The sequence below is a fragment of the Bos mutus genome, chromosome 8, assembly GCF_027580195.1.
Source record: "Bos mutus isolate GX-2022 chromosome 8, NWIPB_WYAK_1.1, whole genome shotgun sequence".
NCBI classification, from domain to species: domain Eukaryota; kingdom Metazoa; phylum Chordata; class Mammalia; order Artiodactyla; family Bovidae; genus Bos; species Bos mutus.
Genome location: NC_091624.1, coordinates 89069340 through 89141088, shown reverse-complemented (window position 1 = coordinate 89141088; position 71749 = coordinate 89069340). Strand labels below are relative to the sequence as shown.

General features: G+C 41.8%; 7 protein-coding genes across 7 annotated transcripts in view; all 7 read left to right on the top strand.

Annotated features, from left to right (window-relative positions):
* The window catches only part of LOC102270408 (interferon omega-1), a 716-nt gene extending 329 nt beyond the window's left edge, over positions 1-387 (top strand). The window contains exon 1 of the mRNA XM_014479985.2: positions 1-387. This exon is cut by the window's left edge and continues 329 nt beyond it. Coding sequence (XP_014335471.2) covers positions 1-387 — 387 coding nt within the window.
* Positions 388-17223: 16836 nt separating this feature from the next.
* LOC102282896 (interferon omega-1) lies at positions 17224-17810 on the top strand. The gene is given in 2 exon segments (XM_070376135.1): positions 17224-17503; positions 17506-17810. Coding segments are annotated over 2 exon segments (585 nt in total).
* Positions 17811-30039: 12229 nt separating this feature from the next.
* On the top strand, positions 30040-30642 carry LOC102285146 (interferon omega-1-like). Its single transcript, XM_070374944.1, has one exon. The coding sequence runs from the start codon at positions 30040-30042 to the stop codon at positions 30640-30642; it is 603 nt and encodes a 200-aa protein (XP_070231045.1).
* An 11669-nt stretch (positions 30643-42311) lies between these two features.
* LOC138988992 (interferon omega-1-like) lies at positions 42312-43557 on the top strand. Its single transcript, XM_070376134.1, has one exon. The coding sequence runs from the start codon at positions 42895-42897 to the stop codon at positions 43555-43557; it is 663 nt and encodes a 220-aa protein (XP_070232235.1). The 5' UTR covers positions 42312-42894.
* Positions 43558-56911: 13354 nt separating this feature from the next.
* On the top strand, positions 56912-57574 carry LOC102284300 (interferon omega-1). The gene has a single exon (XM_005910552.2). It carries the CDS (start codon positions 56912-56914, stop codon positions 57572-57574), a length of 663 nt encoding a protein of 220 aa, XP_005910614.2.
* A 7576-nt stretch (positions 57575-65150) lies between these two features.
* On the top strand, positions 65151-65720 carry LOC102285417 (interferon alpha-H). Its single transcript, XM_014483236.2, has one exon. It carries the CDS (start codon positions 65151-65153, stop codon positions 65718-65720), a length of 570 nt encoding a protein of 189 aa, XP_014338722.2.
* Positions 65721-70791: 5071 nt separating this feature from the next.
* Positions 70792-71479, top strand: LOC102285705 (interferon omega-1). The gene is given in 2 exon segments (XM_005910555.2): positions 70792-71067; positions 71070-71479. Coding segments are annotated over 2 exon segments (585 nt in total). The 5' UTR covers positions 70792-70892.
* Positions 71480-71749: the final 270 nt, after the last annotated feature.

The window sequence follows — 71749 nt, the reverse complement described above, 5'->3', positions numbered from 1 at the left end:
GGCAGCCAGCTCCAGGAGGCCCAGGCCATCTCTGTGCTCCACGAGCTGCTCCAGCAGACCTTCAACCTCTTCCACACAGAGCGCTCCTCTGTTGCCTGGGACACCATCCTTTTGGAGCAGCTCTGCACTGGACTGCATCAGCAGCTGGACGACCTGGACGCCTGCCTGGGGCAAGTGATGGGAGAGGAAGACTCTTCCCTGGGAAGGACGGGCCCCACACTGGCCGTGAAGAGGTACTTCCAGGGCATCCATGTCTACCTGAAAGAGAAGGAATACAGCGACTGCGCCTGGGAAATCGTCAGAGTGGAAATCATGAGATCCTTGTCTTCATCAACCAGCTTGCAAGAAAGGTTAAGAATGATGGATGGAGACCTGAACTCACCTTGACATGACTCTCACTGACTAAGATGCCACATCACCCTTGCACGCTCCCCTGAGGTCATTTCAGAAGACTCTGATTTCTGCTTTAGCCACAATGTTTCCTGAATTCAATCAATAGTACTTTCTCAGTAGCAATAAGAAAGTAGATATAAAAAGTATTCAACTGCACGGGGATCAGTCCATAGGGATGACTGCCCTGATGTTATTTATGTTTATTTATGTATTTATTTTCTTTTATCTCATCATATTTATATTTTCATGTAAAAATGTTTTTCTGCATTGTAATAAAATTTAGAAAATATGTTCATTTCCTTAATCTTCTAATTTGTTTTATTTATTAAATTTTATGAAAGTAAATTTGTTTTTTCATTATGAAGAACTAAATACTTTATTTTGTCTACATAAACCTATCGTGGAATAGCATTTGTCCATTTATACTATGGAATAGTTGTATCACTTTTCAGGAAATGATTGTCAAAAGGTAGAATTCCTGGAATTCCCTGGCAGTCCAGTGGATAGGACTCCATGCTTCCAGTGTGAGAAGCTCAGGTGCCATGGATACCTGCTCAGGGAACTAAGATCCTGCAAGCTGTGGAGTGCAGCCCTCTCCACCCAAAAAAAAAAAAGTAGAAAGGAGTCTCTGAAACGGTGGTAAATGATTAGCCCTCAAGTCACAAGTATAACTAGTTTATACCCAATCAGCAAAGAATGGTTGGTGTCAGTATGTGGGGGGAGGACTCACCTCCTCCAGAGAAGCTGCAAACATGTGGTGCTGAGTGGCTGATCCTGACATTACTCTTCCTCCCACCTTCTCCTCAGTCCTGCTTTACTGAACAATCCACTCCCTTACACTATATCTTCACTGCCTCCAACACAGGAGCTCTGTTCTGTGATGGTTTCTGGTTCAAAGTTTCTCTGAGTGGAAATCACTGGAAGAGAGCACAAGTGAAAGGAGAGTTCTAGAAGTTTCAAAACCTTTGAATTGCAGCTCTGCTATTTAACAGCAGTGTGACCCTGCAAAATATCACAAACACTAAGGAGAAGGAAATGGCAACCCACTCCAGTATTCTTTCTTGAAAATCCCATGGACAGAGGAGCCTGGTGGGCTACAGTCCATGGGTCACAAGAGTTGGACATGACTGAACCAACTTAGCATGCATGCAGGCATGCATTCTATCTTGATCTTCTTCTTTAAATATGGGGAAAATAAGAGTAGTTTTCATAGGACTACTGTTTGGATCAATGAGCCCATATTACAAGAAGCATAAAAGTGTGCCTGGCAGTAATAATCAGGACAGGGAGAGTCCCAGAGTAGCTGCCCACAGGGAGGCAGGACAGCTGGCCTGAGGCAGTGACTGAAAGGCAGCACTGGAAAGATGCTGGGTCTTTGGTAAAAATATTTAACTTGGGTGCTAGTTTCACAGTATATTCAGTGTGTGAACTCTCCTGTGCTCAATGCTGAAGACAATTCCAATTTCTGTGTTTCAGACTTCTAGAAGTATTCTTAGGAAGTCACAGAAATTCTTTGAGAAAGAAGGATTAGTAGAAAATGCTTTGATCTACTATAAAAATGAATAATAGGGAAATCATAGAGATCTCATAGGACTGCAGAAAATCACACACATGACTCATTAATAATGTTTCTTGTTCTTTAGTATGAGTACAACTCTACTACTTCTTGAAGACATTTCTAAAATTACCTTCTCAACTCGCTGTTGGGTTTCAGTCTTTCAGCAGCAAAGCAGAGGCAGGAAGAAAAGAGCAAGGGCCATGCAGGGTGAGGCTCTGCTCTCCAGCCCTGGGCTGTCCTGGGTTTGATCCCAGTTGTTTTCCGTGAAGACTTCAGTCCCTAAGTGCCGGCAGTGTCACCTCCTAGAGTCGGTCCTTCTCAGAAATTAGTGCCTTTGAGGAGAGACTGCTACAAGTGTATGCAGGTGTCTTATACCCAAGCGAGAGTCTTTCTCTGAACAAGGGGCCATGAAGTCAATTTTATTGGTCAAAATACATAAACCTTGCACATGCATACTGCCAACTGTCCATGACAACAATGGCTACATTAATCCACATTCAAGACCATATAAGCTCTTATATGTTCTCACATCATTGACCAAAACAGGATCTTATCATCCTTTTTAATTTTGCCAATCTGACTGGTGACACATGGCATCTAGCAGCAACCATTAGTTTTCCTTTTCCTAATTGATGCTCGGTTGTTATCAGTCATACTCCAGTCAGGAAAACAGAAAATTCCTTCCAGCCTTCTAGTCCACCCTTGGAACTGGTATGGGAAAGAAAAACAATCTGCAGGCAAAGGAGAAATGTACTGGAAGGAACTGGAGCCCCAGCATCACAGAGTAGAGTTGAGAGAAGAGCTGTGGAGCTGAGACGTTGGTTTTAAGACCAGTGCACTAGGATAGGTGACAGCCTTTCCCCATCATATCCACTGGAAATGCAGGTTTCTTCTGTGAATTTCTGATCCATGCACAGATGCACCCACTGCTCTTGCATTGTCACTTTACCCACGTAAAGAAGGTCATCATTCATTTTTGTTCAAACTCCGTGATCTCCAGCTAGAAGACACACAGATTGCAAGGTCCTCAACCAGATCCCAGGCTCCACACTCACACTGCACTCCTGCCATCTGGCTGGTATCCAGTCTGAGTTTCATTTGTGACAAAGACACTTGTGGTTTTCCTGTGTTCAGGGCCCAGAACTGTTTTCTGTTCAAACTGATGAACTAGGTCATGACCTGCTCTAGTTTTCAGGCCTTTAAAAATCTATCTTGATGGTGATGTCTTCCAAAGACACATGCTGGAATCATATGCCCAACTGCCTATTTCACAGTTGGTGTCTACTGAGCACACATTATGCTGAAATCAAAAGCATTTTAATTGCAATTTTTTAAACAACTTATCCATATGATTTGACATTTTGAAAAAGTTAATGAAACTCTCAATGAAAAACTGACTAAAAAAAAAAATGTTAATAGATGACCCTTGGTTAAAAGAAATGAGAAGAAAAAAGGATTTTGTAAACTGAGATTGGTTATTTAAAGTAGTTACTGGGTCATAATTTGTCAAATATGGCATTTCCCTCAGATGAAGAGAGATATATAAAAAGTAATTTTGAAAACATTACTGATGATTTTGCTTCCATTAAAGCCAGGAACTTAAAAGTACTGTTGTGGCATAAGGAAAATATTTCAATTTGATGTGAGTTTAAGACTTATATTTTTTAAAACATTTTCAACAATTAACATTACAGGAGAAATTAACCATTTATATTAATATTAAATGAAATAATTTTCTCTTTACCTAGGGGCTTCTTTTTAAGTCTCAGTTTTGTCCCCAAGTCTTCCTTCCCACTGGAGGGTCCCAATATCTAGTAGATTTCTGTCCAGATTGTAGATACCTTTCCCCTTTCCCTGAATTAGGCCTTTTCCCCATAAACAAGTCCTGAATCTGAAAAGCTGGTAAAGATCAACCTGCTCTGATTTTCAGCCATCTGGAAGCTCTGCTAAGAAGGGAAAGGCTACCCAGTCCTGTCTGGCTCTGGAGAATTCCATGGACTGCAGCCTACCAGGCTCCTCCAGACACACTGGATTTTCACTCACTCCAGAGCAATCCTGAATCTGAAAACATACCACAACATGCTGTGATTTCCAGCCATCAATCGCAGCATAAACCGGCACCGGTGTGTTAAATCGCTCTGGCTAAAATCTTCTCCCAGGAAGGGGGATGGATGGAAGGGCAGGTAGCTTATCTAGAATTTGGAGGTGCAGAAATCAAAGGCTCTGAGAGACGCGGCGGCAAAGCTCCCCTGGGCAGTCCGGCCCGAAAAGAAGTTTCCTTTCTGTTCCCGCGGCCCCAAGCGCTCCCTGGGCCCCGGCGGCGCCTCGCTCCGGTCGCGGCTCCTGCCCACGGCGACCCCGAGTTCTCCCCGTGGATCCGATGCCCCAGCTGGCAGCGCTGTACCTGGAGGCGGGTCCAGCTGGGTTTGCGGCGCCGGTCTGTCAGTTACTGAGAGATCGGGCGCCCCCTCCCGGCCGTTGGGGCGCAGCAAAAGGAGCTCGGAGGGCTGCTTAGCTTAGTGCAGGACCTGAGCTGTTTCACTAAGGCCCAGGGGAAGTGCTGAGTTTCTGGACTCCTGTTTCCCTGCTGATGGCAATGGGGATGTTCTGCTCCATCCCTCACAATTCACCCGTTAGCATACGTCGTCTTCTATTCTTCCAGTCATTTCCCACATTCATGTAATTTGGTAGCATTAAGTATGCTTTACCTATATCCACAAGTACCATCAGCTTGGGGTTTTCTACAGAGGATTCACTGAAATGTTTGTAATCCAATCTGAGCAGGGGTCATAACTCTCAAGGATCTTGTCCATCATGTATCTCAATTTTATGGTGAGGATCACTTAACAATCTATGAGTCATCTTGGACACTTAAATACGATTATTTTATAATTATTAATTTTGTCAAGCACAGTTAGACTCTCAAATGTCTAAAACTAAGAATGGCTCACCACAACATGCATGAGATAACATTGGCATCAGGTGAGTCATCCCTGGCCATAACACGATTGACATGAATCTTGAAGAAAGGCAGATTTCCAAACAAATATACAGTATCATTAACACAGATTAGGAGAACACTGTATGAGTGTAACATACTGGTTTGTCAAGTCGGTTCTGAGCCTTTAGGTGGAACTGACTTGAACACAGAGTCTAGAGTAAATACACAGTACATTATCAGCTTAAGACAAACATTTCCATTAGAAAAATGCATTGGTTAGCTCAAGGTTTGGGAAAAGTTCAGTTCAGGTGGAACCAGGTGTCATTATGGCAACACAGAAGTTTAAGAGAAACCTCTTTCTAAATGTGTATGGAGAAGGGGAACAAATCTAAGACTAGTTTGTTTCCTCCTGCTGCTGAAGAGAGAGAAAGAAAGTGTCTGACACTTGCAGCCTGTTTCCTCTGTTTGGAAACCCCTGGCCTTCCTGTCTGTTAAAAAAGCATTAGAGTTTTTTACATACATTGTGCCATCAGGGGTTTTTTCTGTGGAGGATTCAGAAAGTTTGTAATCCAATGACATATTAGGTTTTGAAATCTGGATTTGCAAATTCATTATTAGATTATTTCATTCAAATAAAGTCTTAGCAGGGGGCTCTTGGAAAGGAGAATATTAACTCAGTTTCACTATGTTGGAAGGATTAAGTGAGTCCCTTCAGAGGCTAAGGAATTTGTCGCTGTTGTCACTGTCATTTCTGATGAACACTGATAGTCTGTGGAATTTGTCTGGTGAAAGTGTTAGTCGCTCAGTCGAGTCTGACTCTCTGTGACCCCATGAACTGTAGCCTGTCAGGCTCCTCTGCCCGTGGAATTCTCCCAGCAAGAATACTGGAGTGGATTTCCATTTCCTTCTCCAGGGGATCTTCCTGACTCAGGGATTGAACCTTGGTCTCCTGCATTGCAAGGAGTTTGTAGTTCTTGTCACCATCTTTGAGCCACACAGTCTGTGGAATTTGTCTGGTAGGTCCTTGGTAATCAGGTTCACAGTAGTCATTTATAACATTTATTTAGTAAACAATTCAGGATGGATGTGCCATAAAAAGTGAGGGCAGCATCAGGGAATGTGTTCTTTCTCCTCAAATAAATATCAAGAATGAAATAGATCCTAATGAATCCTTGCCATAAACACAATACCTTGGTATCTTCTTATTACTGTGTTACAGACTGAATGTGTGTGTGTTCCCCAAATTCATATATTGAAACCCTACCCCTTGACTTCCCTGATGGTCCAGTGGCCAGGACTCCATGCTCCCAAGCAGGGAGCCTGAGCTGGATCTCTGGTCAGGAACTAGATCCTGCATGTGGCAAGCAAGATTTCCCATGGCCCAAGTAAAGATCCTGCATGAAGCAAGGAAGATCCAAGATCCAGCATGATTCAACTAAGACCTGCCCCAGCCAAATAAACACATAAAATAAATATTTTTAAAATTCTTAAAAAACCTGTAGAAACCCAACCCATCAATGTGATCATATCACAAACTGGAATATTAGGGAGATCATTAGGGTTAGTAATCAATAAAATTCAGTTATTATTTTTAATATCATAATTTTACTATTACCCAGATTAAGATCAGGATCTTTTGGAATCATTTACTTCCCTGTCATTCTAGTTTTTTCAAAGCATCTTCTCATTACCCAAGTGGATTTATTAACTACACAGATGCTAGGCAAGGCTGGTCTCCTAAACCCTGCCAGAAAGGGTTTGTGTTCTAGCAACTGGGGTTCTGATTGCCTGTCTCTCTTCCGTCTCCCTGATACTGACCACATGTGGATTAAAGGAAAGGAAAATCAGCTAGCTGGTCTTACAAAGCTGAAGGCAGTCAACTGACCCAGGACTTGGCCTTCTTTGAGCTTCTGTAAGAAGCAGCCCTGTCCCAGTCTTTCTGTTGTTCATACTGGCCTCATCCTTCCCCTCTGCCACAGCCACTCCCCAGCTGTGCTGCACTGCAGTTGCTAACTCAGAATAATACATCATTACGTCAGGGGAAAACCACTTCCCTTCTTTCATATTCAGGACATTGAGACTTACCCTTGTTTTCTTCTTGCCCACAAAACAACTGTGGAATTTTACTTTCTAGGAAAGTTGCAAAGAGAAACAAAAACAAATCCAACATCTTGAAAGTGAAAGAGATGCAGCCTTTCTGGCTCTCTTTACTTCCCTTTCTTGTTCTCATCTCATCATGAAATACAACCAGAGCAGAGGCAGGAATACCAACATTGTCCAATAAATCACTAAATGTATATAAAAAGTTTAAATGAAAAATTACACTCAAGTAAAGGAAAGAAGGCTATTTCTCCTGATCTAGTACCCTGGGTCTCACTGCCCTGCAATCTCAGAGGAGACAGAAACAGAGGAACAGAGATGCCCAGTAGAATCAACTGCCTGAATCAATGACTGAAACTCATTAGATTCTGTGACATAAGCTTCCAATAAGAGACAATACCATCACTGAATCTCCTTCCTCCAGCTCAGAAACTCTGAGCAGAACAAGTGTTGAACAGTTTAAGTAAAAGAGTTGAATAATAAAACCTATACTTAGCAAAGTAAATATTATTTATCTACTAAAAGTAAAATAATTGCAGTTGGAAACTCCTCCACCAACTTGCACAAACACACTTTTGCTCTCAGCATCTGAGCACTGCTGACACTTTGGACACCTGGGGAAACGGGTCAGAGAAGAAGAGGTCACCACTGAGAACTAGGGTCCTTCACACAAAAACTCCAGGGGAGAGGTTGGGGTTTCAGGGAGACAATTTATTTTCTCAACAAATCAATGAGCCCTCCACAGAAAGGAGATTTTTGAGTCCTCAGGATGTGGTGAGCCTGTCCTCAGGGAGGGAGTCCAGCAGGTGAACAAGGGGACTCAGTCACTCCAGAGGACAGGGGGTGGCTCCATGTGATCTCTCCCTGTGAGTGAGGTGCTGCTGGGAAAATACAATTATCCTGGATTTACAGTCTCCTCACCCATGTTCCCTGAGTAGAACCAGGATTCTGGTGGGGGTATTGGCCCAGTCTGTGGAGGACAACAGGTCTCCAGTAAGAAAATGGTGGAAAAAAAGGGTGATGTCTGTAATGGTCCTGCCCTCACGGTTCCCTGAAGGGCAGGGATTTGCAGGAACGTGTTCTAGAAGGAAGAGAAATGTGGGAGGAGTTCAAGGACTGATAATAATCAGCCTCTTCTATGAATCAAACACTAAAGAAAACTCATCATTTGTTTCCAAGAGCTTAACTCCTAGAGTGATCTGGTAAACCCCTTATAAATATGAAAACCATAGAGCTGACAGAGCCTGGCTTCCAATGGAACCAAAGAGGGAAAAATGGAGCCTAAGAGCAAGCCAAAAATGTGTTCATGGATGAGAGGAGAGCAACATTTATGCATGAGAGATAAAGGGTAATAACGTGTGTAATTACAAATGTCCATCAAAAAATCCTTTCTCATTTGATTTAAAAATATCCATTTGGATGGGCACATCTGAAGACCTTTCTCCGATTTGATTGAAAAATATCCATTTGGGCAAGGACACTGGAGTGGGTTGCCATTTCCTTCTCCAATTCTTGAAAGTGAAAAGTGAAAGGGAAGTACCTCAGAAAAAGGCAAAATTAATAGTCTAGAAGGAAGAAAATTTGACTGTATTGAGAATACATAACAAAAAACCAACAAAGGAAGTAAAAGTTTATAGAAATGATTAGAAAATGAAAACTACCATGTTCCCTATTTAATGACCTTGCTTAGAAAGCATGGCATCAGAGAACCTACCTGGTTCTCAGAGCCACCTATTGCTCATTGAGTAGCCTCAGGAGTCCCCCTGGAAATTCTCGAGCATCTACCCCTAAAACCAGAGTCTGCCTACTTTCTGCTTTGTGCTTTCACCTACACCTCTGCCTTTACGGGGGGCTGTCCCCCACTACCTCTCTCTGAAAAAAGAGTTAGCTTACAGCTCCAGTTAATAATTCCTGGGTGTGACAGTGTTTCAACCTACAAACTCCTTTGGAAATCCTCTAGCCTACCTGAATAGGTTTTTTCGGCCACATGTGATTGTTCAGAGCCTCCCAACTGTGAGAGGGAGGAGATGTTCTAAACTGTCTAAACACAGATTCTTTTGAGTAGTTAAAAGATTGATTAGAAATTGTATTGGTGAAGGGTTTTTCACTTATTGAGCCAATGTTTGCTGCTAAGGCTCCGTACCCCTTACCTACTGTGTCCTTGGCAGTGTATTGATTGATATAATGGGTGTATAGAAATGTAAGTAGTAACTCAATGTTTGTAACCTTGGACCCTTGAGTTAATTCTTTTCTTGATTGAGCCCACCTCACCTTTGCCCTATAGGAATGCAGCTTTGTCCAATGTTTTTTTGGAGACTGGTGCCTGACTTTGGAATAATCACCTTTAGAGAAAAATAAGTTTCTTAAAATGTTAACAGGCCTCCTGGCCAGAAGATGATGTAAATCACCTGAACTTTTGCATATGATAAGTTTGAAAGCTTGGCTTCGATTAGGACCAGGAACTGCTGTCCTTGCATGACTCTACCCCTTCCCCCATTATCCTCTATGCATAACTTAAGGTATAAAAACTACTTTGGAAAATAAAGTGCGGGCCTTGTTCACCGAAACTTGGTCTCACCATGTCGTTCTTTCTCCCAAATTCTGGCTGAGTCTCCATCTGGAGCACGGAACCCGCCATGCTTGCTAATTATGCCTGGGCTTCTAAGATCCGACTGAGGAGGCCTCAGTGTCTCCTCTCCTTCGGGAGAACGGAAGGATGCCTGCGGCCTACGTAAGTGGTGCAAACTTCTTATCTTGAAGTTTTATTGGTCTCCCGTGTAAACCAAGCTACTCAGCCTCTTTTCTCCACTGAATTTCCTCACTGAGCTATCCTCATTCTATTACTCTTTATATCCTTAATTAACATTTAATTAAGCAGTTGTTTCCTGATCCTCGCGGACGCTGTCCCCCTCTTCGAATTCCCTGGATCCACCAGGGCTGGCCCCCGGCAAGTGGCGCCCGGAACAGGCTAATTCGAAGGTAGGTACCTCAGAAAAAGTGTTGAGAAAGTGTTGAATTGAAAAAGTGTTGAATTTACGGGACGGTAGGCCCCCACCCAGGGTGCCGCGGACCCCCCTGTAGGACAGACAGGGCAAGTAGTGGTGGGAAGTGTTAAAGGGGTTTGAGAGAAAACCCGGTTTTTATTGAAAGTGTCAAAGGGGTTTGAGATAAAACCCGGTTTCTAGAGTTAAAAGGTTGAAAGAAACCTGATCTTTGAAAACTAAACCTAAATCTTCTACTATACTTAATTTTCTGACATGGGTAACACTGAATCAAATGAAAGATAGCTCTTTATAGGAGTAATTTTGCAGTTATTAAGTAAGAGAGGAATCAAAGTTAAAAAATCTACCAATCATTTTTTTCATTTGTACAAGAACAGTGTCCTTGGTTTCCAGAAGAAGGTACTGTTAATTTAGATACTTGGGTGAAGGTTAAAAAAAACAACAACAACAACTAAAAACTTATCCTATAAATATGATTAAAACTGTTCTGGACCCCCATCATGAGGCTGTTGGATAACCTATGGGAGAGGCTATAACGGTGGATGGTAGTGGGTTTCCACCTTCTGCGCAGATCATATTTTCTGCCCTTGACGAAGGAAAGGAGGGAGACTGTGCTCTACCTCCGGAGGAAGGAGAGGGCTTACAGGACGCTGCGGCCGGGCGCCCTGGTGAGCCCCCTTCCCCCTCTACACAAACCTTTAAAAATTTATCCAACAATTTCTGATTTAAGGCGACTACCCCACCTCCGCTTGCACCTCCCAGGGCCTAGGAATTCCCCAGTTTACATCCAAAGCCTCCCAGAGCATTGCCTAAGGCTGAAAGAGATTTAAAAAAAAAAATTCTTTTAAACAAAGGGGCTTTTAAAGAATACACAATATACAGAGCCCGCTCCTTGCAGAAAAACCCCTCAGGGGGGCCTCACCCAAGCAAAAAAAAAAAAAAAAGAGAGAGAGAAAGAAAAATAAAAAGAAAAAAGTGAAAAAGAAAAAAGGAAAGAAAAATAATCGTAATAGAAAAGGATTCTACAAATAAAAAGTGTTTCTCTTATGACCAAGCAGAACGGTAAGGGGATTTAGCAATAGTATTAACCCCTGACATGCTGGTTGCTCCGATTCCAATGGGAGTGGCTGGCCCCCTACCTGAGGGCATTGTAGGACTTGAGCTAGGGCGTAGCTCGCTTTCTTTTCAAGAAATTTCCGTGGTGTATGATGTAGTAGATTCTGATTATATTGGAGAAATTAAAGTTTTGATCTCGCTGCCTACCAAAACTGTGCAAATTAACAAAGGTCAAAGAATAACACAGTTTTTGCTTTTACCTTATCAGACAGGAAAAAACTTGACTTCTCAAGCTAAGAGCCACAGAGCGTTTAGATCTAGTGATCTAGCCTTTTGGATACAGGACATTACAGCTTCTAAGCCTTTAAATTTAAAACGTCAGGGCTATTGGACACAGGAACAGACGTCTCTTAACATTTCCGGGAAAGACTGACCCAGCTCCTAGCCAACACATACTACTGAAAATGAGTTGGTGGGATTAGAGAAAGTGGTATGCGGGGTGGGAATGCTGTAGAGAAAAAGGTGAGGGAGAGTTTAAAACCTTGAAGAATAGTGAGTTCCCCGTTGCTGGAAGTATTCAAGCAAATATTAGATGGTTGCTTGTCATCTAAAAAGCTATAGACTAGATTTAGGTTACAAAACGATAACTGGAGAAGCTTATAAGCATGTTGTGCAACACCTCTTTACTTGCTTCTCATATTTAGGTCTGCCAAAAGTTTTAAAAACTGATAATGCCCCTTTGAAGCTGTGGAGAGATTGTTTACTAACTTTAAATGATTTCCAAAAATTATTAGGGGACATTAATTGGATATGCCCACATTTAAAACTGACTACTGCAGATTTAAAGCCTTTGTTTGATTGCTTAAAAATTGATCCTAATTCCAGTTCTAAGAGAAAGTTGACTAATGAGACAGAGTTAGCTCTTGTTAAAGTAGATGAGACTTTAAATGATCAGTTAATTAGGATTAATATTACCAAAAGATGAGATTAAATTATTCTTCCCACAAAACATACACCTACAGGGTGCTTGTGACAAAAAGGCCCATTGGTTCCATCTACCAGTGACCCCAAGAAAAATAGTTTTATCTTATCCCAGCTTGGTGGCACAATTAATTATAAAAGGAGGAAAAAAGAAGTGTGGAACTTTTTAGAAAAGAAGTAGCAAATATAATAATTTCACTCAATAAGGATCAACTGCAAGTCTTTTACAAAATAGTGATAATTGGCAAGTTGCCTGATAGATTTCAGGGTCAAATTTTGTTTCATTTGCCCTCAAGCCCCACAGTAGTTAAAAGTTCAAAAATGTTAGATTGGCAGTTTGAGGATACCTGTGGAACTTTCCAACCCTATGTAGTTCCTATGCTCCCCTCTACCCTATGGGGGAGGGACATGCTGTCTCAAATAAGAGACACTCAGAGAAGGGTTTTCTCAATTTCTTAGTTATCAACAGGTGGTACAATTCACAATACTTTATATATTGTTATAAATATGTAATATAAATATATTTGCCTAATTACAGTTTGCCTAATTAGGTATGGGTATAAATAAAATATAATAAAGGTATACATAATTCTATTTATAGACCTATACTTAATTAATTTGTATATAAATTAATATGTATACCATATATGCGTATTATACATATACTGTATAATTAAATGTATATTGCAGTAATATAATGTGTGTGTGGCTGATATTAATTGGTATAGATTGATGTGCTGTGGTGATACATGTTCTATATACTGTATAATTATATATGTGTGACATGTACTATTGCAGTACATTGGTTTGTGTTGGTTGGTATTAGCTGTGTACGTGTTGTATTGCTGTAATATATATTACTTAACATATTACTTATAAAGATTAATTCAAGTATATTGATTATGTCAATAAGTTTATACTTGTTGCCATGTATAAATACATATATAAATACATTTTGCATTTAGGTATATCTGTATACCAAAATGAGATAAGGAGGTTGTATATTTATTATTTAAATTTATACAGAGACCTAAACTAAACATTAGACCTAAATTAACATATCTCTAAATTTATGTTGTTAAAATGTAAATTTTAAAAATTTAAAAAATTAAATTGACAACTGGTTGACAATTCCTTTGCCATAAAACCCCCATAGGTGTAATTTGGGTAGCCAGACAAAAAATTGGTTTTATGGCAAAACGGCCCCCTAGAGTGGGTCCATCTTCCCGCTCAAACTACAAAAGTAGCAGCTTCTTATCCAGGATTGACAGCTACTTTGATATTAAAGGAAAAAAGCGGAGCATTTAATTATTTGGTAAAGAGCCATCAGAAATTGTAATTCCATATAATAAAGAACAACTTGATGCTCTTCTAATGTTTGATGAGGATTGGCAGATTGCTATAGGAAATTATTTTGGCCAAATTTTGCATCATTTACCCTCACATGTTTTGCTGAATTTTATATCCAGACATCCAGTTATTTTTCCTGTCAGATGTAAACAATCTCCTATTCCAAATGCTCAGATAGCCTTTACTGATGGGTCAGCAAACGGTAAAGCCTCCATAGTTACTAAAAATCACCAAAAGGTTTTAGAAACACAGGAAACTTCAGCTCAAAGAGCTGAAATAACAGCAGTCATAGAGGCTTTTGCTATGTTTGCAGATGAGGAATTTAACCTTTATTCTGATTCTCAGTATACTGTCAGGTTGTTTCCACACATTGAAACTGCGGTTTTGCCTGAAAATAAAACTACCATATTTCATTTGTTACCTAAATTACAGCAACATATTTAGAAAAGAAATTAAATATTTTTCACTGGACACATTCGGGCTCATTCCAGATTGCCTGGCCCTTTAAATGGCTTTAATGATTTGGCTGACTTGTTAACCAGAAATACAGCGGCTACTGTGATTGAGGAGGCCAGAGCCTCTCACTCACTTCATCATCAATACGCTACTGCCTTAAGATATCAATTCCAAATTCCCAGAGAGACTGCTCGAGAGATTGTGTGTTCTTGCCTACACTGCCCCACTGTTTATGATAGTCTACCTATGGGAGTTGATCCTCGCGGTCTCAAACCTAACGTACTCTGGCAAATGGATGTAACTCATGTCTCTTTATTTGGAAAACTGTCCTTGGTTCATGTAACTGTGGATAACTTTTCTCACGTTATTATTGCAACTGCTCATACCAGAAAGGCAGTTTAAGATATGATACAACATCTCTTTACTCGTTTTTCATATTTGGGCCTACCAAAAGCTTTGAAAACTGACAATGCTCCTGCTTATACTTCTAAGTCTTTTCAGGAATTTTGTATAAAGTTTCAAATTTAACATAATACAGGCATCCCTTAGAATCCCCAGGGACAGACCATTGTTGAAAGAGCGTATCAAACATTAAAAATCCAAATTCAAAAACTAAAAGAAGGGGAGTTTAAGTATAGCTCTCCCCATCAAATCTTGCAACATGCTCTTTTCGTAATAAATATTCTAAATGCTAATCTGGCTGGAACTACGGCAATGCTTCATCATTGGTGCCTGGACCAATTAAATGCAAAACCATTAGTCAAATGGAAGGACCTCCTCTCAGGACAATGGAAGGGTCCTGACCCATTATTAACTAGCGGTCAAGGATGTGCTTGTATTTTTCCACAGGATGCAGATTCTCCAATTTAGATCCAGGACAGGTTGATTCGCCATGTTGCAGACCCCCAGACATCCAGTTCCCCCATTACTTCGATCACAAAAGAGGAGCCCGCCGGAAGGGGAGACAAGATAAACATCGAGATCCCAGCGAGACCGACGGGGCTGCTGCAGCATGAACTCCAACCAGAAAATAATTCTACTTATTCTGTTTTGGCTCGTCTACCCTCTCCTTATGTTTTTCTCTTTACCAATGATTCTGGAAAACTTAATGTACATGTGACTTTCACTGGTGGACCTAATATAGTAACTTGTGAACAATGTATGCTTTCATCTTGTTTGACCCCCCAATATAATGTTTGCTCTTTTGTGGTGTTACAACGCCCAGCCTATCTCATGATACCTGTGACAGTGACTAGCCACTGGTATGACAATTACGGCCTCGCCGTGTTACAACAACTACAAGATTTAATGCAACAACAGCAATTTGTGGACTTACTTATTTTAGGAATATCAGCTTTGATAGCAGCAGTTACTTCTGTTACTGAGGCAGCAATATCATTGACTCAACAGGTGCATACTGCCCAAAATGTTGATACTATGTCTAAAAATGTCTCTTTAACTCTAGCAACACAGGAAGTTATAGATAGAAAATTGGAGATGAGGGTAGATGCCTTGGAAGAAGCAATAATGCATATTGGGACTGAGTTACAGGCTTTAAAAGTGAAAATGGCTCTGTCTTGCCATGCTGATTACCGGTGGATATGCGTGACATCTTTAAAGGTAAACAAGGCAGATTATGAATGGGAAAAAATCAAAAATCATATCTCAGGTGTTTGGAACAGCTCTGACATTGACCTGGACTTAGGGAAACTTCATAATCAAATACAGACCCTGGAACACTCTCGACTGGATTTTACCGCCGCTGGAGCAGCTAATGACTTATTCCACACCTTCTCTAACTTTATTTCTGGAAAAAACATTCTGTCTAATATCTTTATATCTAATTTTGCTTCTCATAATCATTCTTCCTTGTATTGTCAGGATTCTTCAGCAGAACATTCAGAAGCTCGCGACTGAGCTGCATCTGGCTGTTTTAAGAAATAAAAAAGATGGAGAGGCTGGGAGCCAGCATATTGCATATTGAGTGCATATTGCATATTGAGTGCAGCACTTTCCACAGCATCATCTTTCAGGATCTGGAATAGCTCAACTAGAATTCTATCACTGCCAGGAGCCAGCGTGAGGAGCTCCACCCATGACAAATGTCACAAGGAAGGAGGCTCGGCATATGCAAAGGTGGGATTGAGCCTCAGGAGTCCCCCTGGAAATTCTCGAGCATCTACCCCTAAAACCAGAGTCTGCCTACTTTCTGCTTTGTGCTTTCACCTACACCTCTGCCTTTACGGGGGGCTGTCCCCCACTACCTCTCTCTGAAAAAGAGTTAGCTTACAGCTCCAGTTAATAATTCCTGGGTGTGACAGTGTTTCAACCTACAAACTCCTTTGGAAATCCTCTAGCCTACCTGAATAGGTTTTTTCGGCCACATGTGATTGTTCAGAGCCTCCCAACTGTGAGAGGGAGGAGATGTTCTAAACTGTCTAAACACAGATTCTTTTGAGTAGTTAAAAGATTGATTAGAAATTGTATTGGTGAAGGGTTTTTCACTTATTGAGCCAATGTTTGCTGCTAAGGCTCCATACCCCTTACCTACTGTGTCCTTGGCAGTGTATTGATTGATATAATGGGTGTATAGAAATGTAAGTAGTAGCTCAATGTTTGTAACCTTGGACCTTTGAGTTAATTCTTTTCTTGACTGAGCCCACCTCACCTTTGCCCTATAGGAATGCAGCTTTGTCCAATGCTTTTTTGGAGGCTTGTGCCTGACTTTGGAATAATCACCTTTAGAGAAAAATAAGTTTCTTAAAATGTTAACAGCCCTCCTGGCCAGAAGATGATGTAAATCACCTGAACTTTTGCATATGGTAAGTTTGAAAGTCTGGCTTCGATTAGGACCAGGAACTGCTGTCCTTGCATGACTCTACCCCTTCCCCCATTATCCTCTATGCATAACTTAAGGTATAAAAACTACTTTGGAAAATAAAGTGCGGGCCTTGTTCACCGAAACTTGGTTTCCCCATGTCGCTCTCTCTCTCAAATTCTGGCTGAGTCTGCATCTGGAGCACAGAACCCGCCATGCTTGCTAATTATGCCTGGGCTTCTAAGATCTGACCGGGGAGGCCTCAGTGTCTCCTCTCCTTTGGGAGAACGGAAGGACGCCTGCAGCCTACGTAAGTGGTGCAAACTTCTTGTCTTGAAGTTTTATTGGTCTCCCGCATAAACCAAGCTACTCAGCCTCTTTTCTCCACTGAATTTTCCTACTGAGCTATCCTCATCCTATTACTCTTTATATCTTTGATAAAATATTTAAATAAATAGGTCACCGGCACCGTCCCCGCTTCAAATACCCTGGATCAGCCGGGGCTGGTCCCCGGCAGGGTTCCACCAGACACCGTCTCAGCCAGGCCAGCCACAGCTTCATCTTCCCCATGGCCTTCATGCTCTCTCTATTGATGGCCCTGGTGCTGGTCAGCTACGGCCCGGGAGGATCCCTGGGCTGTGACCTGTCTCAGAACCACGTGCTGGTTGGCAGGCAGAACCTCAGGCTCCTGGACCAAATGAAGAGACTCTCCCCTCGCTTCTGTCTGCAGGAAAGAAAAGACTTCGCTTTCCCTCAGGAGATGGTGGAGGGTGGCCAGCTCCAGGAGGCCCAGGCCTTCTCTGTGCTCCATGAGATGCTCCAGCAGAGCTTCAACCTCTTCCACACAGAGCCTCCTCTGCTGCCTGGGACACCACCCTCCTGGAGCAGCTCCGCACTGGACTCCATCAGCAGCTGGATGACCTGGACGCCTGCTTGGGCCCAGTGACGGGAGAGGAAGACTCTGCCCTGGGAAGGATGAGCCCCACACTGGCCATGAAGAGGTACTTCCAGGGAATCCATGTCTACCTGAAAGAGAAGGAATACAGCGACTGCGCCTGGGAAATCGTCAGATTGGAAATCATGAGATCCTTGTCTTCATCAATCAACTTGCAAGAAAGGTTAAGAATGATGGATGGAGACCTGAACTCACCTTGACATGACTCTCACTGATTAAGATGCCACATCATCCTTATTTACTCACCTGGGGTCATTTCAGAAGACTCTGAATTCTCCTTTAGCCACCAAATTTATTGAATTAACTCAGCCAATACATGTCAGTAGTAATAAGCAATTAGATACAAAAGTAATCATGTGAAGGTGTATCAATCCATAAGCAATGATTGCCCTGATGTTATTTATTTATTCTTTATTTAGCTAATGTAATATTTTATCTCATCATATTTATACTTTCATATAAAAGATGTGTATGTTTACTTTGTATTAAAATTTAGAAAACATATTTCCCTGTTTCATTAAAATTGTTGTTTTTTTATTTATTAAATAGTCATCAAGATAAATTTCTTGTTTATATTTTGAAAACCTAAATCCTTATTTTCTCTGCATATACCTATCACAAAATAGTATTTGTTCACTTTATTCTGTGGAACATTTCTATTATTTTCTAGGAAATGTTTGTCAAAAGGTGGAATTCTGAGAATTTTCTGTGGGTGCAGTTGTTAGGACTCTGAGTTTTTCCTTCAGGGAGCCTTGGTTGAGGAACTTATATCCTATAAGCTGTGGAGGGTGCCAAAAAAAACAATTTAGAAAGGAAATTATGAAATTGTAGAAAATGGTTAGTCTTGCTGTCATAGGCATAACTAATTTATACCCACTCATTAAAGAATGGTTGATATACATATCTGAGGGAAGCAGTCACCTCCTGCAGGAAAGCTGATGACGTACGGTATTGACTGGCTGCTCCTGACTCCTATTCCTCTGCCTCCCTTCTCCTCAGTAGTGCCTTACTGAGCAATTCACTCTGTTACACAATACCTTCACTGCCTCCACACTGGAGCTCTGTTCTGTGCTGGTTTCTAGCTGCATGGTGTAGTCAGAGTGGAAGCCACAGGAAGACAGCCCAAGTGAAAGGAGTGTTCTAGAAATTTCAAAACCTCTGAATCCCAGCTCTGCTGTTTACCAACAGTGTGACCCTGAAAAATCTCACAAACACAACAGGTCAGTTTGCTCATCTTTAATACGGGGACAATAAGAGTAGTTTTCATACAATTACTGCTTGGATTCAATGAGTCCATATCACACAAGAGGCATCAAGCACTCCTGGCAGAAATTATCAGGACCGTGAGAATCACAGAGTGTCTGCCCTCAGGGAGGAGACAGGACAGCCGCCCTGAGACAGAGACTGGAGGGCAGCATGGAAAGGTGCTGGCCCCTGACAAAGGTATTTTCTTTTCCACTTGGGTGCTAGTTTCACAGTGCTCTCAGTGTGAGAACGTTCCTTTGCTGTATGCTGAAGAGCATTCCAATTTCTAGGTTTCATACTTCTAAAAGCATTGCTATGAGTTCATAAAAAACTCTGAGAAAGATGAATTGGTAGAAAATGCTTGATCTAACATAAATACGATACTAGGGAAAGAATAGAGATCGCATATCAGTGCAGATAATCAAACACAAGCAGAGGCAGGAAGGAAAGAGCAGGGGCTGTGAAGTGTGTGGTTCTGCTCTCCAGTTCTGGGCTGTCCCAGGTTGGATCCTAGTTCTCCTTTCCATAAAATCCCTTGTCCATACTTGCTGGCAATGTCACCTCCTGGAGCCTCTGTTCTGCTACTGAAAGAACAAAACCCAACAAATGGTTCAGAAGCCAGTTTTACCTCTTTTCATACTAAAGAAGTGAGAAACATGATTAATGAATGAAGTGCTTGATTTTCGGCAACCTCCAAGGAGACTCACACCAAGGGCCACCTTCCAGAATTGCTGCTGCTAGTACCCTTGTCCCCAGGGCAAGCCATTGCTGACCCACACTTCCATAGGAGACTCCAACCTTAGGAGGTGGGTCTGGTTCAGTCTCCTGTGGGGTCACTGCTCCCTTCCCCTGGGTCTTGGTGCATGCAAGATTATGTTTGTCCCCTGCAAGAAGAGTCTCTCCCACAGTCCTGTGGAAGTCCTGTAAACAAATCCCACTGGTGTTCAGAGTCAGATTGCCTGGGGATTCCCACTCCCTTTGCAGGCTTGCAAGCATGGCATGAGGCTCAGAACCTTCACACCAGTGGGAGAACTTTTCTGGTATTATTGTTTTCCAGTTTGTTGGTTTCCCATCTGGCAGAGACGGGATTTATTTTTATTGTGCTTGAGTGCCTCCTGCATCTCATTGTAGTTTCTTCTTTGTGTCTGGACATGGGACATCCTTTTTCGGCAGCTCCAGAGTCCTCCTCTGGATTGTTGTTCAACAGCTAGTTGTGATTCCAGTGCTCTTGCAGGAGATGAGTGCATGTCCTTCTACTCTGCCATCTTGAACCAGAAGCTAAGCCAAAACTTTGATATTTGACCATTTGAAATATGCTGAACTATCTCATTCACACCCACCATATATTTATTCACCACCACGGACGTATGTGTGGCTAAGATTTGAACAGGGCATTAAAACTGGAAATAGGTATGTTGTCTGTCTTCAAATAGTATGATTTTCTAAGAAAGATTTTAAAAATCAATATGTCAATCTGCTGCACAGAAAACATTTTTATTGAGGTATATCCAAGTTCCTGCAGTAACAAGGGTTCATTTATAAAAATTGATCAACAAGGATCCCACCAATTTATACATTTCATTTACCATATTTCAACTTTTATTATTTTAAGAATTTCCTATAATCTGTACTTTTCAAGATCAAAGTCTTTCTTTTCATTTTAAACACCCCTCTTCCACACACATCCTCCATCAGGACCTTCTAACTGAGAGTCACTTAAATGGGGAGGAATTGACTCCCCAGAGCAGGAGCAAGTCTCCATTTCTTATTCCAACCCAGCATCCTGCACAATGGTAGGATACTACTGGTCCTCAGGGTTGTCAATAAATTATAAGTGTAATAATGATAATAATAATAATGATAAGCTTAAAAGAGTTTTACCAGTTAAACTGTTGAAAATGAAAATCTTGCTGCATTTTTTTGTTTTTATTTTTTGTGGGTTACTCTTGTTTTCTCAGGTGACCAGTATATTTGTTATCTGGGCACATCTTTAGTTTTCCCTCAATTTCCTGCATCATTTCGTCCAGTCAATTTTTCTGTCCTATGCTACTGTTTTCTCAGCTTTAAAATAAGGATATGGGAGTGGATATGTGTGTACTTATAGCTGGTTTACTTGTTGTACAGCAGAAATCAACACAACATTGTAAAGCAATTATTCTCCAATTAAAAACAAAATAGGGATAATGAGACTATAATGAGATAATAATACTCCATTCAATATACCATCTCATGTTCTGTACTCTATATGATGTTAATATAACAACTTACAAAATTAACTTAAATGAGTAGATTATATAAAGCATCAGGGCCACATTAAACATGTGAGAGTTGTTACTGTGACAACAGTGTATATAAAGGTGTATAAAAAGGTTTCGCCATTATTTCATGTCTACCCTAAAAATGATTATACCTTATCTGTGCCTTGTCAACTCTAATTTTTAATGCAAAAATTCTACCTCTGCAACTTAGAATAAATTAATCTTTTCTAGTATTATACAAAACATATCTATACATTTTGAAATTTTACTAGCAAATAAAATAATCACAGGAGTGTACCAAGCACACCGCGATGTTTAGTGGGCATCAAATCAATATGCAATCAGTGCATTTGGCATATAAGATGCTTATTAGGTAAGAAATGGTGTGTTAAGTGTAAACCTACATTATGCTGAAATAAAAAACATCTTGATTGTGAATTTTAAAGCACTTATCTGTAGGAAATGACATTTTTAAAAAGTTAATAAAACTCTCCAGTGCAAAACTGTGTATAAATTTGAAAGCTTAACATAAGATCCTTAGTTAAAGGAAATGAAAAGAAAAAAAGATTTTGAAAATTGAGATTAATTATTTAAGGTATCTACTGGGTCATAAGTTTCTCAAATATGGCTTTCGCTCAATTGAACTGAGATGAACAAAGAAGTAATTTTGAAAACATTACAGATGATTTTGCTTGCACTGAAGCAAGGAACTTAAAGTTTTGTTTTGGCATAAGGAATATTTAGATTTGGTGTGAGTTTCAGACTTCTTTATACATTTTAAAATATTTTCAACTACTTGAACGTTGCAGGAGAAATTAACCATTTATATTAAATAAAATCATTTTCCCTTTCCCCAGGGGCTCCTGTAAGTCTCAGTCTTGTTCTCAAGTCTTTCCACTGGATGGTCCCAATATCTAGATTACTGTCCAGAATGCATGTTGACGTCCATTAATGGACCGGAACCTGGTGGTCCGGAGTCGACCGATAAGAAAGTAAAGGAGAGAGAAAGAGGCTGATATTCCTTGGTTTACGCAGAAAGCCAATAAAGTCCCTGACGCAGGGCTTGCTCTGATCACAGAGGCCTCAGGCGCCCTCTCCATGGGGTGAAGTCACAAAGCGCCTTCTCGAGAGGGTCTTAGAAGCCCGGGCAGGAAAGTGAACTCAGAGAGCCTCTGCACTCCAAAGAAATAGTCTGGGAGAGAGAGAGAGAAAGCAAGACATGGGGAGCAAAGCTCTAATGGATCAAGGATGTTTTATTCAACATTGTGTAGGTATTTATACCATCTTACAAGATAGCTATTTTCAGCAGACATAAAAATCAAAACTTACAAGGAAACATGAGGTCATCCATATGAAAGAGAGAGGGTTGTAAATAACCACTTCTACCATACGGTTCATAAAAAGGAAGAGGGTACTTATCATGGAATAGAAAAACTAACTAAGGAAATGCCTGGATTCCTCGGCCCCCAGAAGAGGCTTGCCTCTCCACTAAATTCCTGAATATTCAGGAAATAACAAGGAACAGAGAATTCCTGACAGATCCAAAACAGCACACATGAAGCCTCCTGTTAAATGCTTTCTGACAAATGTAGATGCCTTTCCCCTTTCCCCCAATTAGTCTTTTCCCCCAGAAACAACCTGAAATCTGAAAACATACCACAATATGCTCAGATTTCCAGCCATCAGTCGCAGCATAAATGGGCACCAGTGTAAACCTCTCTGGCTAAAATCTCCTCCCAGGAAGGGGAGGATGGACTCAGGGGCAGGTGCAGAAATCAAGTTCTGAGTGAAATCCCTGCAAAGCTCCCCTGGGCCATCTGGCCCGAAAAGGAAGTTTGCTCACTGCTCCCGAGGCCCCAGGCTCTCCCTGGGCCTCAGCAGCACCTAGCTCAGCTGGAGGCTCCTGCCTACACAGACTCCCTGGTTCTCTCGGTAGATGTGGCACTGGAGTTCCAGGCGGTGTACCTGGAGACAGGTCTGCTGGGGGAGCAAGGCCAGTTGCTCCATTTCAGGGAGTTCTGTGGTGCCCTCCCAGTCGCTGGGGCGCAGGAAAGACAGATTTGAGCATCTTGTTGAGCTGGAGCCGTGGGACCCAATTTCACTGAAGTGCTGATTTTGGTGGCTTCCTGGTCTCTCAGAGGGTGGCAATGGTGATGATCACCATTCTCCAGGGCTGGAGAACATCACCCTCCGTGTCATCAGGGAAGGGCTTGGCATCTGGTGAGCTTGGTGATGCTGCAGGTGTTGGGCTGTGCCAGCCTTTATCCAGCTTTTCCCAGCACCTTCCCCCAAATAAGATCTTTAAATAGGCCAGAAAGGTCACTTTCTACATTTTTCTCAATTTTGTCTCCACTGAAAACTTTTCCCTTCTATTCTGGGCATCAGAGAATGTCACAGCTTCGATGCTTCCTTTGTGTTATTACACTGGAAATGAAATATACTCATGGAAATGTCTCAATCCAAAAGGAGATATTCATCTATATGAGTCAACTCAGCTTGAAAGAAAAACCTGAGGCTCAATCTCTCTTCTTTAGTCTAAAAGAGAACTTAGAGGTGTGACTCCATAATCCATTGTGACAGTTTTTAAATTGCACCAATTTTTAAATTGCCACATCTCTCTGCATTTCCTTTTTACGTGTCTAATACATAAGGTTTGAATTCTTCAGTTATTTACAGGACTATTGCTCCTGTGTTCTAGTGGTCTACAGATAATAGTGGCATAATAATGAACATGGGTTAATTCATAGAGTTCTCTTCATTATCTCATCAAACTGTGCTGACCACGTACACATATGTGACAATGTGCTTGGCGATGTGGATTCCAGGAGCATCAGGAGGGGATCATGACTCCTCTCCTGGGAGCAGGGGAGAAGACTTTGGAGGCAGGATGAGGAGGAAGGAGGCAGCACGTGCTCAGAGCAGCTGAGGGCCGGTACTCAGAGCTGATGAAGAAGAGGGACTGGGAACAGCAGGAAGCTCTACTCTCACACAATCTAGGGCTCCTGAGTATAGCCAACACCGGAGGTTCATTTCGTTTTCTAAAACATCAAGACGACTTGAGTAGCAGTCACAGAGGACATCCTTTACTTCAAATAATACAAAGTTTGCAAATTAGGCTAAGAATGTGGAACTTAGAGAATGATAGCAATCTTTCATGTCAATATAGCCAATAGTAACCTCTTTACTCCACCCTCAGTCCATCCAAGAGAAGCTTTGAGTGCAAGTTTCTTAACACAGTCAAGGGTCTGCATGTTGAATCCCTAAGTGTTCATTCTAGGAGAGGGAATGCCTGCAGGACTATGAAGAGCCCAGGAGCCCAAGTTTCCTCCCTTTTGAGCAGGGCCTTGTACATAATGGAGAGAAATCCTACAGCACTTGAAGTTCTTTGCTGAGGAAGAGATTCTAGGAAAATTGTCCACTCTCCTAGAATTTTGATGTTTTGTTCCTGGTCAGGGAACTAGATCCTACGGGCCACAACCAAGACTTCCCATGCCACAAGTAAAGATCCTATCTGAGGCAAGGAATATGGAAAAGCCAGCATGCCGCAACCAAGACCTGGCACAGCCAAATACATGCATAAAATAAATGCATTTAAAATTATTTAAAAAACAAAACAAAACAAAGACACCCAACTCATCAATGTGATCATATCACAAGGTGGGATATTAGGGAGACTAGGGTTATAATCAATAAAATTCAGGTGTCAGTTTTAATATCATAATTATTGTTACACAGATTAAGATCAGGATCTTTTGGAATCATTTCATTCCCTTTCATATTAGTTTTTTCAAAGCAACTTCTCATTGACCAGGTGGATTTGTCACAGATGCACAGCAAGGCTGGTCTCCTTGACCCTGTGAGAGAGGGTTAGTGTTCTAGCAGTGGGGGTTCTGATTGCTGTCTCCCATGAGCTGGTGCACTTCTTCGTTCTCCCCTTATACACACCACATATGGATTAAAGGAAAGAAAAATCAGGTGGCTGGTCTTACAAAGCTGAGGGCAGTCCACAGACTCAGGACTTGGCCTTCTGTTTGAAGCAGCCGTGTCCCAGCCTTTCTGTTGTTCATATTGACCTGATCCTTCCCCTCTGCCACAGCCTAGGCCCCAGCTATGCTGCATGAAGTTTGCTAACCCAGAATACATCACTGTGTCAGGGAAAGCCACTTCCTTTCTTTCATATTCATGACATTGAGACTTACCCTTGTTTTCTAGTTGCCCACAAAACAACTATGGAACTTTACTTTCTAGCAAAATTGCAAAGAGAAACAAAAAAAAATCTAACCTCTTGAAAGTGATGCAGCCCCTCTGCTTTTCTTTACTTCCCTTTCTTGTTCTCACCTCATACTGAATTACAACCAGAGGAGGAGCAGTGAAATGAATCTTGTCCAATAAGTCACTAAGTGAATATAAAAAGTTTAAATTAAAAATTACACTCAAGGAAAGAAGGCTATTTCTCATGATCTAGCATGCTGGGTCTCACTGCCCTGCATTCTCAGAGGAGATAGAGACAAAGGAACAGAGATGCCAGGTGGAATCAACTGCCTGAACAAATGGCTGTAACTCACTAGATTCTGTTACATACGCTTCCAACAAGAGACAACACCAGCACTGAATCTCCTTCCTCCAGCTCAGAAACTCTGAGCAGAACAAGTGTTGAACAGTTTAAATAAAAGAGTTGAATAATAAAAACTATACTTGGCAAAGTAGATATTATTTATCTACTAAAAGCAAAGCAGAATGGGAAAGACTAGGGATCTCTTCAAGAAAGTTAGAGATACCAAAGGAATATTTCATGCAAAGATGAGCTCAATAAAGGACAGAAATGGTATGGACCTAACAGAAGCAGAAGATATTAAGAAGAGATGGCAAGAATACACAGAACTGTACAAAAAAGATCTTCATGACCCAGATAAGCACAATGGTGTGGTCACTGACCTAGAGCCAGACATCCTGGAACGTGAAGTCAAGTGGGCCTCAGAAAGCATCACTACGAACAAAGCTAGTGGAGGTGATGAAATTCCAGTTGAGCTATTCCAAATCCTGAAAGATGATGCTGTGAAAGTGCTGCACTCAATATGCCAGCAAATTTGGAAAACTCAGCAGTGGCCACAGGACTGGAAAAGGTTAGTTTTCATTCCAATCCCAAAGAAAGGCAATGCCAAAGAATGCTCAAACTACCACACAATTGCACTCATCTCACATGCTAGTCAAGTAATGCTCAAAATTCTCCAAGTCAGGCTTCAGCAATATGTGAACCGTGAACTTCCTGATGTTCAAGCTGGTTTTAGAAAAGGCAGAGGAACCAGAGACCAAATTGCCAACATCCGCTGGATCATGGAAAAAGCAAGAGAGTTCTAGAAAAACAACTATTTCTGCTTTATTGACTATGCCAAAGCCTTTAACTGTGTGGATCACAATAAACTGTGGAAAATTCTGAAAGAGATGGGAATCCCAGACCACCTGATCTGCCTCTTGAGAAATTTGTATGCAGGTCAGGAAGCAACAGTTAGAACTGGACATGGAACAACAGACTGGTTCCAAATAGGAAAAGGAATTCATCAAGGCAATATATTGTCACCCTGTTTATTTAACTTATATGCAGAGTACATCATGAGAAACGCTGGGCTGGAAGAAACACAAGCTGGAATCAAGATTGCCAGGAGAAATATCAATAACCTCAGATATGCAGATGACACCACCCTTATGGCAGAAAATGAAGAAGAACCAAAGAGCCTCTTGAGGAAAGTGAAAGTGGAGAGTGAAAAAGTTGGCTTAAAGCTCAACATTCAGAAAACTAAGATCATGGCATCCGGTCCCACCACTTCATGGGAAATAGATGGGGAAACAGTGGAAACAGTGTCAGACTTTATTTTTCTGGGCTCCAAAATCACTACAGATGGTGACTGCAGCCATGAAATTAAAAGACGCTTACTCCTTGGAAGGAAAGTTATGACCAACCTAGATAGCATATTCAAAAGCAGAGACATTACTTTGCCAACAAAGGTTCGTCTAGTCAAGGCTATGCTTTTTCCTGTGGTCATGTATGGATGTGAGAGTTGGACTGTGAAGAAAACTAAGTGTGGAAGAATTGATGCTTTTGAACTGTGCTGCTGGAGAATACTCTTGGGAATCTCTTGGACTGCAAGGAGATCCAACCAGTCCATCCTAAAGGAGAGCAGTCCTGGGTGTTCATTGGAAAGACTGATGCTGAGGCTGAAACTCCAATACTTTGGCCACCTCATGCGAAGAGTTGACTCATTGGGAAAGACTCTGATGCTGGGAGGGATTGGGGGCAGGAGGAGAAGGGGACGACAGAGGATGAGATGGCTGGATGGCATCACTGACTCGATGGACGTGGGTATGAGTGAACTCTGGGAGTTGGTGATGGACAGGGAGGCCTGGCGTTCTGCAGTTCATGGGGTCGAAAAGAGTTGGACATGACTGAGCGACTGATCTGATCTGAAAAGCAAGATGATTGGATTTGGAAATTCCTTCACCAACTTACACAAACACATTTTTGCTCTCAGCATCTGAGCACTGCTGATATTTTGGACACCTTGGATCAGGAGAAGAGGAGGTCACCATCAAGAACTAGGGTCCTTCACAGAAACACTCCAGGTGAGAGGATGGGGTTCAGGAGGACAATTTATTTTCCCAACAAATAAACAAGCCCTACTCAGAAGGCGATTTTGAGGCCACAGGATGTGGTGAGCCTGTCCGAGAGAGGGAGTCCAGCAGGTGAGGAAGGGACTCTGTCACTCAGAGGAGAGGGGGTGGCTCCATGTGATCTCTCCCTTCTGAGTGAGGTGCTTCTAGAAAATACAATTATCCTGGATGTAGAGACTCCTCACCTGCCAGGGTCCAGCCCCGGCTGATCCAGGGTATTCGAAGCGGGGATGGTGTCGGCGAGGATCAGGATACAATAGTTTCAATTAGATATTAATTAGAGATATAAAGAGTAATAGAATAAGGATAGCTCAGTAGGAAAATTCAGTGGAGAAAAGAGGCTGAGTAGTTTGGTTTACGCAGGAGACCAATAAAACTTCAAGATAAGAAGTTTGCACCACTTACATAGGCTGCAGGCGTCCTTCCGTTCTCCCGAAGGAGAGGAGACACTGAGGCCTCCCCGGTCGGATCTTAGAAGCCCAGGCAAAATTAGTAAGCATGGCGGGTTCCGCGCTCCAGATGGAGACTCAGCCAGAGTGAGAGAGAGAGCGACATGGGGAGACCAGTCTTTCGAGGAACTGATCCCAATTCCTTATTTTCCATGGTCTACTTTTATACACTGAGATGTTATGCAAAAGTCACGCAGGGTCAGCAGTCCTGACTTTTATCAAAGTCAGGTGCTTCATACAAATGTATACAGAGGTCTTAGGGGTGTTACATCATCTTCTGGCCAGGGGGCCTGCTGACAATTTATGACCCTCTCCTTGTGACAGCGGTCAGTTAACCAGGACACTTATTTCTCCAGGGGTGATTATTCTTAAAACAGATGCCACCCAAATAAAGTTACATTCCTATAGGGTGAGGGTGTAGTGGGTTTTAGTTAAGGAAAGAATTTACTTAGCCTAAGGTCTAACGTGATTAATATCAAAGGTTAATACTTATTTCTTCTATATATTCATTAATGTGTGTAAGGGCAGGGGGTGTGGAGACTTAGCAACAAACATTGGCTCAATAAATAAAAAACCTTTCACCAATACAATTTCTAATCAACCCACTATACTTATACTAATAGTTTTCTAACTTCTCTAAAGAACCTGTTTTTTAGAAGGTTTAAAGCATCTCGTGCCTCTCACGGTTGGGAGGCTGTGAGCAATCACATGTGGCCAGACAAGCCTGTCAGGCAGGCTAGAGAACCTTCAGAGGAGTTTGTAGGTTAAAACACTCTTGTCACGCCCAGGAGTTTTTATTAACTGGAGCTCTAAGTTAACTCCTTCTCCAAAAGAGGTGGTGGGGGACAACCCCCGTAAAGTCAGAGGTGTAGGTGAGAGCACAAAGTAGTAAAGTAGGCAGGCTCTGGTTATGGGGGTAGATGCTCGAGGATTTCCAGGGGGAATCCTGAGGCTCGATCCTGCCTTTGAGTATGTCAAGCCTCCTTCCTCATGACCTTTGCCACGGGCAGAGTGCCTCACGCTGGCCCCCAACACTCACCCATGTTCCCTGAGAGGAACCAGGATTCTGGTGGGGGTATTGGCCCAGTCTGTGGAGGACGACAGGTCTCCAGTAAGAAAATGGTGGAAAGAAAGGGTGATGTCTGTAATGGCCCTGACCTTGTGGTTCCCTAAAACACAACCACATGGACCTGTAGGAAAGTGTTCTAGAAGGAAGAAAAATGTGGGGTGGTAAGCTCATGGACTGAAAATAATCAGCCTTTTCTCTAAATCAAACACTAAGGAAAATCTATCCTTTGTTTCAAAGAGATCAAGTGCCACAGTGATCTGGTAAATCCCTAAATAAATACAGAAACCATAGGGCTGAGGGAGCCTGGCTTCCTAGGTAAAGTGAGAGGGGAAAATGGAGCCTAAGATGAGGGCTACAAATGTGTTCCTGGAAAAGAGGAGAGGCACATTTATGCATGAGAGACAGGGAGCAATAATATGTGTAATTACAAATGTACTTCAATTCTAACATAAGACGAAGACCTTCTCATTTGATGATAAATATCCATTTGGATAGCACATCTGAAGTTACTGGGAAAAGGTAAAATTAATAGTTTAAATTGATGACAATTTCTTTGACCATATTCAGAATACTTAACAGAAAACCAAAATGGGAAGTAAAAGTGTATAGAAATGATTAGAAAATGAAAATGACTGTGTTCCCTATTTAATGGCCTTGCTTAGAAAGCATGGCATCAGAGAACCTACCTCAAGGTTCCACCAGACGTCTTCCCAGCCAGCCCAGCAGCAGCCTCATCTTCCCCATGGCCTGTGTGCTCTCTCTACTGATGGCCCTGGTGCTGGTCAGCTATGGCCCGGGAGGATCCCTGGGCTGTGACCTGTCTCAGAACCACATGCTGGTTGGCAGGAAGAACCTTAGGCTCCTGGGCCAAATGAGGCGGCTCTCCCCTCGCTTTTGTCTGCAGGACAGAAAAGACTTTGCTTTCCCCCAGGAGATGGTGGAGGGCGGCCAGCTCCAGGAGGCCCAGGCCTTCTCTGTGCTCCACGAGATGCTCCAGCAGAGCTTCAACCTCTTCCACACAGAGCGCTCCTCTGCTGCCTGGGACACCACCCTCCTGGAGCAGCTCTGCACTGGACTCCATCAGCAGCTGGACGACCTGGACGCCTGCCTGGGCCCCGTGACAGGAGAGGAAGACTCTGCCCTGGGAAGAATGGGCCCCATATTGGCCCTGAAGAGGTACTTCCAAGGAATCCATGTCTACCTGCAAGAGAAGAAATACAGCAACTGCGCCTGGGAAATTGTCAGAGTGGAAATCATGAGATCCTTGTCTTCATCAACCAGCTTGCAAGAAAGGTTAAAAATGAGGAATGGAGACCTGAACTCACCTTGGCATGACTCTCACTGACTAATATTCCACATCACCCTTGTACACTCTGGTGTTGTCATTTCAGAAGACTCTGGTTTCTTCTTTAGCCACCAGATTTATTGAATTAGTTCAGCCAATACATAGTAATGCTGTATTAGTAAGCAAGTAGATGTAAAAGGGGTATCAGTCCATAAGCAAAGACTGTTTGATGTTATTTATTTATATTTTATTGACTTAATGTATTACTCTATCTCAATGTTATATTTTCATATAAAATATGTATATGCTTACATTGTATTAAGATTTAGAAAATATATTCCCCTTTCTATTTCATTAAAATTGTTATTTGTTTTATTTATTAAATACTTATCAAGGTAAACTTCTTGAGTTTTTTTTAATTTTGAAAACTTAAATCCTTATTTTGTCTATATATACCTATCACAAAACAGTATTTGTTCCCTTTATACTGTGGAACAGTTCTATCACTTTCCAACAAATGTCTGTCAAAAGGTGGAGTTCTTCAAGTTCTCTGGTGGTACAGTTTTTAGGACTCTGAGTTTTCTCTCCAGGGAGCCTTGGTTAGGGAACTAAGTTCCTACAAGCTGTTGAGGGTGCCAAAAAGAAAACAGGTAGAAAGGAGATTATGAAATTGTAGAAAATGGTTAATTTTGATGTCATGCTGCTGCTGCTGCTGCTGCTAAGTCGCTTCAGTCGTGTCCAACTCTGTGTGACCCCACAGACAGCAGCCCACCAGGCTCCCCCGTCCCTGGGATTCTCCAGGCAAGAACACTGGAGTGCATTGCCATTTCCTTGATGTCATCAGATCAGATCAGTTGCTCAGTCGTGTCCGACTCTTTGTGACCCCATGGATCGCAGCACGCCAGGCCTCCCTGTCCATCACCAACTCCCGGAGTTCACTCAGACCCACGTCCATTGAGTCAGTGATGCCATCCAGCGATCTCATCCTCTGTGATCCCCTTCTCCTCCTGCCCCCAATCCCTCCCAGCATCAGAGTCTTTCCCAATGAGTCAACTCTTCGCATGAGGTGGCCAAAGTACTGGAGTTTCAGCTTTAGCATCATTCCTTCCAAAGAAATCCCAGGGCTGATCTCCTTCAGAATGGACTGGTTGGATCTCCTTGCAGTCCAAGGGACTCTCAAGAGTCTTCTCCAACACCACAGTTCAAAAGCATCAATTCTTTGGCGCTCAGCTTTCTTCACAGTCCAACTCTCACATCCATACATGACCACAGGAAAAACCATAGCCTTGACTAGACAAATCTTTGTTGGCAAAGTAATGTCTCTGCTTTTGAATATGCTATCTTAATGTCATAGGCATAACTAATTTATACCCACTGATTAAAGAATGGTTGATATACATATCTGAGGGAAACAGTCACCTCCTGCAGGAAAGCTGATGACATAAGGTGTTGACTGGCTGCTCCTGACTCCTATTACTCTGCCTCCCACCTTCTCCTCAGTACTGCCTTATGGAGCAATTCACTCCCTTCCACAATACCTTCACTGCCTCCAACACAGGAGCTCTGTTCTGTGCTGGTTTCTTCTAGCTGCATGGTGTAGTCAGAGTGGAAGCCACAGGAAAAGAGCCCAAGTGAAAGGAGAGTTCTAGAAATTCCAAAACCTCTGAATCCCAACTCTGCTATTTACCAGCAGTGACATCCTAAAAAATATCACAAACACTATAGATCAGTTTCTTCATCTTTAATATGGGGACAGTAAGAGTAGTTTTCACAGGATTACTGTTTGGATTCATGAGTTTATATCACACAAGAGGCATCAAGTGCTCCTGGCAGAAATCATCAGGACTGTTAGAATCACAGAGTGACTGCCCTCAGGGAGGAGACAGGACAGCTGCCCTGAGACAGCGACTGGAGGGCAGCACTGGAAAGGTGCTTGCCCCTGACAAAGGTATTTTCTTTCAACTTTGGTGCTGGTTTCACAGTGTTTTCTGTGTGAGAACTTTCCTTTGCTGTATGCTGAAGAGAATTCCAATTTCTGGGTTTCATATTTCTAAAAGCATTTCTATGAGTTCGGAAAAAACTCTTTGAGAAAGAAGAATTAGTAGAAAATGCTTTGATGTAATACAAAGACGAATAATGGGGAAAGTATAGAGATCTCATATCAATGCAGAAAATCAAACACATGCAGAGGCAGGAAGGAAAGAGCAGGCGCTGTGAAATGGACTTCTGCCCTCCAGTCCTATGCCGTCCCAGCTTGGATCCTAGTTCTCTTTTCAGTAAAGTCCCTTGTCCATACTTGCTGGCAAGATCACCTCCAGGAGCCTCTGCATTGCTACTGAAAGACCAAAACCCAACAAAGAGTTCCGAAACCAATTGTTACCCTTCTCATACTAAAGAAGTGAGAAACATTATTAATGACTGAAGTGTGATTTTCTGAAACCCCCAGGGGACTCACGCCACGGGGCACCTTCCAGGATTGCTGCAGCTAGTGCCCTTGCCCCCACGGCAAGCCCCTGCTGACCCACCTCCACAGGAGACTCCACCTTTAGCAGGTAGGTCTGGTTCAGTCTCCTGTGGGGTCACTGCTGCTCAGTTCCCTTGCGTCTTGGTGCTCGCAAGATTTTGTTTGTCCCCTTTGAGAATGGAGTCTCTTTTCCATAGTCCTGTGGAAGACTTGTAATCAAATCTCCCTGGCCTTCAGAGTCAGATTCCCTGGGGATACCCAGTCCCTATGCTGGATCTGCAGACCCGGAAGCCTGACGTGAGTCTTAGATCCTTCACCACAGTGAGAGAACTTTTTTGGTAGTACTGTTTTCCACTTCGTTGGTTTCCCACCTGGCAGATATGACATTTATTTTTATTGTGCTTGAGCCCCTTCTACTATCTCGTTGTAATTTCTTTTTTGTCTTTGGACATGGGGTATCTTTTTTGGGTGGGCTCCAGAGTCCTCCTGTGGACAGTTTTCAACAGCTCATTGCGATTTTGGTGCTCTTGCAAGAGATGAGTGCATGTCCTTCTACTCCACCATCTTGAAACAGAAACTAAGCCAACTTCAATACTTGACCATTTGAAATATGTTGAAGCATCTCATGCACACCCACCATATCTTTTATTCAGCACCATGGACCTATGTTTGGCTGAGATTTGAACAGGAGGTTAATTACTGGAAATAGGTATATTCTCTATCTTCAAACAGTATGATTTTCTAAGAAGGAGTTTAATAATCAATACGTCAACATGATGCACAGAAAATATCATTACTGAGGTATATCCAAGTTCCTGCAGTAACAAGCCAGGGTTCATTTACAAAAATTGATCAACAAAGATTCCAGCAATTTATACATTTCATTTACCATATTTCAACTATTATTGTTTTAAGAATTTCCTACAGTCTGTACTTTTCAAGATCAAGGCCTTCCTGGAGAAGGAAATGGCAACACACTCAGTATTCTTGCCTGGAAAAGTCCATGGACAGAGCAGCTTGGCGGACGGCAGTCCATGGGGTTACATGACTGAGCATGCGTGCATGAGGGTGGAGGGAGATGGGTTGGTAACAATAAACTGGTAGAACTAAAAGGAAAAAAAAAAAGATCAAGGCCTTGCTTTTTAGTTTTAAACACCCCTCCCCCACACACATCCTCCATCAGGACCTTCTAACTGAGAGCCCCTTGAACGGTGAGGAATTGACTCCCCAGAGCAGGACACATCTCCATTTCTTATTCCCACCCAGCATCCTGCACAATGGTAGCATACTACTGGTCCTCAGGGTTATCAATAAAAGTGTAAGTGTAATAATGATAATAATAATAATGATAAGCTTAAAAGAGTTTTACCAGTTAAACTGTTTGAAAATGACAATCTTGCTGCATTTTGTGTGTGTGTGTGTGCGGCTTAATCTTGTCTTCTTATGTGACCAGTATATTTGTTATCTGGGCATCTCTTTAGTCTTCCCTCAACTTTCGGCACTATTTAGTCCAGTAGTTTTTTCTGTCCTATACTACAGTTTTCTCAGCTTTAAAATAGGAATATGGGAGTGGATATATGTGTATTTATAGTTGATTTACATTGTTGTACAACAGAAACCAAGAAAACATTGTAAAGCAATCAGTGTCCAATTGAAAATAAAATAGAGATAATGAGAATACTGTACTCCATTCAATATACCATCTCATTTTATGTACTTTATATAATGTTAATATAACAACTTATAAAGTTATCATAAATAGTAGATTATATAAAGCAGCAGGGACACATTAAACGTAACTCTGAGAGTTGTTCTGTGACAGGTGTATACAAAGGTTTCACCATTATTTCATGTCTACCCTAAGAATGGTTATGCCATATCTGTGCCTTGCTCAGCTCTAATTTTTAATGCAAAAATTCTACCTCTGCAAATTAGAATAGGTTAATCTTTTCTATGGAGATAGAAATGGCAACCTACTCCAGTATTCTTGCCTAGAGAATCCTGTGGATAGAGGAGCCTGGTGGGCTGCTGTCCATGGGGTCGCACAGAGTCAGACACAACTGAAGTGACTTAGCATGCATGCACTGGAGAAGGAAATGGCAACCCACTCCAGTGTTCTTGCCTGGAGAATCCCAGGAATGGAGGAGCCAGGTGGGCTGCTGTCTATGGGGTCACACAGAGTCAGACATGACTGAAGCGACTTAGCAGCAGAAATCTTTTTTATATTGTACAAAGCATATCTATACATTTTTACATTTTACTAGCAAATTAAATAATCTCATAGCTGTACCAAGCACAGCGAGATATTTACTGGGCATCAAATCAACATGCAATCAGTGCATTTGGCATAAAAGATGCTTATTAAGTAGCAAATAGTATATTAAGTGTAAACTTACATTATGTTGAAATAAAAAACATCTTGATTATGAATTTTAAAGCAACTTATCTGTATGAAATGACATTTTTAAAAAGTTAGTAAAACTCTTCAGTGGAAAACTATGTATAAATTTGAAAGCTTAACATACAATCCCAGATTAAAAGAAATGAGAAGAAAGAAAGATTTTGAAAATTGAAATTATTTAAGGTAGTTAATGAGTCATAAGTTTTTCAACTACAGCTTTTGCTCAATTGAACTAAGATGAACAAAGAAGTAATTTTGAACACATTGCAGATGATTTTGCTTCCACTGAAGCCAGAACCTTAAAGTCTTGTTTTGGCTTAAGGAAAATATTTAAACTTGGTGTGAGTTTAAGACTTACCTATACATTTAAAAACATTTTTCAACTACTTGATCATTGCAGGAGAAATTAACCATTTACTTTCCCTTTTGAGGGGCTCCTTGAAGTCTCAGTCTTGTCCTCAAGTCTTTCCAACACATGGTCCCAATATCTAGATTACTGTCCAGAATGCATGTTGAGTCCATTAATGGACCAACCTGGTGGTCCGGAGTCCAATAAGAAAGTAAAGGAGAGAGAAATGCCTTGGTTTACCAGACTGACGCAGGGCTTGCTCTGATCACAGAGGCCTCAGGCGCCCTCTCCATGGGGGTGAAGTCACAAAGCGCCTTCTCGAGAGAGGGTCTTAGAAGCCCGGCAGGAAAGTGAACTCAAGAGAGCCCTGCACTCCAAAGAATCTGGGAGAGAGAGAGATACCAAAGACATATGGACAAAGCTCTAATGGATCAAGGATGTTTTATTCAACATTGTGTAGGTATTTATACCATCTTACAAGATAGCTATTTTTCAGCAGACATAAAAAAATCAAAACTTACAAGGAAACATGAGGTCATCCATATGAAAGAGAGGGGTTGTAAATAACCACTTCTACCATACGGTTCATAAAAAGGAAGAGGTACTTATCATGGAATAGAAAAACTAATTAAGGAAATGCAGGATTCTCAGAAATCAAAGGCCTAGAATATTCAGGAAATAACAAGGAACAGAGAATTCCTGACAGATCCAAAACAGCACACATGTCCTGTTAAATGCTTTCTGACAAATGTAGATGCCTTTCCTTTCCCCCCAATGGGTCTTTTTTCCCAGAAACAACCTGAAATCTGAAAACATACTATGCCCAGATTTCCAGCCATCAGTCGCAGCATAAATGGGCACCAGTGTAAACCTCTCTGGCTAAATCTCCTCCCAGAAGGGGAGGATGGACCTCAGGGGCAGGTGCCGAAATCAGTTCTGAGTGAAATCCTATCTCCCTGGGCCATCTGGCCCGAAAAGGAAGTTTGCTCTCACTGCTCCCAGGGCCCCAGGCTCTCCTGGGCCTCAGCAGCACCACCCAGCTTGAGGCTCCTGCCTACACAGACTCCCCTGTTCTCTCGGTAGATGTGGCACTGGAGTTCCAGGGTACCTGGAGACAGGTCTGCTGGGGGAGCAGGCCAGTTGCTCCATTTCAGGAGTTCTGTGGTGCCCTCCCAGTCGCTGAGGTGTAGGGAAGACAGATTTGAGCATCTTGTTGAGCTGGGCACTGGGACCCAGTTCACCAAAGTGCTGATTTTGGTGGCTTCCTGGTCTCTCAGAGGGTGGCAATGGTGATGATCACCCATTCTCCAGGGCTGAGAACATCACCCTCCGTGTCATCAGGGAAGGGCTTGGCATCTGGTGAGCTTGGTGATGCTGCAGGTGTTGGGCTGTGCCAGCTTTTATCCAGCTTTTTCCCAGCACCTTCCCAAAATAAGATCTTTAAATAGGCCAGAAAGGTCACTTTCTTACATTTTCTCAATTTTGTCTCCACTGAAAAACTTTTCCTTCTATTCTGGGCATCAGAGAATGTCACAGCTTGATGCTTCCTTTGTGTTATTACACTGGAAATGAAATATACTCATGGAAATGTCTCAATCCAAAAAGGAGATATTCATCTATATGAGTCAACTCAGCTTGAAAGAAAAACCTGAGGCTCAATCTCTCTCTTTAGTCTAAAAGAGAACTTAGAGGTGTGACTCCATAATCTATTGTGACAGTTTTAAATTGCACCAATTTTTAAATTGCCACATCTCTCTGCATTTCCTTTTACGTGTCTAATACATAAGGTTTGAATTCTTCAGTTATTTACAGGACTATTGTTCCTGTGTTCTGAGTGGTCTACAGATAATAGTGGCATAATAATGAACATGGGTTAATTCATAGAGAGTTCTCTTCCATTATCTCATCAAACTGTGTTTGACCACGCATACACATGTGACAATGTGCCAGGCGTGTGGGATTCCAGGAGCATCAGGAGGGGATCATGACTCCTCTCCTGGGAGCAGGGGAGAAGACTTTGGAGGCAGGATGAGGGAGGAAGGAGGCATACGTGCTCAGAGCAGCTGAGGGCGGTAATTAGAGCTGATGAAGAAGAGGGACTGGGAACAGCAGGAAGCTCTACTCACACAATCTAGGCTCCTGAGTATAGCCAACACCGAGGTTCATTTCTGCTTTCTAAAACATCAAGACGACTTGAGTAGCAGTCACAGAGGACATCCTTTACTTCAAATAATACAAAGTTTGCAAATTAGGCTAAGAATGTGGAACTTAGAGAATGATAGCAATCTTTCATGTCAATATAGCCAATAGTAACCTCTTTACTCCACCCTCAGTCCATCCAAGAGAAGCTTTGAGTGCAACTTTCTTAACACAGTCAAGGGTCTGCATGTTGAATCCCTAAGTGTTCATTCTAGGAGAGGGAATGCCTGCAGGACTATGAAGAGCCCAGGAGCCCAAGTTTCCTCCCTTTGAGCAGGGCCTTGTACATAATGGAGAGAAATCCTACAGCACTTGAAGTTCTTTGCTGAGGAAGAGATTCTAGGAAAATTGTCCACTCTCCTAGAATTTTGATGTTTTGTTCCTGGTCAGGGAACTAGATCCTCTGGGCTACAACCAAGACTTCCCATGCCACAAGTAAAGATCCTATCTGAGGCAAGGAATATGGAAAAGCCAGCATGTCAAAATTCAAGACCTGGCACAGCCAAATACATGCATAAAATAAATGCATTTAAAATTATTTAAAAACAAAAAAAAAACAAAGACACCCAACTCATCAATGTGATCATATCACAAGGTGGGATATTAGGAGACTAGGGTTATAATCAATAAAATTCAGGTGTCATTTTTAATATCATAATTATTGTTACACAGATTAAGATCAGGATCTTTTAAATCATTTCATTCCCTTTCATTTAGTTTTTCAAAGCAACTTCTCATTGACCAGGTGGATTTGTCACAGATGCACAGCAAGGCTGGTCTCCTTGACCCTGTGAGAGAGGGTTAGTGTTCTAGCAGTGGGGGTTCTGATTGCTGTCTCCCATGAGCTGGTGCACTTCTTCGTTCTCCCCTTATACACACCACATATGGATTAAAGGAAAGAAAAATCAGGTGGCTGGTCTTACAAAGCTGAGGGCAGTCCACAGACTCAGGACTTGGCCTTCGTTGAGCTTCTGTTTGAAGCAGCCGTGTCCCAGCCTTTCTGTTGTTCATATTGACCTGATCCTTCCCTCTGCCACAGCCTAGGCCCCAGCTATGCTGCATGAAGTTTGCTAACCCAGAATACATCACTGTGTCAGGGAAAGCCACTTCCTTTCTTTCATATTCATGACATTGAGACTTACCCTTGTTTTCTAGTTGCCCACAAAACAACTATGGAACTTTACTTTCTAGCAAAATTGCAAAGAGAAACAAAAAAAAATCTAACCTCTTGAAAGTGATGCAGCCCCTCTGCTTTCTTTTACTTCCCTTTCTTGTTCTCACCTCATACTGAATTACAACCAGAGGAGGAGCAGTGAAATGAATCTTGTCCAATAAGTCACTAAGTGAATATAAAAAGTTTAAATTAAAAATTACACTCAAGGAAAGAAGGCTATTTCTCATGATCTAGCATGCTGGGTCTCACTGCCCTGCATTCTCAGAGGAGATAGAGACAAAGGAACAGAGATGCCAGGTGTGAATCAACTGCCTGAACAAACGGCTGTAACTCACTAGATTCTGTTACATACGCCAAACAAGAGACAACACCAGCACTGAATCTCCTTCCTCCAGCTCAGAAACTCTGAGCAGAACAAGTGTTGAACAGTTTAAATAAAAGAGTTGAATAATAAAACTATACTTGGCAAAAGTAGATATTATTTATCTACTAAAAGCAAAGCAGAATGGGAAAGACTAGGGATCTCTTCAAGAAAGTTAGAGATACCAAAGGAATATTTCATGCAAAGATGAGCTCAATAAAGGACAGAAATGGTATGGACCTAACAGAAGCAGAAGATATTAAGAAGAGATGGCAAGAATACACAGAACTGTACAAAAGATCTTCATGACCCAGATAATCACAATGGTGTGGTCACTGACCTAGAGCCAGACATCCTGGAACGTGAAGTCAAGTGGGCCTCAGAAAGCATCACTACGAACAAAGCTAGTGGAGGTGATGAAATTCCAGTTGAGCTATTCCAAATCCTGAAAGATGATGCTGTGAAAGTGCTGCACTCAATATGCCAGCAAATTTGGAAAAACTCAGCAGTGGCCACAGGACTGGAAAAGGTTAGTTTTCATTCCAATCCCAAAGAAAGGCAATGCCAAAGAATGCTCAAACTACCACACAATTGCACTCATCTCACATGCTAGTCAAGTAATGCTCAAAATTCTCCAAGTCAGGCTTCAGCAATATGTGAACCGTGAACTTCCTGATGTTCAAGCTGGTTTTAGAAAAGGCAGAGGAACCAGAGACCAAATTGCCAACATCCGCTGGATCATGGAAAAGCAAGAGAGTTCTAGAAAACAACTATTTCTGCTTTATTGACTATGCCAAAGCCTTTAACTGTGTGGATCACAAATAAAACTGTGGAAAATTCTGAAAGAGATGGGAATCCCAGACCACCTGATCTGCCTCTTGAGAAATTTGTATGCAGGTCAGAAGCAACAGTTAGAACTGGACATGGAACAACAGACTGGTTCCAAATAGGAAAAGGAATTCATCAAGGCAATATATTGTCACCCTGTTTATTTAACTTATATGCAGAGTACATCATGAGAAACGCTGGGCTGGAAGAAACACAAGCTGGAATCAAGATTGCCAGGAGAAATATCAATAACCTCAGATATGCAGATGACACCACCCTTATGGCAGAAATGAAGAAGAACCAAAGAGCCTCTTGAGGAAAGTGAAAGTGGAGAGTGAAAAAAGTTGGCTTAAAGCTCAACATTCAGAAAACTAAGATCATGGCATCCGTCCCACCACTTCATGGGAAATAGATGGGAAACAGTGAAACAGTGTCAGACTTTATTTTCTGGGCTCCAAAATCACTACAGATGGTGACTGCAGCCATGAAATTAAAAGACGCTTACTCCCTTGGAAGGAAAGTTATGACCAACCTAGATAGCATATTCAAAAGCAGAGACATTACTTTTGCCAACAAAGGTTCGTCTAGTCAAGGCTATGCTTTTCCTGTGGTCATGTATGGATGTGAGAGTTGGACTGTGAAGAAAAACTAAGCGTGGAAGAATTGATGCTTTTTGAACTGTGCTGCTGGAGAATACTCTTGGGAATCTCTTGGACTGCAAGGAGATCCAACCAGTCCATCCTAAAGGAGAGCAGTCCTGGGTGTTCATTGGAAAGACTGATGCTGAGGCTGAAACTCCAATACTTTGGCCACCTCATGCGAAGAGTTGACTCATTGGGAAAGACTCTGATGCTGGGAGGGATTGGGGCAGGAGGAGAAGGGGGCGACAGAGGATGAGATGGCTGGATGGCATCACTGACTCGATGGACGTGGGTATGAGTGAACTCTGGGAGTTGGTGATGGACAGGGAGGCCTGGCGTTCTGCAGTTCATGGGGTCGAAAAGAGTTGGACATGACTGAGCGACTGATCTGATCTGAAAAGCAAGATGATTGATTTGAAATTCTTCACCAACTTACACAAACACATTTTTGCTCTCAGCATCTGAGCACTGCTGATATTTTGACACCTTGGATCAGGAGAAGAGGAGGTCACCATCAAGAACTAGGGTCCTTCACAGAAACACTCCAGGGAGAGGATGGGGTTCAGGAGGACAATTTATTTTCCCAACAAATAAACAAGCCCTACTCAGAAGGCGATTTTGAGGCCACAGGATGTGGTGAGCCTGTCCGAGAGAGGGAGTCCAGCAGGTGAGGAAGGGACTCTGTCACTCAGAGGAGAGGGGTGGCTCCATGTGATCTCTCCCTTCTGAGTGAGGTGCTTCTAGAAAATACAATTATCCTGGATGTAGAGACTCCTCACCTGCCAGGGTCCAGACCCGCTGATCCAGGTATTCAAGCGGGGATGGTGTCGGCGGATCAGGATACAATAGTTTCAATTAGATATTAATTAGAGATATAAAGAGTAATAGAATAAGGATAGCTCAGTAGGAAAATTCAGTGGAGAAAAGAGGCTGAGTAGCTTGGTTTACGGGAGACCAATAAAACTTCAAGATAAGAAGTTTGCACCACTTACATAGGCTGCAGGCGTCCTTCCGTTCTCCCGAAGGAGAGGAGACACTGAGGCCTCCCGGTCGGATCTTAGAAGCCCAGGCAAAATTAGTAAGCATGGTGGGTTCCAAGGCTCAGATGGAGACTCAGCCAGAGTGAGAGAGAGAGCGACATGGGGAGACCAGTCTTTCGAGGAACTGATCCCAATTCTTATTTTCCATGGTCTACTTTTATACACTGAGATGTTATGCAAAAGTCACGTGGGTCAGCAGTCCTGACTTTTATCAAAGTCAGGTGCTTCATACAAATGTATACAGAGGTCTTAGGGGTGTTACATCAGGTGATGTCTGTAATGGCCCTGATTTGTGGTTCCCTAAAACAGAGCCACATGGACCTGCAGGAACGTGTTCTAGAAGGAAGAAAAACTCATGGACTGATAATAATCAGCCTCTTCTCTAAATCAAACACTAAGGAAAACCCATCATTTGTTTCAAAGAGATCAAAAGCCACAGTGATCTGGTAAATTCCTAAATAAATACAGAAACCATAGGGCTGAGGGAGCCTGGCTTCCTAGGTAAACTGAGAGGGGAAAATGGAGCCTAAGATGAGGGCTACAAATGTGTTCCTGGACAAGAGGAGAGGAACATTTATGCATGAGAGACAGGGAGCAATATGTGTGTAATTACAAATGTACTTCAATTCTAACATAAGATGAAGACCTTCTCATTTGATGATAAATATCCATTTGGATAAGCATGTCTGAAGTTACTGGGAAAAGGTAAAATTAATAGTTTAAAATTGATGACAATTTCTTTGACCATATTCAGAATACATAACAGAAAAATGAAAATAGGAAGTAAAAGTGTATAGAAATGATTAGAAAATGAAAATTACTGTGTTCCCTATTTAATGGCCTTGCTTAGAAAGCATGGCATCAGAGAACCTACCTCAAGGTTCCACCAGACGCCGTCTCAGCCAGCCCAGCAGCAGCCTCATCTTCCCCATGGCCTTCGTGCTCTCTCTACTGATGGCCCTGGTGCTGGTCAGCTACAGCTCGGGAAGATCCCTGGGCTGTGACCTGTCTCAAAACCATGTGCTGGTTGGCAGGAAGAACCTCAGGCTCCTGGGCCAAATGAAGAGACTCTCCCCTCGCTTTTGTCTACAGGACAGAAAAGACTTTGCTTTCCCTCAGGAGATGGTGGAGGGCAGCCAGCTCCAGGAGGCCCAGGCCATCTCTGTGCTCCACGAGCTGCTCCAGCAGACCTTCGACCTCTTCCACACAGAGCGCTCCTCTGCTGCCTGGGACACCACCCTCCTGGAGCAGCTCCGCACTGGACTCCATCAGCAGCTGGATGACCTGGACACCTGCCTGGGCCTGGTGATGGGAGAGAAAGACTCTTCCCTGGGAAGGATGGGCCCCACACTGGCTGTGAAGAGGTACTTCCAGGGCATCCATGTCTACCTGAAAGAGAAGGAATACAGTGACTGTGCCTGGGAAATTGTCAGAGTGGAAATCATGAGATCCTTCTCTTCATCAACCAGCTTGCAAGAAAGGTTAAGAATAATGGATGGAGACCTGAACTCAGCTTGACATGACTCTCAATGACTAATATTCCATATTACCCTTGCACACTCTGGTGTTGTCATTTCAGAAGACTCTGGTTTCTTCTTTAACCACCAGATTTATTCAATTAGTTCAGCCAATACATAGTAATACTGTATTAGTAAGCAAGTGGATATAAAAGGGGTATCAGTCCATAAGCAATGACTGTTTGATGTTATTTATTTATACTTTATTTATTTAATGTATTACTTTATCTCAATATTTTATATTTTCATATAAAATATGTATATGCGTACATTGTATTAAAATTTAGAAAATATATTCCCCTATTTCATTAAAATTGTAATTTGTTTTATTTATTAAATACTTATCAAGGTAAACTTCTTGAGTTTTTTTTTATTTTGAAAATCTAAATCCTTATTTTGTCTATATATACCTATCACAAAATGGTGTTTGTTCCCTTTATACTGTGGAACAGTTCTATCACTTTCCAACAAATGTCCGTAAAAGGTGGAGTTCTTCAAGTTTTCTGGTGGTACAGTTTTTAGGACTCTGAGTTTTCCCTCCAGGGAGCCTTGGTGGGGAACTAAGTTCCTACAAGCTGTCGAGGGTGCCAAAGAGAAAACAGGTAGAAAGGAGATTATGAAATTGTAGAAAATGGTTAGTCTTGATGTCATAGGCATAACTAATTTATACCCACTCATTAAAGAATGGCTGATAGACATATCTGTGGGAAGCAGTCACCTCCTGCAGGAAAGCTGATGCCATATGGTGTTGTCTGGCTGCTCCTGACTCCTATTCCTCTGCCTCCCACCTTCTCCTCAGTACTGCCTTGCTGAGCAATTCACTCCCTTCCACAATACCTCCACTGCCTCCACACAGGAGCTCTGTTCTGTGCTGGTTTCTTCTAGCTGCATGGTGTAGTCAGAGTGGAAGCCCAAGTGAAAGGAGAGTCCTAGAAATTCCAAAACCTCTGAATCCCAGCTCTGCTATTTACCAACAGTGTGACCCTGAAAAATCTCACAAACACAACAGGTCAGTTTCCTCATCTTTCATTTGAGGACAATAAGAGTAGTTTTCACAGGCTTACGGTTTGGATTCAATGAGTCCATATCACACAAGAGGCATCAAGCACTCCTGGCAGAAATCATCAGGACAGTGAGAATCACGGAGTGGCTGCCCTCAAGGGGGAGACAGGACAGCCGCCCTGAGACAGAGACTGGAGGGCAGCATGGAAAGGTGCTGGCCCTTTGGCAAAGGTATTTTCTTTCAACTTTGGTGGTTTCATAGTGTTTTCAGTGTGAGAACTTTCCTTGCTGTATGCTGAAGAGAATTACAATTTCTGGGTTTCATATGTCCAAAAGCACTCCTATGAGTTCATAAAAATCTTTGAGAAAGACGAATTAGTAGAAAATGCTTTGATGCAATACAAAGATGAATAATAAGGAAAGAACAGAGATCTCATATCAATCCAGAAAATCAAACACATGCAGAGGCAAGAAGGAAAGAGCAGGCGCTCTGAAATGTATTTCTGTCCTCCAGTCCTCCGCTGTAAGGGTTGGATCCTAGTTCTCTTTTCTATAAAGTCCCTTGTCCATACTTGCTGGCAATGTCACCTCCAGGAGCCTCTGCATTGCTGCTGCTGCTGCTGCTGCTAAATCGCTTCAGTAGTGTCCGACTCTGTGCAAACCCATAGACGGCAGCCCATTAGGCTCCTCTGTCCCTGGGACTCTCCAGGCAAGAACACTGGAGTGAGTTGCCATTTCCTTCTCCAATGCATGAAAGTAAAAAGTGAAAGTGAAGTCGTTCAGTCGTGCCTGACTCTTAGTGACCCCATGGACTGTAGCCCACCAGGCTTCTCCGTCCATGGGATTTTCCAGGCAAGAGTACTGGAGTAGGGTGCCATTGCCTTCTCCACATTGCTACTGAAAGGCAAAACCCAACAACGGGTTCAGAAACCAATTGTTACCCTTCTCATACTAAAGAAGTGGGAAACATTATTAATGAATGAAGTGTGATTTTCTGAAACCCCCAGGGGACTCATGCCAAGAGGCACCTTCCAGGATTGCTGCAGCTAGTGCCCTTGCCCCCAGGGCAAGCCCCTGCTGACCCACCTCCACAGGAGACTCCACCTTTAGCAGGTAGGTCTGGTTCAGTCTCCTGCAGGGTCACTGCTGCTCAGTTCCCCTGGGTCTTGGTGCTTGAAGATTTTGTTTGTCCCCTTTGAGAATGGAGTCTCTCTTCCACACAGTCCTGTGGAAGACTTGTAATCATATATTGCTGGCTTTAGAGTCAGATTTCCTGGGGATTCCTAGGCCCTTTGCTGGATTCGCAGACCTGGAAGCCTGACGTGAGTCTTAGATCCTTCACAACAGTGAGAGAACGTTTTTGGTTGTATTGTTTTCCAGTTTGTTGGTTTCCCAACTGGCAGGTATGGGATTTATTTTTATTGTGCTTGAGGGCCTCCTACCATCTCATTATAATTCCTTTTTTGTCTTTGGACATGGGGTATCTTTTCTGGGTGGGCTCCAGAGTCCTCCTGTAGATGGTTTTTAACAGCTCCTTGAGAATTCAGTGCTCTTGCAGGAGATGAGTGCATGTCCTCATACTCTGCCATCTTGAACCAGAAGCTAAGCCAACACTTTGATATTTGACCATCTGAAATATGTTGAAGCATCTCATGCACACCCACCATATCTTTTATTCAGCAACATGGACCTATGTTTGGCTGAGATTTGAACAGGAGGTTAATTACTGGAAATAGGTATGTTCTTTATCTTCAAACAGTAAGATTTTCTAAGAAGGAGTTTAATAATCAATATGTCAACATGCTGTACAGAAAATATTATTATTGAGGTATACCCAAGTTCCTGCAGTAACAAGCTAGGGTTCATTTATAAAATTGATAAACAAAGATCCCAGCAATTTATACATTTCATTCACCATATTTCAACTTTTATTATTTTAAGAATTTCTTATAGTCTGTAGTTTCCAAGATCAAAGTCTTTCTTTTTATTTTAAACACCTGTCCCCTACACACATCCTCCATCAGGACCTTCTAACTGAGAGTCCCTTAAATGGGGAGGAATTGACTCCACAGATCAGGAGCAAGTCTCCATTTCTTATGCCCACCCAGCATCCTGCACAATGGTAGCATACTACTGGTCCTCAGGGTTGTCAATAAAAGTGTAAGTGTAATAATGATAATAATAATGATGATAAGCTTAAAAGAGTTTTACCAATTAAACTGTTTGAAAATGACAATCTTGCTACATTTTTTGTCTTTATTTTTTGTGGGTTACTCTTGTCTTCTCAGGTAACCAGTATATTTGTTATCTGGGCATCTCTTTAGTTTTCCCTCAAGTTCCTGAATCATTTCGTCCAGTCGATTTTTCTGTCCTATGCTACAGTTTTCTCAGCTTTAAAATAGGGAAATGGGAGTGGATACATATGTACTTGGAGAAGGCAATGGCACCTCACTCCAGTGAGGAAAATCCCATGGATGGAGGAGCCTGGTGGGCTGCAGTCCATGGGTTCGCTAAGAGTTGGACACGACTGAGCGACTTCACTTTCATGCATTGGAGAAGGAAATGCAACCCACTCCAGTGTTCCTGCCTGGAGAATCCCAGGGACGGGGGAGCCTGGTGGGCCACCGTCTGTGGGGTCGCACAGCGTCGGACACGACTGACGCGACTTGGCAGCAGCACATATGTACTTATAGTTGGTTTACATTGTTGTACAGCAGAAACCAACACAACATTGTAAAGCAATTATTCTCCAATTAAAAACAAAATAGGGATAATGAGAATACTGTACTCCATTCAATATAGCATCTCATGTTATTTACTCTATATGATGATGATATAACAACTTACAAAATTATCATATATGAGTAGATTATATAAAGCATCCGGGACACATTAAACATAGCTGTGAGAGTTCTTACAGTGACAGGTGTATACAAAGTTTTCACCATTATTTCATATCTACCTTAAATAGGATTATGCCATATCTGTGTTTGTTCAACTCTAATTTTTAATGCAAAACTTCTACCTCTGTAAGTTAGAATAGGTTAATCTTTTCTAGTATTGTACAAAGAATATCTATACATTTTTAAATTTTACTAGCAAATGAAAGAATCTCATAGCTGTAGCAAGCACACCGAGATATTTACTGGGCATCAAGTCAACATGCAATCAGAACATTTGGCATATAAGGTGCCTATTAAGTAGCTAATGGTATATTAAGTGGAAACCTACATTATGCTTAATACAAAACCATCTTGATTATGAATTTTAAAGCAGCTTATGTGTATGAAATGACAGTTTTAAAAAGTGAATAAAACTCTCCAATGCAAAGCTATGTATAAATTTGAAAGTTTAACATAAGATCCTAGGCTAAAAGAGACGAGAAGAAAGAAAGATTTTGAAAATTGAGATGAATTATTTATGGTAGTTACTGGGTCATAAGTTTGTCAACTACAGCTTTCGCTCAATTGAACTGAGATGAACAAAGAAGTCATTTTGAAAACATTTGCAGATGATCTTGTTTGGCATAAGGAAAATATTTAAATGTGCTGTGAATTTCAGACTTATTTATACATTTAAAAATATTTTTCAACTAGTTGAACACTGAAGGAGAAAGTAACCATTTATATTAAATGAAATCATTTTCCCTTTCCCAGGGGCTCCTGTCTCATTCTTGTCCTCACGTCTTCCCACAGAAGGGCCCCAACATCTAGAAGATGCCAGTCCAGACTGTACGTGCCTTTCCCCTTTCCCTGAATCAGTCCTTTCCCCAAAACAGCCCTGAATCTGAAAACACACCACAACATACTCTGATTTCCAACCATCAATCGTTGCATAAAGGGGCACTGGTGTAAAGCGCTCTGGCTAAAATCTCCCAGGAAGGGGAGGATGGAAGCAGAGGCAGGGGCAGAAACCATAGGCTCCAGGCAAAGTGGCTGCCAAGCTCCCCTGGGCCGTTGGGCAGGAAAAGGAAGTTTCCTCACTGCTCCCAAGGTTCCACGAGATCCCTGGGCCCCAGCAGCGCCTTGCCCGAGCCCGGGGCTCCTGCCGACTGGGACTCCTCGGTTTTCCTTGGTGGATCCCACACTAGAGCTCAAGGCGCTTTACCTGGAGTTGGTGCCCACTGGGCGGGCAGGGCCATTGGTCTGTTACAGGGAGATCTGCGGTGCCCATCCCAGCCACAGAGGTGTAGGGAAGGCAGCCTTGAGCTCCTTGTTGAGCTGTAGCCCTGGGACTCAGTTTCACTGAAGCTCTGAGTTTGGTGATTCCTGGTCTCTAGGAGGATGGCAATGGTGATGATCACCATTCTCCCGGGCTGGAGAACATCACCCTCCGTGTCATCAGGGAAGGGGCTGGCATCTGGTGAGCTTGGTGATGCTGCAGTTATTGGGCTGTGCCAGCCTGTATCCAGCTGTTCCCAACACCTTCCCCCAAATAAGGTCTTTAAATAGGTCAGAATTGTTACTTTCTACACTTTTATCAGTTTTGTTTTCATGGAGAAACTTTTCCCTTCTATCCTGGGCATCAGAGAATGTCACAGCTTCGAAGCTTCTTTTGTGTTATTACACTGGAAATGAAATATACTCATGGAAAAGTCTCAATCCAAAAGGAGATATTCATCTATATGAGTCAACTCAGCTTAAAATAAAACCCAAAGCTCAATCTAACTCTCTTCTTTAGTCTAAAAGAGAACTCAGAGGTGTGACTACATAGTCTATTCTGACAGTTTAAATTGCACCAAGATAAATCTAGATGGTCTACAGAAAACACAACTCTTCAGTCACATTTCAACTTTTTCCTGTCCATCACCAACTCCTGGAGTCCACTCAAATTCATGGGCATTGAGTTGGTTTGCCATCCAACCATCTCATCCTAATTCCCTAATTTCAATCTTTCCTAGCAAGGTTTGGTGGCCAATTCTTCCAGGATTGATTTCAATGATTTACTGGACCATACATGGGCATTGAGTTACCTGCCATCCAGGTCCAATGGATACTGTTGGCAAAACCAATGTCTCTGCTTTTTAGATGGATCTTTGTTTAAATCTAGGTTGGTCATAGCTTTTCTTCCAAGGAGCAAGCGTCTTTTAATTTCATGGCTGCAATCACCATCTGCAGTGATTTTGGAGCCCCAAAATAAAGCCTCTGACTCTTTGCATTGTTTCCCTATCTATTTGACATGAATGATAGGACTAGATGCCACAATCTTGGTTTTCTGAATGTTGAGCTTTAAGCCAATTTTTTTATTCACCTCTTTCACTTTCATCAAGAGGCTGTTTGGTTCTTCTTCACTTTCTGCTATAAGGGTGGTGTCATCTGCATATCTGAGGTTATTGATATTTCTCCCGACAATCTTGATTCCAGCTTGTGCTTCATCTAGTCCAGTATTTCTCATGATGTACTCTGCATATAAGTTAAACAAGCAGGGTGACAATATACAGCCTTGACAGACTCCTTTTCCTATTTGGAACCAATCTGTTGTTCTATGTTCAGTTCTAACTGTTGCTTCTTGACTTGCATACAGATTTCTCAGGAGGCAGATCAGGTGGTCTGCTATTCCCATCTCTTGAAGAATTTTCCACAATTTGTTGTGATCTATACAGTCAAAGGCTTTGGCATAGTCAATAAAGCAGAAGTAGATGTTTTTCTGGAACTTTTCAATGATCCAACGGATGTTGGCAATTTGACCTCTGGTTCCTCTGCATTTTCTAAAACCAACTTGAACATTTGAAAGTTCACGGTTCACATACTGTTGAATCCTGGCTTGGAAAATTTTGAGCATTACTTTGCGAGTATGTGAGATGAATGCAATTATGTGGTAGTTTGAGCATTCTTTGGCACTGCCTTTCTTTGGGATTGGCATGAATTTTATACTTAGTTTATAATTTTTATTTTTCATTAAATTCTTACTATAAAAACATTCTTTATTTCTTTTTCTTTAAAACAAAACGCCAAGCTGAATGCATAACTTGATTAAACAATTCATTTTACAAGTCCTTGACCCCCTTTTTTGATTTTCAGATTTGAATAAAAAATACACTTCCTTGAGCCAGGTTGTGGGTTGCTCTCAAGACCTAGATGTAAATGTAACTAATTCAGTCATTTTTGTAGCTTTGATTTTTTAAAAAGAAATTAACCTCAAATCAATAATCAGTTAATTCATAATAAAATGTTCACTAAGGTCCATCTAGTGAAGGCTATGGTTTTTCCAGTGGTCATGTATGGATGTGAGAGTTGGACTGTGAAGAAAGCTGAGCGCCAAAGAATTGATGCTTTTGAACTGTGGTGTTGGAGAAGACTCTTGAGAGTCCCTTGGACTGCAAGGAGATTCAACCAGTCCATTGTGAAGGAGATCAGCCCTGGGATTTCTTTGGAAGGAATGATGCTGAAGTTGACACTCCAGTACTTTGGCCACCTGATGCGAAGAGTTGACTCATTGGAAAAGATTCTGATGCTGGGAGGGATTGGAGGCAGGAGGAGAAGGGGATGACAGAGGATGAGATGGCTGGATGGCATCACCGACTTGATGGACATGAGTCTGAGTGAACTCGGGGAGTTGGTGATGGACAGGGAGGCCTGGCGTGCTGCAATTCATGGGGTCGCAAAGAGTCAGACACGACTGAGAGACTGAACTGAACTGAATTAGTAGCAGAAATGAATATCAGGTTGAATGCTACAATGAAATGGAGAAAACTGGAATTCTGCCAGTAGAATGTGGAGCAAGATGTGACAGGATATAAAAAGTTAACTACTACAATTAATTAGTAAACATTTCAGTGAAAATGCCCACTGGATGTTGGAGATGGCAATTTACAAGCAATTTCATGAAATGTAAAGCATGGAACAGAAAAACTGATCAAGTGGGAAATGAGTATCAAATGGGAAAAAGACTTCAAATTGAGTCCTATGACCTCAACCTTCAAAGGGAGGGAATGCCCCAACGGAAGCAGAGATGGAATGGCCGTGTGTTAGCAACACAAGAGAGAGTGGTGAAAAGACAGAAATGGAAGGGTTGCAACCCCTTAAGACTCAATGCATTCGTGGATATGTAGATGGAAAGTTCTTCCTACTTGGGAAAAGAGATGACACTGATCACCTTAGTGAGAGCTTGCTCGGTAGAATTAATCAACAGAAACCAGCAGGTTTCTTAATGAAGAAGGAATCAATGATGTGTTGAACATTATGGAAAATCACAGCACAGGCCCTTTAGGTTTACATTTTTACTTTCCTATTAAGCTAGGAATCTCAAGATGATACACAAAGTGGTTCAGAAGAAGCAAGACAATAGCAGCAAGTCCTCAGGACATGGAACAATACAGATGAGCAGAATTGAGGCAAGCATTTCTCTACAACATTCCTTTCCAGAGAATGAGAAGACTGAAGTGGATGCTGAGAGCACAGAGACAGCATGAAAGCCTAGCTACTAGCTGTGCCTCCAGCACAGGTGACATTCATACCACAGCAGGCTTCAGAGTCTCTGAAGGGAGGAGGGTCACGCCCATCACAGTTGCAGACTTGCTACCTCCTTAGGACCCAGCAAGTTATCACAGAGCAGGGCAAGACGTGCCTGGGGACAATGAAATGCAAGGAAGTTCTTTAACTCCATCATGATACCTTTGCCTCTTTCAGAGACAAGCAAAATTAAACAATCTTAAATAGAAGGGACACAGGCAGCGATTTTAATACACTTAGCAACTAGCGTGACAGAGCCTTCCTGAAAGGACACATATCAGTAATGTACACTCTGGAAGATCACAATTCCTAAAAGTAGCAAAGATCTTTGTGGAAATTCATGTATTTAATGTAGGCAATTTGGAAAAAGGACGTTGATGAATCAATCATCTTTTTCTTGTTTCCAGTTGGTACAAACAGCAGTAAGCAGGAACATTTAAAGTCAGTTCAGTTCAGTTCAGTCCAGTCCCTCAGTCGTGTCCGACTCTTTGCGACCCCATGAATCATCAGAGAGACATTTAAAGTACATTTAGAGGCTTGGAAACCTGTCTGAGGAATAGGGTCCTAAAAGAAGCAAAAACCATTCCTATATTACTGTTAAAATATCATTTTATTAACAAATGATTTCTTAAACAATATTTTTATTAAAGTCCTACAGTATTATTTTATAATGTTTAATACATTGAGGCTAGAACTTTAAATAAATTCAACTATACAAAACCATGAGGCTGACCCTGGAGTCCAAGGTAGTCTCTCCACGCTAAGGAGTCCTTTCAAAACCTTCCATAATTCTGTCCAGGAAGTATGTATGCTCTTCCATCTTGGTAATACATGAGGCTTTCTCAGTACCCACATCTGAATTCATGGTTGGAAAAATAAAGAAAAGAGGTTCTTCACTGGACTCTATCAGTAAACAATAGGATGACCCATCTGGACTGGAGGTGAGAAATGCAGGTGTCTTCACTATGAATGAGACCAGCAAGTTGACCTGAGGAGGTCTTCTGCAAAGGGTCCTTGTCAACTGAAAAATACTGACAACATGACTGCCAGAGTTCAGTTTTTTTGGAGGACTTACTGAGGACTATAACTGGAGGACGAACTCTCCTCAGCTCTGAGGAACTGCTCCAAGGACTTAGAGGGTGTCAGCACATACATGATTATGCTGAAGGGGTTACGTGCCATCACTTGGTAGAAGGTGGCTGAGAGTCAGGAGGTACAGATGTCTCTCTGAAAGATCTTACAGCGTTTCTAAGTATGAGAAGTTGCAAAAATTGGGTTCATAAATTTTTCTCAGAAAATTATCTAACTCTCTGCTGGCCTGTTGGACAGGAATAGATAGGGAAGCCTGGCGTGCAACTATCAATGGGGTTGCAAAGAGCTGGACACAATGGAGGGACCTGAACTGCCAGCCTGCTGTGTCAGTTTTCCTGCAGCACAGAGTGCCTCTTTCCTGATCTCTATCCTGAACTCCTATCAAGCGTGTGTTGGAGGTCAGGGACTGCAGTGGGTAGTGACTTCATTCAGGTAGAACCAGATGCGGAGTGTCATTTTAGTTGTAATCTTATAGGAGAAATGTCAGAGCTAAAATGGATGGAAATTGTTAGATGTTTTTCTTTTGTTCTTAAACTCATGAGAAAAGTCAAGAGTCTAAAATACAAAGATACCAGGGATACTATATTTCATTGAAGAAAGTGTGAAAGTGTTAGTCCCTAGTCATGTCCAACTCTTTGCAACTTCATGGACTATAGCTCTCCAAGCTTCGCTGTCCATGGAATTTTCCAGGAAAGAATATTGGAGTTGATTGCCATTCCCTTCACCAGTGGATCTTCCCTACCTTGGGATCGAACCCAGATCTCCTGCATTGCAGACAGATTCTTTACCATTGGAACCACCAGGGAAGCCCATATTTGACTGAAGAAATCACTCATAAAATCTTAGACCTACCACCTTGTGGCTTGTGGGATCCCATTTTTCATACCCAGGACTAAATCCAGGTCACAGTGTGAAAGGACCAGATCCTGACCAGTAGGAAGTCCCGTTCATTTTTATTTTTTTTTCAATTAGCAGAAAAATCTATTCCCCTCTAACTGCTGCTGCTGCTGCTAAGTCACTTCAGTCGTGTCCGACTCTGTGCGACCCCAGAGACAGCAGCCCACCAGGCTCTACCGTCCCTGGGATTCTCCAGGCAAGAACACTAGAGTGGGTTGCCATTTCCTTCTCCAATGCATGAAAGTGAAAAGTGAAAGGGAAGTCGCTCAGTCGTGTCCGACTCTTATCGACCCCATGGACTACAGCCTACCAGGCTCCTCTATCCATGGGATTTTCCAAGCAAGAGTACTGGAGTGGGGTGCCATTGCCTTCTCCATCCCCTCTAACTACTTAATAGCAATTTTGTCTATTTTGATGAGACCTTAAAGAGATTTCTCTAGACTTAAGACCACCTCCCTTATTGCCCTTCAAAACTATTAACAGTGACCCTTTAGCATTTGCAGGGGATATTAGGGCTTTTGTCATCTCCTTCAATTTATTTTGTTGGTTTCCCAGTATCATGTTCATTTGAACCCTTCACTCTTTTTAATGGGCTTGTTCAGACAAATCATTATAAAGCTCCTTTGTATTTGGTACATTGGGAATAGTTCAATGCTCCAGATTGATATTTCTCTCCAGTTGTATAAATGCTGTGATCCAAATAGGGTTAATGAGACCCTGAGTTAGTATTTTAAAGAGCTTAAAATGTCAAGTCTATTAGCAGCAAACAAAATTCAGTTACTACTTTTTAATATTATGATTACTATTACCCAGATTAATATAATGATCTTTGGAATTATCTGATTCCCTTTTATTTAATTTTAGTTTTCGTAAAGCATCTTCTCATTGTTGAGAGATTTATCACCTAGACAGATGCTCAGGAAGGTTGGTCTCCACAATCCTGCCAGAGAGCATTAGTTTTCTAGCAACTGGGATTCCTTGTGAGCTGATGGATGTGACTTCTTCCTTCTCTCCTAAAACTGATCTTACATGGATTAAATGAAAGAAAAATGAGGTAACTAATCCTGCAAAGCCAAGGGCAGTCAACTGACCCAGAACTTTTCCTTCACTGAGTTTCTGGCAGACGCAGCTGTGTCCCAGCCTTTCTGTTGTTCACACTGGCCTCATCCTTCCCCTCTGCCTCAGCGTGTCCCCAGCTGTGCTGCACTGAAGTTTGCTAACTCAGAAAACGTCATCGTGTCAGGGGAAAGCCACTTCCCTTTTTTCATATTCATAACATTCAGATTTACATTTGTTTTCTTTTTGTCTACATTTGTTTTCTCATCTCGAATTTTACTTTCTAGGAAAGTTGCAAAGAAAAACAAAAAAATCTGAAGTTTTGAAAATGATAGAGATACAGCCCCTCTGGCTTTCTTTACTTCCTTTTATTGTTCTCACCTCATCATGAATTAGGACTAGAGCAGGAGCAGTGAGACCAATCTTGTCCAGTGTGTCAATATAAATTAAAACAACTTCAACTGAAGAATCACCCACAAGCAAAGAAAGAAGGCTATTTCCCCCTGACTGAGTAGTGTGAGTCTCACTGCCCTGCATTCTCAGAGGAAGACAGAGACAGAGGAACAAAGCCCAGTGGAATCAACTGACTGAATGAACAACTGAAGCTCACTAGGTTCTGTGACATGAACTTCTGATGAGAGACAGCAACACCGCTGAATCTCATTCCGCCAACTCAGAAACTCTGAACATCACACGTGTTCAAAACATTAAGAGAGTAGAATGATAAAATCTATATTTGGTAAAACAAAAATTATCTATTAAAGGTAAAATAATTGCAGTTGGATAATTCCTCTACTTGCACAAACACACTTTAGCTCTCAGCGCCTTAGCACTATTGACACTTAGGACGCCTGGAGACATGGGTCAGGAGAAGAGGGGTCACCACTGGGAACTTGGGTCCTTCACACAAACACTCCAGGGGAGAGGGGTGGGGTTTCAGGAAGATGATTTACTTTCCCAACAAATAAACAAGCCCTTCACAGAAAGGAGATTTTCAAGTCCTCAGGCTGTGGTGAGCCTGTCCTTAGGGAGGAGGGAGTCCAGCAGGTGCGGAAGGGACTCTGTCACTCTAGAGGACAGGGGGTGGCTCCATGTGATCTCTCCCTGTGAGTGAGGTGCTGCTGGGGAAATACAATTATTCTGGAATTAGAGTCTCCTCACCCATGTTCCCCAAGAAGAACCAGGATTCTGGTGGGGATATTGGCCCAGTCTGTGGAGGAAAATAGGTATCCAGGATGAAAATGGTGGAAAGAAAGGGCGATGTCTATAATAGTCCTGACTTGATGGTTCCATAAAACACAACTACAGGGCCTGAAGGAATATGTTCCAAAAGGAGGAGAAACGTGGGAAGAGCTCATGAACTTGTAATAATCAGACTCTTTTCTAAATCAAACACTAAAGATAATCCATCTTTTGTTTCAAAGACCGTATTCGCCAGAGTAATCTGGTAAATCGCTTATAAATACAGAAACCACAGGGCTTAGAGAGCCTGGTTTCCTATGTAAAGTAAGAGGGAAAAATGGAGCCTAAGATCAGGGCTACAGATGAGTTCATGGACAAGAACAGAGCAACATTTATGCATGAGAGACAAAAAGCAATAATGTGTGTAATTACAAACATACATCAGTCCTGAGTTAAGAAAAAGACCTTTCTCATTTGATTGATAAATATCCATTTGGATGGGCACATAGGAAGTTATTGGGAAATACACAAAATTAATAGTTTAGATTTATGACATTTTATTTGATCATATTGTAAATACATAAAGGAAAATCAAAAAAGGAAGTAAAAGTGTATATAAATGATTAGAAAATGAAAACTATCATGTTCCCTATTTAATGACCTTGCTTAGAAAGCATGGCATCAGAGAACCTACCTCAAGGTTCCACCAGACGCCGTCTCAGCCAGACCAGCAGCAGCCTCATCTTCCCCATAGCCTTCGTGCTCTCTCTACTGATGGCCCTGGTGCTGGTCAGCTACGGCCTGGGAGGATCCCTGGGCTGTGACCTGTCTCAGAACCACATGCTGGTTGGCAGGAAGAACCTCAGGCTCCTGGGCCAAATGAGGAGACTGTCCTCTCGCTTCTGTCTACAAGACAGAAAAGACTTCACTTTCCCCCAGGAGATGGTGGAGGGCAGCCAGCTCCAGGAGGCCCAGGCCATCTCTGTGCTCCACGAGATGCTCCAGCAGAGCTTCAACCTCTTCCACACAGAACGCTCCTCTGCTGCCTGGGACACCACCCTCCTGGAGCAGCTCCACACTGGACTCCATCAGCAGCTGGATGACCTGGACGCCTGCCTGGGGCAGGTGATGGGAGAGGAAGACTCTGCCCTGGGAAGGATGGGCCCCACACTGGCCATGAAGAGGTACTTCCAGGGCATCCATGTCTACCTGAAAGAGAAGGAATACAGTGACTGCGCCTGGGAAATCGTCAGACTGGAAATCATGAGAGCCTTGTCTTCATCAACCAGCTTGCAAGAAAGGTTAAGAATGATGGATGGAGACCTGAACTCACCTTGAGATGACTCTCACTGACTGAGATGCCACATCACCCTTGTATGCTCACCTGTAGTCATTTCAGAAGACTGATTTCTGCTTTAATCACAAAATTTATTAAATTAATTCAACCAGTACTTTGTCGCTAGTAGGAAGTAAATGTATTCAGTTTAGGGGGATTCAGTCCTAAGCAATGACTGCATTGATGTTATTTATTATTTGTTTGCTTATTTATTTAGTTATATTTATTCTTTTATCTCATCATATTTATTTTCTCATATAAAAGATTTTTTTACACTGTATTAAAATTTAGAAAATACATTTACATTTCCAGTTCATTAAATTTGTAATTTCTTTTATTTATTAAATCTTTATGAAGGTGAATTTCCTGAGTTTTTATTGTTTTTATTTAGTTTGTAAGTCAAGTCCAACTCTTTTGTACCCCATAGATTGTAGCTTGCCAGGCTTCCCTTGTTCATGGGATTTCCCAGGCAAGAATACTGGTGTGGGTTGCCATTCCCTTCTCCAGAGGATCTTCCCAACCCATGGATCCAACACTCATCTCCCGCATGGACAGGTGCTTTCTTCACCCACTGAGCCACAAGGGAAGCCCATTTTCTACAGAGGCTCATGGAAATATTTGTAATCCAATCTCTTGCAGGGCCTATAACTCTCAGGGGTCTTATCTATCACATATCTCAAATTTATGGTGAGGACTAATTCAGCAATCTCTATAAATCTATATGGTCAGTTAAATATGATTATTTAATTATTATCAGAATTATTAATTTTGTCAATCACATTAGACTCTCAGAAATAATTACCAGTTGATAGTTTTATTTTGCTAATTATATGAACTCATCAGGATTATGTGTAAATTTGTAAACTGCTCAATTTATCTAGAAATTTGGAGATAGACAATAAACTAATGAAAATATAAAGTACTGTAACAGTGAGGTATAGACAACAAAGGCACAATGCATGTTAGTAAAACAGGAAAATAAGTGATGGTTCAATACATGCAGTTTGCACAGATGTTTATGGTGTTTAGGGAGGTGGGGCTTGGAATCTGACATATTAGGTTTTGAAACCTGGATTTGCCATTTTCTTATTACATTATTTCACTCAAATAAAGTCTTACCAGGTGGCTCTTGGAAATGAGAATATTTACAACTCAGTTTCAACTATGTTGGAAGGATTAAGTGTCCCTTTTAAGGGCTAAGGAATTTGTAGTTCCTGACAACATCATTTTTTTATAAAGACTGATCTGTGGAATTTTTCTGGTAGGTCCTTGGTAATTATGTTCACAGTAGCGTTGTAACATTTAGTTAGTAATCAATTCAGGACTAATGTGCCACAAAAAGTGATGGCAACATCAAGGAATGTGTTTTTTTATCCTCAAATAAATATCAAGAATGAAATATATTCTAATGAATCATTGCCTCGGTATCTTCTTACCATGTTACGGACTTAATGCGTGTGTGTACCCAAAATTCGTATAATGAAAGGTACCCCCACCATGTGATCATAACAGAAGATGGGATATTACAGAGATCATTAGGTTTAGATGAGGTTCAGTTCAGTTCAGTTCAGTTGTGTCCAACTCTTTGTGACCCTATGGACTATAGCATGCCAGGCTTCCCTATCCTGCACCAACTCCCGGAGCTTACTTAAACTCATGTCCATTGAGTAGGTGATGCCATGCAACCATCTCATCCTCTGTCGTCCCCTTCTACTCTACCTTCAATCTTTCCCAGCATCAGGGTCTTTTCAAATGAGTCAGTTCTTCACATCAGGTGGCCAAAGCATTGGAGTTTCAGCTTCAACATCAGTCCCTCCAATGAATATTCAGGACTGATTTCCTTTAGGATAGACTGGCTGGATCTCCTTGCAGTCCAAGGGACTCTCAAGAGTCTTCTCCAACAACACAGTTCAAAAGCATCAATTCTTCCATGCTCAGCTTTCTTTATAGTCCAACTTTCATATCCATACGTGACAACTGGAAAAACCATAGCCTTGACTAGATGGACCTTTGTTGGCCAAGTAATGTCTCTGCTTTTTAATATGCTATCTAGGTTGGTGATAGGTTTTCTTCCAAGGAGCAAGCGTCTTTTAATATCATGGCTGCAATCACCATCTGCAGTGATTTTGGAGCCCAGAAAAATAAAGCCTCTCACTCTTTCCATTGTTTCCCTACCTATTTGCTATGAAGTAATGGGACCGGATGCCATGATCTTAGTTTTCTGAATGTTGAGGTTTAAGCCAACTTTTTCACTCTCCTGTTTCACTTTCATAAAGAGGCTCTTTAGTTCTTCTTTGCTTTCTCTCATAAGAGTGTCAGAGGTTATTGCGTATCTGAGGTTACGGATATTTCTCCTGACAATCTTGATTCTAACTTGTGTTTCATACAGTCCAGTATTTCTCATGATGTACTTTGCATATAAGTTAAACAAGCAGGGTGACAATATACAGCCTTGACATACTTCTTTTCCTATTTGGAACCAGTCTGTTGTTTCATGTTGTTCTAACTATTGCTTCTCGACCTGCATACAGATTTCTCAGGAGGCAGATCAGGGGGTCTGCTATTCCCATCTTTTGAAGAATTTTCCACAATTTGTTGTGGTCTACACAGTCAAAGGCTTTAGCATAGTCAATAAAGCAGAAGTAGATGTTTTTTCTGGAACTCTCTCGCTTTTTTGATGATCCAACGGATTTTGGCCATTTGATTTCTGGTTCCTCTGCCTTTCCTAAAACCAGCTTGAACATCTGGAAGTTCATGGTTCATGTACTGTTGAAGCCTGGCTTGGAGAATTTTGAGAATTACTTTGCTAGCGCGTGAGATGAATGCAATTGTGTGGTAGTTTGAACATTCTTTGGCATTGCCTTTCTTTGGGATTGGAATGAAAACTGACCTTTTCCAGTCCTGTGGCCACTGCTGAGTTTTCCCAATTTGCTAGCATATTGAGTGTAGCACTTTCACAGCATCATTTTTTAGGATTTGAAATAGCTCAACTGGAATTTCATCATCTCCACTAGCTTTGTTCATAGTGATGTTTCCTAAGGCCCACTTGACTTCACATTCCAGGATGTCTGGCTCTAGGTGAGTGATCACACCATCGTGGTTATCTGGGTCATGAAGATCTTTTTTGTACAGTTCTTCTGTGTATTCTTGCCACCTCTTATTATCTTCTGCTTCTGTTAGGTCCTTACCATTTCTGTTCTTAATTGTGCCCATCTTTGCATGAAATGTTCCCTTGGTATCTCTACTTTTCTTGAAGAGATCTCTAGTCTTTCCCATTCTATTGCTTTCCTCTGTTTCTTTGCATTGATCACCGAGAAAGGCTTTCTTATCTCTTCTTGCTATTCTTTGGAACTCTGCATTCAGATGGGTATATCATTCCTTGTCCCCTTTGCCTTTCACTTCTCTTCTTTTAATAGCTATTTGTAAGGCCTCCTCAGTCAACCATTTTGCCTTTTTGCATTTCTTTTTCTTGGGGATGTTGTTGATCACTGCCTCCTGTACAACGTCACAAACCTCCATCCATAGTTCTTCAGGCACTCTGTCTATCAGATCTAATCCCTTGAATCTATTTCTCACTTCTACTGTATAATCATAAGGGATTTGATTTAGGTCATACATGAATGGTCTAGTGTTTTTCCCTACTTTCTTCAATTTAAGTCTAAATTTGGCAATAAGGAGTTCATGATCTGAGCTACAGTCAGCTCCCAGTTTTGTTTTTGCTGTCTGTATAGAGCTTCTCCATCTTTGGTTGCAAAAAATGTAATCAATCTGATTTCAGTATTGACCATTTGGTGATGTCCATGTGTAGAGTCTTCTGGGTTTTTAGAAGAGTGTGTTTGCTATGACCAGTGAGTTCTCTTGGCAAAACTCTATTAGCCTTTACCCTGCTTCATTTTGGACTCCAAGGCCAAATTTGCCTATTATTCCAGGTGTTTCATGACTTCCTACTTTTGCATTCCAGTCCTATATAATGAAAAGGACATCTTTTGGGGGTGTTAGTTCTAGAAGGTCTTGTAGGTCTTCAAGGAACCATTCAACTTCAGCTTCTTCAGCATTACTGGTTGGGGCATAGACTTGGATTACTGTGATATTGAATGGTTTTCCTTGGAAATGAACAGAGGTCATTCTGTCATTTTGGGGACTGCATCCAAGTACTGCATCTCAGACTCTTTTGTTGACTATGATGGCTATTCCATTTCTTCTAAGGGATTCTTGCTCACAATAGTAGATATAATGGTCATCTGGGTCAAATGCATCCATTCCAGTCCTTTTTAGTTCACTGATTCCTAAAATGTCGATCTCCCCTCTTGCCATCTCGTTTGAACACTTCTAATTTGCTCATCCACTTCCAATAGATGACGTTATGAGGAGGGATTCCTTAAGCATGGGATTATTGTCTTTATGAGACTCACAAGACACTTTGCTTCCTCTTTCCTCTCCACCATAGGAGGACAGAGAGAAGCTGGCAGTTTGCAACCCAAAAGAGAGTTCTCACCAGAACTCAACCCTGCTGGTACCCTGATCTCACACTTCAGCCCCCACCATTCTGACAAATAAACTTCTATCACTGATGAGCCACCCAGGCTTTGGGACCTTGTTAGAGCAGCCTGAATTAAGACACAGGGCATGGCATTTTTAGCTCCTGCAATACACTAGTTGAAGTCGTACATAAATATTTCATGTTCAAAGCACACATGACAGAGAAGAAATTGTCATGTGTAATTATTCTCAACCTCCTTCTTAACAAAAAGGACTGGTAATCTGTGCTCACAAATAAAGATCATAGAGTCTGGATCAAACAGAGAGGAATGATGGCCCATCTTAAGGACATTAAAAGTATTTTGAGAGAAAAGAAACACCAAGAAATACAAGGCAACAGGAAAGAATGCTCTGCCTTCAGGTTCTTCCTAGGGGATAATGGGAAAAAATACTCAAAATAATTTTCTAAATTTTAATTTTTTTAATTTAATTTTTTCAAGGCATTTAATCTTTTAGCCAATTGTTCCCTATCCATGGCTTGGTCCAAATATTTGCATCAACCAATCTTTTAATCAGTAACAAGTCAGAGAGGGGGAATGAAATTAACCAATTTGCTTAACTTCATGTTATCGGTAACAGTCAGTTAATTTCAGCATCTTGACAATTAAAATATTTTCCCTTAATTCCTGAGTTTTCCTGCCAACTTGTTCAAGAAGAAATCTTTTAGTTCCATGTTCTAAATTACTTTTCTTTTCTTATTATCTGTGATAGGCCAAGAAGAAGATTTTTTAAAATTTAGTCTGCGCAGGGATAAATATTCTTAAAACAGGAAATCACAGCTCCCTGGTCCTTGGCCCTGGTGGTGGCCACCCTCTGACTCACCCCCAGGGCATCCCAGACACCTTCCAGAGGTCCCATTACCACTGCCAGGTTCCCCTGTCTCTGAGCTGTCACTGGATCACACCAGAAAGGATCCAAATCTGTAAAATCGACTCCAACTCGCTGACTCCCCACCTGAAACCCCTCAGTAAGTGGAATCCTTCCTGGAAAATAAAGCACAAAACTCTAGGGAAGGCTCAGAAAATGCAAGGTTCCATGCTTCCAACCAGAGAACACTGTCACGGGCATGGCTATGACAAGGCTCCCTGTGAAAAAGAAAGGTTTTTCCCGTGACAGTAAGTCAGTATCAAGAGGCTCACTGAGGATGCTATGCCCTGGTTGCCTGCAGAACCCAGAACTGCAAACTCTCCCAAGTGGGCATTTCCCAAAGGAACCCAAGAAAAAGACCTCCCTCTTGCAGCTGCCTGGAGAAGCTTACCATTCAGGGTTCAATGGAGGAAATTTTACTGTTATTTTTGAGCCACTAAAAATCCTGTCCTACTCTTTGCGACCCCATGGACTGCAGCACACCAGGATTCCCTGTCCTTCACTATCTCCTGGAGTTTGCTCAAATTCATTGCCATTGAGTTGGTAATGCCATCAAACCCTCATCCTCTGTTGCCCCCTTCTCCTCCTGCCCTCAATCTTCCCCAGCATCAGGGTCTTTTCCATTGAGTTGGCTCTGTACATCAGATGGCCAAAGTATAGGGCTTCCCTGGTAGCTCAGATGGTAAAGAATGTACTTGCAATGCAGGAGACCCAAGTTTGATCCCTGGGTCAGGAAGACCCCTGGAGAAGGGAATGGCAACCTGCTCCAGTATTCTTGCCTGGAGAATTCCATGGACAGAAGAGCAACTGGCTGGCTAGAGTCCATGTGGTCGCAAAGATCAAGACACGACTGAGCAACTAACACTTATTTATTGGAGTTTCAGCTTCAGCATCAGTCCTTCCAAAAATATTCAGGTTTGATTTCGTGACTGGTTTCATCTACTTGTTGACCAAAGGACCCTTAAGAGTCTTCTAAGGCAACACAATTTGAAAGTAAAATTCTACTGCGCTCAGCTTTCTTTGTGGTCCAACTCTCCCAAGATCATTGGAAATACCATAGCTTTGACTATACAGACCTTTGTCATCAAAGTGATGCCTATGCTTTTTAATATGCTGTCTAGTTCTGTCATAGCTTTTCTTCCAAGGAGCAACTGTCTTTTAATTTTGTAGCTGAAGTCACTGCCCACAGTGATTTTGGAGACAAAGAAAAGAAAATTTGTCAGTTTCCACTTTTTCCCCATCTATTTACCATAGATGTCATAGCTTAGGTTTTTAAATGTCGAGTGTTATCCCAGTCTTTCAGTCTCCTGTTTCACCTCATCATAAGGCTCTTTAGTTCCTCTTCACTTTCTTCCACTGGAGTGATATCATGGTATTTTATTACTTATCCCTATCAAAGTTGTCAAGAATATGCTTAAAAGCATGTCAAGAGCTAAACAGAAAGAAATGTTGATAAAATAGAGATGAATATTGAGTAGCCAGGGAATTAAAAATTGGTTTCTGATTTGAAAGAAAGTTAAAAGTACCTCAAAATAAATAATAAGAAAATAATTTAAGATTTTCAATGATTTTGAGTTTTGAAAGATTTTTAAGTCTATCTATACTGTGGTATTATTATATATTTTTAAATGAATTTCATATGAATATGTAATTTGGTACATTACTATTTATATAAGTAAGTATCCTCCATTAAAAGTCATTCTTCAAACTCATTCATCAAGTTAAATAAAATTCAACAGCTTTTACATTTAATGTACACCTTTCATTTTATGGCATTGTTAACCCTAGGGTGAATACAACAAGGAAGCTTTGCACTTTCTTTTTCTATGTATAAAGATACGCATGGAGTACAAAGATGGATCCACAGCATAATCGTGTTGTTAAAATTTCATGGTCGGGGTAATAGGAAAAAAATATCTCAGAAGACTCTGTCAATAGGGGAAGGGGGGGCAATAATGAAAACAACGTTTGTGAAATGCTGTCCTAACCCATTTGAAGAGTGCAAATTGAAAAGCAAAAACAAAAGTAGAAAGCAAAAGGGAACTTTCAGAAAATGGAAAGCATGGGCTCCTATTTAAGACACAGACCTGAAGGAAGGTCTTCAGAGAACCTAGAAAGCAGGTTCACAGAGTCACCCACCTCCCCAGGCCAGAAGCATCTGCAAGGTCCCTGATGGCCCCAGCCTGGTCCTTCCTCCTGTCCCTGCTGCTGCTCAGCTGCAACGCCATCTGCTCTCTGGGCTGCCACCTGCCTCACTCCTACAGCCTGCCCAACAGGAGGGTCCTGATGCTCCTGCGACAACTGAGGAGGGTCTCCCCTTCCTCCTGCCTGCAGGACAGAAATGACTTCGCATTCCCACAGGAGGCGCTGGGTAGCAGCCAGCTGCAAAAGGCTCAAGCCATCTCTGTGCTCCACGAGGTGACCCAGCACACCTTCCAGCTCTTCAGCACAGAGGGCTCGGCTGCCACATGGGACGAGAGCCTCCTGGACAAGCTCCACGCTGCACTGGACCAGCAGCTCACTGACCTGCAAGCCTGTCTGAGGCAGGAGGAGGGGCTGCGAGGGGCTCCCCTGCTCAAGGAGGATGCCAGCCTGGCTGTGAGGAAATACTTCCACAGAATCACTCTCTATCTGCGAGAGAAGAGACACAGCCCTTGTGCCTGGGAGGTTGTCAGAGCAGAAGTCATGAGAGCCTTCTCTTCCTCAACAAACTTGCAGGAGAGATTCAGGAGAAAGGACTGACACACACCTGGTTCAACACGGAAATGACTGTCATGGACCAACAGACCACACTTCCTCCTGCGCTGCCATGTGGAAGACTCTCATTTCTGCTGTCATCCTGCCCTGAATTGATTCAATTTGTCAAAGGTTTTCAGGAATATTAAAGGATATCATGTTTTACTCTACAGGAACTACTCCCTCACAGATACTAAAGCTGATCTATCTACTTATTTATCTACATGGACATTTATCTACTTTAATATTTATTTATTTATTTATATTTACTTAAATTATTTTGTTTATATAATATTATGTATGTATACTTAAGGGAAAATACATATTTTGTATTTAGTCAGCTTATAATTTTTATTATTCATTAAATTATTACTATTAAAAAACATCCTTTGCTTTTTTCTTTAAAAAAGCAACACCGAGGTGAATGCACAACTTGATTAAAGAATTAATTTAAAAGTCCTTGACCCATTTTTTTGATATGCAGATTAGAGTGAAAAATACACTTCATTTAGCCAGGTTGTGTGTTGCCCTCAAGACCTAGATATAAACATAACTAATTCAATCACTTTTGTAACTTTTATTTTTTTTAAAAGGAAATTATATCAAATCAATAATCAGTTAATTCATATTAAAATGTTAACTATTTTAAAAATAGTACTAATTAGTAGTAGAAATGAGTATCAGTTAGGTTGAATTCTACAATAAAAGGGAGAAAATTGGAATACTGCCAGTAGAATATGGACCAAGCTGTGAGAGGATATAAATGTTAACTACTATAGGGGTAATTAGTGAAATGTTGTTGAATCACGCAAAGACGCCGGGATTCTTGGCCCTCGGAGGAGAAGAATTCAGTCTGGGGCCAGAGATGAGGCTTGATCGCTCAGAGCTTTTGTGTAATAAAGTTTTATTAAAGTATAAAGGAGATAGAGAAAGCTTCTGACATAGGCATCAGAAGAGGGCAGAAAGAGTACCCCCCTGCTAGTCTTCCGCAGGATGTTATATAGTCACTAGCAGTCTGTTAATGAAAGAAAGGTATATCTTAAAACTCAGAATGGCACCAGGCCCCTCACCCATAAGATGCATTTTGGGATAATCTTGGCACCAAATGGTTCATCCTGGGCCATAAAATGATTAACTTGAATATTGAAGAAGGGCAGATCACCATACAAATAGTTTCATTTACATAGATTAGGGGAACAATATCTGAGTATAACATACTGGTTTGTCAAGTAGGTTCTGAGCCAAGAGGCAGAACCAACTTGAAGACAGAGTTTGGGGTAAATGTATAGTATATTAGCATAGCTTAAGACAAACATTTCCATAAGAAAAAGGCATTGGTTATCTCTAAGTTTGAGAATAGTTAACTTCAGGTGAAACCAGATGTCATTATGGCAACACAGTATTTTAAGAGAAACCTCCTTTTAAATTTGTATAGAGAAGGAAAAAATATCGCTAGTTTGTTTCCTCCTGCCGCTTAAGAGAGAGAAAAATGTCTGACATGTGCAGGCTATTTCCTCCCTTTGGAGACCCCTGGCCTTCCTGCCTGTTACCCTCTCATTAGTAAACATATCAGTGCAAATGTCCATTGGATATTGGAGATGGAAATTTACAAGCAATTCCATTAAATATAAAGCATGGAACAGAAAAACTGATCAAATGGGAAAAGAGTATAAAATGAGAAAAGGACTTAAAATTGAGTCCTATGACCTCAACCTTAAAAGGGAGGGAGCACCACAAAGGATTCTTGGCAACTGAAAAAAATACTGGCAACCTGACTGCCGGGACTTCAGTTTTTTGGGTGGGCTTACTGAGGATTCTAGCCAAGAGGACAGACTCTACTCAGCTCTGAGGAACTGCTTCAAGGTTTTAGAGGGGGTCAGTATATAAATGTGATTGTGCTAAAGGGGTTACATGCCATCACTTGGTAAAAGGTGGCTGAGAGTCAGTAGGAACAGATATCTCCATGAATGATTTTAGTGCTCTTCTACCTATGAGGAGTTGCAAAAACTGGGTTCATAACTTTTTCTCAGGAAAATTGTCTAACTCTCTGCTGGTCTGTTGTGTTAGTTTCCCAGAGCACAGAGTGCCTCTTTCCGATCTCCATCCTGAACTTCTATCAGAGCCTGCTGGAGGCCAGGAAACACAATGGGTAGTGACTTCATTCCCACTTGTTTACTTGTTGGGAACAAGATGCCAAGTGACATTTTAGCTGTCATCTCGAAGGAGAAAAGTCAGAGTTCATGTGGCTAGAAATTGATGCTCTCCCTTTGTTCTTAAACTCACGAGAAAAGTCCAGAATTTAAAATACAAAGATCCCAGGGCTCAGCTCTTATAGGGCTAATAAAGTTATTTTACTATATCTCATTGAAGAAATCACTCATAAAATCTTAGATTTACCACCTCATGGCTTGCGGGACCTAATTTTTCATACCAGGGACTGAATCCAGGTCACAGTGAGAAGGGCCAGATCCTGACCTGTAGGAAAGTCCCTCATTTATTTTTATTTTTCAATTAGCAGAAAAATCTGTTCCCCTCTAACTACTTAATAGTAATTTTGTCTATTTTGATTAGACCTTAAAGAGATTTCTCTAGACTTAAGACCACCTCCCTTATTGCCCTACAAAGCCATTTAGCATTTGCAAGGGATTTAAGGGCTTTTGTCATCTCATTCTCCTCCTCCAATTTGTTTTGTTGGTTTCCCATTATCATGTTCATTTGAACCCTTCACTCTTTTAAATGGGCTTGTTCAGACAAATCATTGTAAAGCTCCTTAGGTGTACCTTTGTATTTGGTACATTGGGAATAGTTCAATGCTCCAGATTGATATTTCTCTCCAGTTGTATAAATGCTGTGATCCAAATAGGGTTAATGAGAGAACTGGGTTAATATTTTAAAGAGCTTAAAATGGCAAGTCCATTAGTAGCAAACAAAATCCAGTTATTACTTTTCAATATTATGATTACTATTACCCAGATTAACAAAAGGATCTTTGGAATTATCTGATTCCCTTTTATTTAATTCTAGCTTTCACAAAGCATCTTCTCATTGTTGAGTGGATTTATCACCAGGACAGATGCTCAGCAAGGCTGGTCTCCACAATTCTGCCACAGAGAGTTAGTGTTATACCAACTGAGGTTCCACTTATCAGTTTCATATGAGCTGATGGGTGTGACTTCTTCATTCTCTCCTAAAACTGATCTTACATGGATTAAATGAAAGAAAAATGAGGTAACTAATCCTGCAAAGCCAAGGGCAGTCAACTGACCCAGAACTTTTCCTTCATTGAGTTTCTGGCAGACGCAGCTGTGTCCCAGCCTTTCTGTTGTTCACACTGGCCTCATCCTTCCCCTCTGCCTCAGCGTGTCCCCAGCTGTGCTGCACTGAAGTTTGCTAACTCAGAAAACGTCATCGTGTCAGGGGAAAGCCACTTCCCTTTTTTCATATTCATAACATTCAGATTTACATTTGTTTTCTTTTTGTCTACATTTGTTTTCTCATCTCGAATTTTACTTTCTAGGAAAGTTGCAAAGAAAAACACAAAAAAATCTAAAGTCTTGAAAATGATAGAGATACAGCCCCTCTGGCTTTCTTTACTTCCTTTTATTGTTCTCACCTCATCATGAATTAGGACTAGAGCAGGAGCAGTGAGACTAATCTTGTCCAGTATGTCAATATAAATTAAAACAACTTCAACTGAAGAATCACCCACAAGCAAAGAAAGAAGGCTATTTCCCCCCGACTGAGTAGTGTGAGTCTCACTGCCCTGCATTCTCAGAGGAAGACAGAGACAGAGGTACAAAGCCCAGTGGAATCAACTGACTGAATGAACAACTGAAGCTCACTAAGTTCTGACATGAACTTCTGATGAGAGACAGCAACACCACTGAATCTCATTCCGCCAACTCAGAAACTCTGAACATCACACGTGTTCAAAAAATTAAGAGAGTTGAATGATAAATCTATACTATACAGATAAATCTATACTATAAATAAAAATTATCTCTCTACTAAAGGTAAAACAATTGTAGTTGGATAATTCCTCTCTCTACTTGCACAAACACACCTTACTCTCAGCATGTGAGCAATACTGACACTTAGGACACTTGGGGATATGGGTCTGGAGAAGAGGGATCACCACTGGGAACTCGGGTCCTTCACACAAACATTCCAGAGGAGAAGGTGGGGGTTTAGGAAGACAATCTATTTTCCCAACAAGTAAACAAGCCCTCCACAGAAAGATTTTTCACGTTCTCAGGCTGTGGTGAGCCTGTCTGCAGGGAGGGAACCCAGCAGGTGAGCAAGGGGACTCAGTCACTCCAGAGGACAGGGGGTGGCTCCATGTGGTCTCTCCCATGTGAGTGATGTACACCTGGGGAAATACAATTATCCTGGAATTAGAGTCTCCTCACCATGTTCCCTGAGAAGAACCAGGATTCTGGTGGGGTACTGGCCCAGCCAGTGAAGGACAATACGTCTCCAGCATGAAAATGGTGGAAAGAAAGCGTGATGTCTGTAATAGTCCTGACTTCATGGTTCCCTGAAGCACAACCACATGGACCTGCAGGAACGTGTTCTAGAAGGAAGAGAAACATGGGAGGAGCTCATGGACTCACAATAATCAGAATCTTCTCTAAATCGAACACTGAAGATAAGCCATCATTTATTTCAAAGAGCTTAATTACCAGAGTGAACTGGTAAATACTTTATAAACACAGAAACATAGAGATGAGGGAGCCTGGCTTCCTATGTAAAGTAAGAGGGAAAAGTGGAGTCTAAGATCAAGGCTACAGATGAGTTCATGAACAAGAGCAGAGCAACATTTATGCATAAGACACAAAAAGCAATAATGTGTGTAATTACAAACATACATCGCTCCTGAGTTAAGTAAAAGACCTTTCTCATTTGATTGATAAATATCCATTTGGATGGGTACATTTTAAGTTATTGGGAAATAGATAAAATTAATAGTTTAGACTGATGACAATTTCTTTGACCATATTCAGAATAAATACAGGAAAATCAAAAAAGGAAGTAAAAGTGTATAGAAATGACTAGAAAATGAAAACTACCATGTTCCCTATTTAATGGCCTTGCTTAGAAAGAGTGGCATCAGAGAACCTACCTCAAGGTTCCTCCAGACGCCGTCCCAGCCAGCCCAGCAGCAGCCTCATCTTCCCCATGGCCTTCGTGCTCTCTCTACTGATGGCCCTGGTGCTGGTCAGCTACGGCCTGGGAGGATCCCTGGGCTGTGACCTGTCTCAGAAGCACATGCTGGTTGGCAGGCAGAACCTCAGGCTCCTGGGCCAAATGAGGAGACTCTCCCCTCGCTTCTGTCTGCAGGACAGAAAAGACTTCGCTTTCCCCAGGAGATGGTGGAGGGCAGCCAGCTCCAGGAGGCCCAGGCCATCTCTGTGCTCCACGAGATGCTCCAGCAGAGCTTCAACCTCTTCCACACAGAGCGCTCCTCTGCTGCCTGGGACACCACCCTCCTGGAGCAGCTCTGCACTGGACTCCATCAGCAGCTGGACGACCTGGATGCCTGCCTGGGGCAGGTGATGGGAGAGGAAGACTCTGCCCTGGGAAGGACGGGCCCCACACTAGCTGTGAAGGGGTACTTCCAGGGAATCCATGTCTACCTGCAAGAGAAGGAATACAGCGACTGCGCCTGGGAAATCGTCAGAGTGGAGATGATGAGAGCCCTCTCGTCATCAACCAGCTTGCAAGAAAGGTTAAGAAAGATGGGTGGAGATCTGAACTCACCTTGAAATGACTCTCACTGACTAAGATGTTACATCAGCCTTGCACATTCACCTGTGGTCATTTCAGAAGTTTCTGATTTCTGCTTTAGCCACAAAATTTACTGAATTACTTAAGCATATATTTTGTAGTATTAAGCAAGGATGTTAAAAACTTAGCTCTAGGGTCATCAGTCCTTAAGTGATTATTTCCCTGATTTATTTATTATTTATTTATATTTGTTCTTGTCATATTTATATTTTCATATAAGGATGTTTGCCTTCACATTGTATTAAGAT

What these genes read in the sequence shown, in the direction of transcription:
- LOC102285146 (XM_070374944.1), top strand. Translation starts at nt 30,040, where the DNA reads ATGGCCTGTGTGCTCTCTCTACTGATGGCCCTGGTGCTGGTCAGCTAT.
- LOC138988992 (XM_070376134.1), top strand. Translation starts at nt 42,895, where the DNA reads ATGGCATCAGAGAACCTACCTCAAGGTTCCACCAGACGCCGTCTCAGC.
- LOC102284300 (XM_005910552.2), top strand. Translation starts at nt 56,912, where the DNA reads ATGGCATCAGAGAACCTACCTCAAGGTTCCACCAGACGCCGTCTCAGC.
- LOC102285417 (XM_014483236.2), top strand. Translation starts at nt 65,151, where the DNA reads ATGGCCCCAGCCTGGTCCTTCCTCCTGTCCCTGCTGCTGCTCAGCTGC.